The 72089-nt window shown below is 40.1% G+C and overlaps 1 protein-coding gene across 1 annotated transcript; it reads left to right on the plus strand.

Moving 5' to 3' along the window:
• Positions 1 to 6605: 6605 nt before the first annotated feature.
• Positions 6606 to 39861, plus strand: LOC124544761 (splicing factor 3B subunit 6). The gene is made up of 4 exons (XM_047123439.1): positions 6606 to 6771; positions 32213 to 32331; positions 34903 to 35032; positions 39343 to 39861. The coding sequence occupies exons 1-4, from the start codon at positions 6736 to 6738 to the stop codon at positions 39439 to 39441; spliced, it is 384 nt and encodes a 127-aa protein (XP_046979395.1). The 5' UTR covers positions 6606 to 6735; the 3' UTR covers positions 39442 to 39861.
• The last annotated feature ends 32228 nt before the right edge of the window (positions 39862 to 72089 follow it).

Here is a 72089-nt window from a genome sequence, read left to right on the forward strand (position 1 = left end):
TTTTCAAGTGTGGTGTATTCTTTCTTGTGGCCAAGCCATAACATGTCTGTAGCTTGTCAGTTTCTGCATCCGTCAGTCGCCTCTCCCTTTTATTCCCTTCTTGTCTCAGCCTTCTAAGTCTAGTGCCACGTCTTTTCTGTACACGTCCCACACATTCTAACATCTGTACAATAGTCTCAGCTCTATATGGAGACATTTTTGAAACTCAAGGAAAGCTTCACTACCACCATCACCAAGGTACTTCACATACTGCAGGCCATGGGAGGCAAAAGATCTCGTAAACAAGCTGACAACTCCCTACATGTCCATACCTTCAGTTGAGCTCTTATAGTTATGTTACACTCATGATCTGGAATCCCTTTCACACAACTATAACAAAATTTGCTCAACACTTCAACATGTAGTCCTTTCCCAGTGTGCACAGATGTTGTTGTAACAACATCATTCAATGAAGTGTGCCCTCTTTTTTGCCAGGTACCATCAAAAGTGGTCACTATGTCCCTGTCACTATCATTTTCGATAATAGATTCTTCTGCTGCACTTTTCATTGATTATTCTGCAACTTCTTTTACAGACCCAATCACTAAGATATAATATCTCTCAAATTTTGCTAGAGGAGGTGGAAGATTCATCACTGCGCAAAGTATTCTTGCTGCCTTCTGTCCCCTACCAATACAGTGCATGCCACATGCTACCCTCAAATACACATCATAACCTTTGTTTACGATTTTAGATGTCATGCAAAGCCTCACCAACGTTGCATTTACTGCATATCCCAAAAGTTCGTAGCAAGGCCTTTCCTGGCACTCTCATCTTCAACCACAGAAACACACTGCATATCAAAGCAATGCTTGCACATAACATTGTCCAATATTAATGGTGACAGTATGTTAACATCGACAATAATATTACATGAACCTTCAGATATGATGTAATGGATAGGAAGAAATTACAGTGATATGGGCATGTATGACGAATGGAGCAAGCCAGAATACCAAAATTGATACTGGAGTGGAAACCGGAGGGGAGGAGAAGAAGAGGATGAACTCTGATCACCTGGCTCCAAAATGTACAGCACACAATGAGGAGAATGCGCGCAGAGGAATAGGACACACAAGATGGAAACACCTGGAGGAATATTTTGAAAGAATAGTTTAAGAACGTTTATTCTTTGTACAGTAATTTCCGCGAGTAAACTATTATTATGTTGGAGATACGCCTCTGTAATGAGAGAAAGCTCAAAAAAAAAAAAACTTCAGATTCACAGCCTCCATTTTCATTGGCACCAAAAACAAGTTTCCTTCTAAAAGCACTCGGCAATGGTTTTTTTACCGGCTCTGAGAGGTTGCATTCTTGAGCTACTGGTGTAACATTTATTGTTGCAACCTTTGCTGGGTATCTGTTGCCCTGGTGACGTTGTTTACGGTTGAAGCAACGAATTCTAGACATCTTGTGCAATCACATGCCACAAACGACCACAAAACAACACAGCCAAATGAAAAAAATTCGAAATTCACAACACCATACTGCAGGCATTTTAAACAGAGAACAAACAAAATGAGAGATCAAAACATTGCATGTCGATATCAGCAGAGAAAGCATCGATATCAATAGTCCTTTGTTTCAAATATGACAATCTCTGGCGCAAATATAAACATTCGAATTCTACAGAGCGAAGTACACTTACATATGACACAAGAATGCTGTCCAAAGGGGGTATGGCGCTGCATATTGGTACACTTAAGATCAAATAATGTGCCTTATAATGTCTAAAGTATATACGTTTTAAACATCAAACTATTCAGGGAGATGTGAGCTACAAAATAGGTATATTTTTGAAAAATCTAATTTCTTTAAATTTTTGATGTCCCCCCCCCCCCCCCAAAAGGTAATGAGGTGCTCAGTCGATGGCACTAGAGAGCCGGCCTGTGATCTCTAATGGGCTAGTCAATTTTCTGGGTCCACCAAGGTACTGTCTTCCAATTGGAGGATCCGAAGGAATAACAGATCTCTAAGTCACCTGCTGATAGAATGGGTACTGTTGCACCCTGAACTGCCACGTCAATGCTTTCATGTAGTGAGGTGCTCAGAATGATAGTGGAGGTGAAAATATACCAGTCAGCATCTGGGTGGGTGCCCATAGGAGTGACACAGAGGGAGTGACTGGAAGATTATGGAGTGGTCGCTAACACACAGGTCATTTTAAAGAGAGAGAGATCGAGATCTACCATAAGTTTTTGATGTCCTTATCACGACCAGTGGTCGTTATTCCACCCCACAGAGAGTTACGGACACTGAAGTCACCCAAGATTTGGAAAGGCGAGGGAGCTGAGATATTAATTCAGACTATATATTCTGAGACATTCTACCATCAGGAGGGAGAAAAACATAACACATGGTAAAATCTTGAAATTCTCTGACTTGGGTAGTCACAGCCTCCAAAGTCGTATTAAGAGATGCAAGTTTATTGTATACAGAATCGAGAACATATGTGGAAGCTCCATCCAACACTGTATCATAATCGGCATGATTCTTAAAATAAACCTAGTAGCCACGAACGGCAGGGGTCTGCATTGCTGGAAATCAAGTTTCTGGGGGGCAATTCAGAAAGCAGGACATGAACTGAAGAGATGTCACAGCTCAGCCAGATGGTGGAAAAAACCATTACAATTCCACTGGAGACTCGTGCTGTCAGTGAACTGTGAGGGAATGAAAGGAGCAAGGAGGCAGGTAATGTCCTAGGGTCACCAGGTGCCACCAGTTGAGAGGTGGTGTTATCAACATACATAGGATCTGAGAAATGTTGTGTGGAGCGATCTGTAGCCTCAGGGGCACTGGGACTGCTGCTACAGCCACAGAGGCAGAAAGTATGGTTCTGGTGGCGAGGGGGCCACTGGAATTTCCTTCATCTTAGAGGACTTCTTTTTGTCTTTCTTTTCCTTAGGGATTTGGGTGACTGGGAGGGATTCGCTGAATTAGTTGCAGGGACTGAAGAAGAATATGAAGCCCTACAACCAGAGGACTGTGACTCCTTCCATCAATGGCTGGTATCCAGTTGCAGACTGACAGAATCCTTGGATGGTAATAGCCCTAGGGACCCCTTCCTGGTGTGAGAAGCTGGAAGAGAGTGAAGCGTTTCCAATGAGAGTGAAACAGAGTTGGGGACGAGCCATTGTTCCCAAAGTGGGTGTGGGGAAGGGGGGAAGCTGCAGGAGGAGATCCCCAAACCCTCAAGGGGTCAGGCATAATCGGGCAGCTCTGAGGACTTGTTGAAGGATGACCAATGGAGGAGAGTACCATCAGCAGAGAAGGCGACATTTTCATAGCTGTAGTGTGTGATATTGTCATGCACACAGGATGTAGACACTCATACTTCTACTTGGCCTCAGTTTGTACAGAGTCTTATATTGCTGCATTTTTTTTCTCCCTGAAAGACAACACTGGCTGTTGAGTAGGGAGAATGGTGCTTTCCATAGCTGATATGGACAGAGTGAGGAGTGCAAGTAATGTTTGTGTGTAATGATCATACACAATTCCTACAGATTGGGCTGCCTTCACAATGTGAACATATGAGTCAGAATTTCATACATTTGAAGCACAGCATAGGGGGTGGAACCTACAGTTTCATGTCACATTGCTACGCCATCATCCTGACCATTTCAGGCAATCAATCAGCCTCAAAGGCCAAGATGAAGGCTGCAGGAGCAACCCTATTGTTATTTGGCCCCCTATGGATATGACGGACAAAGTGTACTTCTTGTTGCTCGAAGTTGGTGCTTTGCTCAACATCCGACTGCAAGAGGGGGTCACAATGGAAAATAATGCCTGAAAGTTGTCCTCAATAGTCTCTACAAAGAATGAAGACTTTGTGGCCAAAACAGAATCCCCATCTGTCCTTGTAGAAACAAGGGAGTACTTCTCTGCTTGTTGTTTAGCCTCACATTCCTCCACCAGTGTAGCCAATGAAGGAAACATTTTGCGGTCATATCTATCTGCATTGAACGAGTTCTTTCCTTCTGATGAGACTGCTAGGGCCATATGACCACCAGCAGGAGAAAGCTTCATCTGCTCATGAGCAACTCGTCATCCATGGTGCCATCTTCTCCGAACGGGGGCCCTCCCTATGGATGCCACCCAGCCTCAGCAATGGCCACCTGGCCAGTAATCTGTTGCTTTGAGCCCCTGTGCTCCAGTCATGATGGGCACATGCTCCTTGGCGTACATTGGGTGGTTTCAGCTCAGTCACCAACATTGCGACCCCTGCGTGGTCAGGGGGCTACCACCAAGCAGATAGTTGATATCTCTATTGCAACGGGATGGCTACCATGCTGGGTTTTGGGCATACCGACTAACTGGAAAGGCACAAAAGTGAAACAGGCACCACAATGGGCGACCTTCCCTGCAGAATTTGCACTTCTGAAAATTTTGGAAAAATGATGGCAGGTCAAACTAAACATTGAGAATGGTGTATTTGTTAATGAAAAAGTGTAGAAGCACCTGAAGTGGAATGGAAAACTTGGATCCTAAACCATACAGCAGGTCCAAGCAGTGTCTGCACCACAAAGATCATCTGATGGGAAGGAGGAAGGGGAAAGGGATAGTGGAAGTACAGGCTTCCAGCACACAAAGAGAAATAGTGCTGCAAAGGCTGGCAGGCCATGGTAGAAAAGCATGTATCCACAAAAAGAGTTGTGAGCCCCCTAGGGGGTAAATGACTGCAATTGACTTGACATGACAGACAGTGTGAATACACCTTGACATGATGGTGCCATGACAGCCAGTGTGAACTGGCCATTATTCAAGATCCCTAGATCAACGAATACAATAAGATTCTAAAATCTTGGAGGAGTGGCTTTTCTACAGATGATATTTACATGCCAGCTGTTGGTTAGTTTGACATAGCAGACAGCATTTTCATCTTCCAGTGTTAGAGAATTTCTTTTGTAAATGTGTTTATAGCCCCTTATTTATGGCTCCATAAAAAATATTCCTGGATTTAGTCTTCCTTGTATTTAACTCTTGCCATAGCTTTAATGCCATAACCTGCACTAATGTGCATGTATGGGTAGTGGTGGGGGATGCATGTGTAAAGGCCTGTCCATACGCAACGATCGGTCTGCGCAGATGTATGAGCGAAAATCTGTGCATGCAATAGATCGTTGCAAATGTGGTATGTTCACATGACCCAAGTTCCAACCCACAGATCGCCTGCCATCTCTTGGGGCAGAAAAGAAATTTTAGTAGCAAGCGACCACACTCTCGTATAGTGAGCTCAAAGTTTATTTCAGTTATTCAGAAATGGCAGATATTCTATTACGGTCTGTGTTCACAACTTGTGTTGTGAAAAACAACAAGCAAAAAAATGTCAAAAACAGAAAGCGAAATCACAATGTTCTACATAGTGGCCACTTAAGCAAAGATCGTTTTTACACATAATTTTACTTCACGAGCTGTGGGGCGAACTCGACGACTGAGATTGAGGATAAAATCTCATTCAGAACTCTAGACAAGGATTCATAATATATCTGGAAAGTTTTACCTGTAGTACTTGTGATAGCAAATTCTACAGTTTACATCCAAATCACTCTTGTTATGAACCACAAATTATGTTAGGAAGTAAAAAAGTGTAATAATAACTGTGTTCCTTAAGGCACTGTTTCAAGATGTTCCATTGTCAGCTTAACGCAATGTCCTGACTACACTCTTATTGAGATCAAATATAGGGCCTTCTTTTTTTCTATACTGTCACAGTTCACATTAGATTATGCCATAGGACAGCACTGAGTGAAAGTATGCTAGCAGTCCCCAGGCACCAGATCAAACAGATTTCGTTACTTTGCTTAGCTGCTTGCGGTAAACAGTCCGCAACGAATGTATTCTTTTTAATTTTATACTGTTCCCTGTTTACCATAGGGTCAACTGCTCGTAATTTCTCTGTTAAAGAATTATAAACAGCTGCCTTCTTATCCCTATCGCTGTATTCCCTACTTTTAATTTTCCACGTACATGTATGACTCCTATAATTTTCGACAAATTCGGCAATGAACTATCTAGAACACTAATGTGTATCTGCCTCTTTAAAATTCACTCTGCAGACATAGAAGAGAGACACCTGAGTTAACAAACAGCTAACTCATACGTGTTTTAGCGATAGATTTGCAACTGTCTCCTGTCCAGACTCTCCAATGTCTCTATGCAGATGTGATTTGAATCCACAGATTTGAGAAATTCCGCTCAAACCTCCAATTCCAACTTCCAGATTTGCGTACATCTCGTATCTGCGCAAATTTCCTGTCCACATGCAACCGTCTATATGCACAGATGTGATGTGCACAGACATTGGCGCAGACAGATCGTTGTATGCGGACGGGCATTAAAAAATTGATGTCTGTGGAAACCCCGCGAATTACTATAGAAACACTCTGTTTCCTTGATTGAAAGAAAGAATAAAAACCCTTCGGAAAAATAAATCGTTATGTCGATGTGCTTAGTCGTGTTCATATTTAAAGGATAAATGTTTAGTTTTACTCCACGCTTGTAATTACGGGAAGCTAGGAGCAACGCGAATTTCCGTGGGAAAATCTGTAAAGCCATTAACTTTGATTTCGCTATTGTCAAAGACCTTAGGTTGTTGTTATCGTTGCCAGGATTAGGAAAGTTGTTGTATGTTGTTGTTGCAGTGATTGGCGTAATTGTATCGGACAAATCATTTTAAGAACGTATTGAGTTTAAAAAATGGCGACGTTAGCATTGATGCAGCGGAGGGCAAATGTGAGTAGCAAGTGCCTTGAGAACTTGTATCAATTAATGTTTTTCCATGCGTGCCTCAGATTGAGTGTGCTGTTTTCGTGCTTAAAGTGAGTGTTACATTATGATATTTTGTTAACACATTAGCGATTGTTATATTATACATGACCGCAGTTCTGTTGTAGTGGGCATATTATTGAGTTCGTCGTTTTCAGCCTTGCGAGAACTTTGTTGCTGCTGAGCTCACTTGTGACTTCGCTCGCCACATATTGAATCTTAATGATGAATAAGTCTTTTTCTCATTGACTTTTAATAAACTATCGATTGCAAGTGATTTTGCAAATTACTCTCACCGTTTAATGTTTTTTCGAGCTGATGGCCCCTACATGGAACTGATCAGCATGATGAAGACCTAGCTGAGTAAATAACGAAGTTGCACCACTCAGTGGCGTTGGAAGCATAGATCATTTTTAGATGGTTTATTTTTCTTCTGCCGACAAGTGCTAATCATCAGTGATAAGATGGTAGACGCTTTTAACGCAGAAGGCAGTAACACACAAAGTATAAACGAAGCCTATTACAGGGCTGTGCTGTTACTTTGTTACAGAAATGTCAAACTTTGAAGATCGCTTGTACATTTATTTATAAAATCTGTTTGCATAATTAACAAAGTTATTATTCCAGGTATCATTTGTTTTAGACCTTAAACAATTAGAAAACTGACTTGATGGTCAGCGTTATTTCTGTTTCTTTTTGACCCTGTCACTCTGAATTTGCACGTCATATTTCATCTCACAATCAAAGTACTGCCATATGCTTATACGTCCATTTACATAGTTGACAAAGTGACTATCAAAAGTATATCAGATGCTAAGCTTGTCTCAGATGACTAGTATTGTTTGCTTTTGCCACACCTCCAGCATGAAACACAGAAATGGTCTAAAGTAATGCATTGGACTAACCCCCTCCCCTTGAATCTTGGATGAGGTGACAGACTGGTCTGTAGCACAGCCCGAGATTAGGTTAGGCTGGAAAGTGACAGTTTTGTTGTGAGTTGGCAAAGCCAATAATGCGAAAGCAGAAAATGTGTTTGTGGTAACAAATTGACCAGTGGTGAAGTGCAATGTTTATAACTGCACCATATTGAAAAATGTAAGGTAGTCTTGTATGTAACATTTCACACATAAATGTGGGGAAGCAATTAACATGTTTGATGTTTACAAATTTCTCTTCTTCAGAAATGGTTTTCTTGCCGTTGCCAATCTGTATTTTATATCCTCTGTACTGCGGCCATCATCAGTTATTTTGCCACCCAAATAATAAAGCTAGTCTTTTTCTTTAGGGGGATTGGTGCTAGAACTTCGAACTGCTTTTTAGTGCAGTGTGGTGCACATATACATGTATTAACAGCTACATGTGCTTTTAATTGGCTTCTGATATCATAATTTTGTTACATTATTGTTATTAGCCTTAAGTTATCACTGCCAGATAAATATAGGGATCTTCCAGAGTTCTTCATACATTAAGGTCTTCAACATGTTGCAACAAATTTGTCTCGCTTTTTTCCCCTGCATGTCAGTCTGTTTTCCATTTAGTTGTCCTCTAAAATTTTTCCTTATCAAAAAGACACCAACACAGAAGCTCCTTAGTCCTTATCGCATCCTGTAATATTGCTGTATTGGCAGCTCACTTCCATTTCAGTTTTGTTTAAATAGTCACTGTCACACACTCAATTTATGTATTGTCTCCTATCATTTTCTGTGTGGTTTTTGTCCCTTCATGTTATGCTCAACCTGCTTATATTATTTCCATTGCTCAGTGGGCAGCCCTTAATTTTTGAAGTGTTTGAGCACATTTGCTTCAGTTTATAAGTTGATACTGTCAGTATACACTGGTTGTAGGCTTCCTTACATTCAAAATTTACCTGTGCTTTTGAATACTACGCAGAATTTCCCAAATAAACTTCAAACCATTTTTATTCACATGTTTGTGTGTGTGCGTGCTTGCATGTGTACGTGCGTGTGCGCGCGCTTTCAACTGCCTTAAGTGCAGTATACAGATTTGTCAACTTTTTCGATAACTATATGATTAACTGTTGCTATTCTGATATTGGCATACAGTTTGTTTAATATTTTTGTCATCCTGTAGTTGATATTAAGGCCTGATGCCATATTTGCTTTCTTCAGTTCTTCCATCCTTTGCTGAATGTCTTCTGGATCTGAAAAAAAAGGTCATCTGCAAATTGAAGATGGTTCGTATAAGATCCATGTATGTGAATTCCTACCACATCCCATTTCACTGATTGAAAATCTCTTCCAAAGCTGCAGAAAATAGTTTTGGTGAAATGGAGTTCCCTTGTGTAACTCCTTTCTTAGGTTGGCTGGTTGATTTGGGGGAGGGGACTTAACAGCGAGGGTCATCAGTCGGGAGGAAAAGGGAGGGAACCATCTTGGCATTTGCCTGAAGCGATATAGGGAAATCATGAAAAAGATAAATCAGGATCGCCAGTCGCAGTTTCGAACCATTTCTTCCTGAATGCGAGTCCAGTGTGCGCGCCACCTTGTTCAGTCTCCTTTCTTAATTCTGACACTTTCATCCCCTTCATATAATCAGATGCCAGCTTTAGCTTTGTTGTATAACATTCTGTTGCTTGGTTCTCTTTCATATATGCTGGTATACATCTTTTTGCATTTGTCCCTGCGCATGCTCTTTGCGATTGCAGTGAGATGGCATTCGGTTTATGACGTAAGGACATTGCCTGCAGTGAATTCCAATTTATGAACCGTGCCTTTAGACGAGAGTTTCAGAATCTAATACTGAGTTTTGTCCAGTGATACTGGAGTTTGATATAGCACTCGTTTATAAACATTTGGCTTCTGAAGAAACTTAAAATTGCTTGCAAATAACGTCTTCTTGCCCCATCTGCCACCTTGACATCACAACATAGTTGACAGGGGTACCAATGCAGATATTGGAGAACTCTTGGTTTCTGCCTAACTGAATGATGCTATGCTGCATCTGTTTATACAGATGGCTTGAAAACCACTAAAAGGATAATTTACACGTATTTTTCAATGAAAGAACTAAATTGTTTGAATAGGTTAGACTCCCTGAAAGACATCAGTAAGAACTGAGCACACTGCAATCTTAGAAAGTCTGGTACGTGTAATGTTTGAAGAAACAATACAATCCTTTGTCATGTTGTACATTATTAACTATAGGCTAAATGGCATTTTCACCTTAAAAGAAAAATTTCTTAGTAGATGCTGTAAAATAGTGAGATAGATTTGCTTCGTAGTTCTCAGCACTATTAGTTCTTTCCTTGGGGAGGAGAAAGGGTTAGGTTGTGGAAGGTTAAATAATAAGAGCAGGATACTCACACCCTATGACGAGAGGGACCCACTTGTTCTGAGAATGAGGGGCAATGAAGCTCTTTATTAGGTCAGGATAGTGTCAGTTACTTTCATGTGTAACAGTGGCACTAAATATTTTGCCTCTTGAAGGTATGTATTGGCAAACAGTTTTATTTCAAAAATAAAACTGGTAACCATTTGGTTTATGAAATGTTGGAAGTGCTATAGGTTAGGTTAACCAGTGTGAAATTTGAAACAAAAAGGACTATCCTGCCTTTGATTAAAAACCCTGTGTGGAATCACTGGCAGTTAAAAGGTGGGTGCTGTCGGGATTGGTGAGGCAAAATATGATAAAATTCTGACAACAGACTTCCTTTACAGCAATAATATGTCTTGTGGAACAAAGCCAGTACACAAAGCAGTGCACAATATTCAGGAGACACATTTTCTCTCAGAATGACAAGCAGAGAGAGTGTCATTGTGTTACATCAATGGAAAAAAAAACCACACAGAACCAAGCAAAATAAAGTTTTACTCTGCAGCAGATTGAAAACTTCATTCTGGAAACATCCTCCAGGCTGTAGCAACAGGAGTGCTAGTTCTGCAAGTTTCGCAGAAAAGCTTCTGTGAAATTCGGAAGGTAGGAGACAAGATACTGGCGGAAGTAAGGCTGTGAGGGCGGGTTGTGAGTCGTGTTTCTTGTTCCATGAATGGTTCGGGTTGCTGAAAAAAGTTTTTCTAGTTTTAACTGTAGCAAATCAGCTTCTTTTTTGTCAGTAAAGTGAAAATGAATGTTGCCCACAGAAAAGCAGAGGTCCCGAGTTCGAGTCTCGATGCGGCACACGATTGTGATCTTCCAGGAAGTTTCATAATAGAACCAAGCAGTTTAATAAATGTAGACTGTTGCAAAGTTTATAATGAGTCAGGTGGTTTTATACAGTTCAACATACTCCTATTTAAATTTATCTCAATTTTTGAAATGGTTACCCCAGACAAATTATTATAATTGTTAAAATATCAAATCATTTCATTCTTGAAAGGGTCAGTCCATGTGAAATCAACCAGGGGTCTGGTTCTTGGTGTCTCAGAGTTGGATAACTTTTTGTACATTTATAGTAGTTGTAATTTGCAGGAAAAATCCCAAATTAACTTTTTTTTATCTTTCTTATTTGAGCTGTTGATTTTTAAAACCTCCAAAATATTTAAACTTTACAAAATCACCATATCTCAAAATCTATTTGACTTGCATCCCTAAAATTTGTACCATTTTATTACAGTTTCTTATAAGCTTTAGATGTATTTGCTAATTTGTAGTATTCATAACAAGCTGAATTTTTCCAGATTAAATTATTTTTAATATTTCAAAAATGGAATTAATTTTTTGTTTAAAAATGTGCATTAGTGTGTTTGTTAATGTGTGTGCCAAATTTCATGATGGTGTTCCAATGGGAACTTATTAAAATATATTTTATTTTACTGGTAAGTGCAGCACCTAGTGCATAGTCTGTATGGCATTGGACTTGCTACTGGGTCATTCCATATCAAATCACCCAATAAAAAATAAATTTTACACCCACCTCCTTAGATTTTCATGAAATTTGGCTCAAATGGTTCTAATACCATCCTGCAAATTTTTTTTGCTGTATCTCTTATAGTTTTTTTTATATAAATTTTTAAAGTTTTTATGTTTTGCGTTTTCCGAACCTTTGGAAATGGTAAATTTAATTTGTATTCAAAACTTTAAAATTGCTTATCTTAAAAACTCTTTTGTTTTATAAGAATTGCAATATCTAGGGTCTCGGACCTGATAGAATGCTCAAATTTGTTTTAATTTACTCTCTTAAACATATAGGCTACTTGATAAAACAAAAATAATGATGGCTTTTTAACATGTTTGTTAATTATAGTAGATTACATTAGAATTATGTACAAAGATAGTGTACTTACGACCCAACTGATTGCTTGAAACATTGAATTTTTTGAGTAATTTTGTCTTTTTAATAAACATTAATGCTGATTCAAACTGTTTTTCCACTTCATCCAAGAGCTTTCAGTTCTTTTGATACAGTCTTTTTTGAAGTAATACATTCTTCCAGTGCCGCTTGATGGAGGTGCGTCTACTACACAAACTATGTGCTCCAAAGGCACTATGCAAGAATCTTCTCTTTCAGGCCAGTAAAATGATGCAGCTGGTCCTGAAGGATGTAGAAATAGAATTTCTGCATCTTCTTCATCATTGAATATTGTTTTTACCAGTCCAAGGTACCAGTTACCATCATAATTTGCAGCCACATAGCTATTTATGGATGGTTCAACACAAACCCAATCACAAGAAGAATGGAAAGAAAAGACTAAGGAGGGTTTTACACTATCTGTAGTCCTTCTAATTTCAAGGTTGTTTGTTGGAAGTGGTTTGAAGTTATGAAAACTTCTTGTTCCATGAATGGTTCGGGTTGCTGAAAAACGTTTTTCTAGTTTTAACCGTAGCAAATCAGCTTCTTTTTTGTCAGTAAAGTGAAAATGAATGTTTTCAATATTTTTTTCACAAAACTTGTACACATCGATTGCTGTCATTATTTGTTCTTCATCTGAAAGCTGTAGACTGGCTTTCCTTAAAATTCTTTTAATAGTTCCTCCTAGGCCATCACAAATTGACTTCCCATGGCTTGTTGCAAAAAAAGAGTGTTGGGCCTTCAAATTAAAGTCTCTCAAGTGTTCAGTCAAATTTTTAAAACTGTTTCTATTTTTGTACTGCCCAGCACAACCATCTGTAAAGTAGTGAACTGAGTCAATGTCAGTATGATGTAATGACAGCCACTTTGTAATTTCTTTTTGTACAAAGTTAACAAAACCAGTGTCATGTTCTTGGTCATCACTAATAAAACAGTGGTTGGAAACAAAAACATTGTTTTCCTCATTTCTTAGAAAAACTCCAACTGGGTGTAGAGTACAACCACCTCTATTCCAATGGTAACTTTGGATCTCATTTTGTATAACAAAGGAATAATTTTCAGTGAAATCCATCACAATAATTGCTGTTTTGGGTGGTGGGTCTTCTTTCAATCTTTTAAAGGCTGCTGATTGGGATTTTGCTATAAACGAGTGCGGGGTGAGCTTTTCCAATGACCTAACCAATAAAGAAATGTAGTCTTCAACACTGATAGACTCTTCGATCATTTCTGCCCTGTCTGTGTTAACCCACTGACTGATTACAATTTCTTCTTCTAAATCATAATCTTCACTTAGTTTTTCATTTAAGTACTCAGTTAGTGCAGTATTTGCAGGACAGCTGTCGCAATGATGTAGCATGCAGTTTTGGTTTTCCGCGTTGCACACAAGCATCTTAATTAGGTCTTTATAAGATTCTTCAATTTTCACAGCATCCAGTAATAGTTTAACATTCTGGTGGATACTGCATACACATACAGTGTGTGTGCCTGCAGCACCAGCAAGGATACACCATTTAGGTCTCAAGAAACAAAATTTTGAAAATCCTACTTCTACCTCAGGATTCTCCCATTTGAAAGAATAATAGAGTTCTCTCAAGTTACGCAAAATGAGTCTTTTTTGCATGTACACATTTTTTTGAACACTTACTTTGTCTTTTGTTCCAGGTAGCACTCTGGAACTTTCATCCTTTTCATAAAAATCTGTTACAAGTCTTAATGTATTTTCAGAAAGAGTTTTACCTTTTTTGGACCAGGAGTTTCCAAAATACCCTTTTCAGATTTTAGCTTTCTAGCTTGTCGCACCATGTACTCACTTACATTGAATTCTTTCATCACTTTATTTTGACTCCAGGAATCTGTAGCCAAGGTCAGAATCTGGATTTTTTCTAGACCTCCCAACAGATGAAATCTTCTCTTTCATAAGAGAAACCATTACATCAAAATCCTTTGCTTTCTCAACCACACTTGTATCTTCTTTTCATCATCAGTACTTGGTGCATCATATTTTAATGCTTTTGAAACCACCTTTTTTTGCAATCTTTTCAATACTGCTAACCTTCCTTTTAAAATAAGACCCTTTACTTTGTTCTGACAAGCCATGAAGCTTTATCAGTGTTAAACCTAAATTATCAAGAGCAATGTTTGTTTGTACGAGGGATTCATTTCTGGATTCCAATTATTCTAATTCAACCATGACTTCATCATCTGTTTCACTTTCATTGACTTCAACTCTTAATTTTTCCTCACAAAAGTTACGGCATGTTGAGCAAAGCTTTTGTCCAGGTTTTATGCTAATATTTTTTGTCAGTAATTGTTTAGAAAGATCCAAGCCTACACTTCTCAACAATTTTTTGATGGGCTTTTTGTGTTTTTTTAGTGGGTCTACACATGTTGTTTGATACTTTTCAAAAACATTTAAAAAGTAGTAGCTGTGGTGTGAACATATATTCTTAAATTCGCACAGATTAATTCCAGATCGTAAGTGGATCAAATCTTTTTCTTCCTCACTCAATTCAGATACCGGTTGTAACTTTTTTGAAGGTGTGTAGGTTGTTTGGAAACAGTCAGATTTTTTAAAAAACCCTACGCTACAGGTTTGAATATCTGACATACTGATTTCACTTTTGGTCTGATTACTGTTCTGGTTACTTTTATAGGATATTGGAAAAGAATCTCTGTAAACTAAGTAACAGTACTTACTGAAAGTTCGAATAAACTTAATAAAATACTATCCACCACTATTTCACACTGTAATAATTTTTTACTTCAAAACACAGGAGTAACATAACAAAATCCAAGCGTACATTGTTACTCCAAGAAGACAAAAACTTATTTTCAGTGTCTAAGTCACTTGGTACTTTTTATTTTTAAAATACAATTAATATTATTTTAAAAATTAGATAACTATAAAACAGGTTAAAAAGCCAACATAATTTTTCTTTTGTCTAATAGCCTATACAATTAAGAGTATTTTAAAACAAATTTGAGCTTTCTATAAAAAAAACACACTTGTAAATTTTTTTCCATTTGGAAGATTTTAATATATATTTATGGTGATTTGTTTTTTAACATTTAGATATAATACACAAACTTATTCCAAAATTTCATACTGATATCTTGAGTATTCTTTAATATACAAATTTTTTTAGTTGTGAGGACACGTTCCGACTGCTGAAACAACGCCAAATCTAAAAACTTTAAAAATTTATAAAAAAAACTATGAGAGATAGAGCAAAAAAAATTTACAAGTGCTTTCAGGATGATAAAAGAAGTAATTGTACCAAGTTTCATCAAAATCTGACATGGTTGGTGTCAAGGCCTGGGTGACTTGACATGGAATGACCCCCCTAAGATGTGGTAAGTCAAAAACCTCGTAAGGCAGCAAATCATTATCTTTTGTTTAGTGACAGTCAGTTTAATACAGTATTAGAATTATTCACTTATATTTAATTTCACATTTGGCTTTCCCACATTAACAGTGAAAATATTTTAACATACACAATAATAATACATGCCCAAAAGACATTTCACTAATTGACTTAATTATACCTTAATTTTACAAATACATTAATATCAGTATTATTAATTAAATGATTGTGTAGCTGTTGTTATTTAACTGTGTGCTAATTGAGTGCCTTGAGAAGCGAATTTTTTTTTACTCATCTTTGACAAGAAAGATATTATGGTGACCCACCAGCAATCTTATTAGACTCTAAGATTATGTATTACATTTTTCTTTCAAATGACATAACCTTATTCTCTCAAGCAGTAGTGTCAGATTATTGATGTAACAACACCTCTGCCCCCACCCTCCCCTCACTGCCCCCTCCCCGGGGCTCACTGGTGTTTGGCAGGTTTGTGCTTGGCTACCAGGGGCCCCCAGCCTTTGCAATGTTTTTTCCCTTCCGTGCTACATGTCTGTCTTCTTGCTATTCTTTTTCCTCTCCCTTGGTCAATGTGTGTGGGGTGTTTTTGGAAATTTGTTCTGCATTTTCAGTAGCCTCTATCAGAAAAGTCTCTCCACTCTTTCTTGTTCCTTTTTTTTCTTTATTTGTTCCCATTCTCCGGTCCTTCCTCTGCTTCAGCATTTGAGGTTTCTCTTTTCGTCTTCCTCCCTGTGTGCTTTTGAACGCTGACCCACGAATCTGACATGGAACAGGTATCTGAGTAATATGTAACTCCCAGCTCTGAGTCGACAGTTAGGGCTCGCATCTACCCCCTGGTACAGGCTAGACCCAAGGAGGGGTGATTGCCTGAGCTACTACCTTCCCAAATTGTCGATTGGTTCCTCTGACAGGTGTTTGGAAGTCTGAACTGGGGTGTGTGCGCCACCTACTGATCGGGGGACGGGGTCCCCAGTTGGAAGGAGCATGCCATCGGAGGTGCTGGCAATCATGGGGGATTTTCTCGCAATGAACCAATCACCAGCAGAGTCAATGTCTACTAAACATAAGCGGAATGAGGCTAACGATTCCGAGAGCCTTCCAGTTGAACATGGTTGCTTGTGCTTTCACATACAAGGCAGTCAGTCCTTTGCTACAGTAAATCCATTTATTATTCAGAAAGGTGTTGATGCAGTTGCTGGCCCTGTGAAATCCTGCTGCCGTTAATACGATGGTACGTTGCTTTTGGAGACTACTTCTGATTCTCAAACAGAACTACTAGCAGCTTCGCTCCTCCAATGCTATCCTGTTCATGTTGAGGCCCATCAAATGTTGAATTCTTCTTATGGTGTTATTTACACTAGGATACTTTATGGTCTGAGCGAGGCAGAAATCCATACGTACCTCTCTGGTCAGGGTGCCATTGCAGTCCATCAGGTGATGAGAAAGGTAGATGCATCCTTAGTACCCACACACACTCTTTTTCTCACTTTTGATAGAATGGTACTTCCATTAGAGATCAAAGCAGGTCGTTACAGCCACACTGAAACATCCTGTCGACCCCCCCCCCCCCCCCCCCCAATCAAAGCCACCAAATGCATCCTGTGGTAGACATGCTCAGGAGGGCAATTGTCTGCCTCCTCCTCCCTCCTGTATCAATTGCAGTGGCGACCGAGGCACCTCCTCTCGAGATTGTTCCGTGTATCTTGATGAGTGAGGCGTCCAAGAGATACAGGTGAAGGAAAAAGTGCCTTACCCAGTTGTTCGCAAGTTGTCAGCTAGTCGGAAACCCTGTGGTCTATCATCTGGCACTTACAGTACTGTGCATGCTACATCCCACTCCACAAATGACATGGCCACGCAGACATGCAACCTCAGACACAGCACTGTGGTTATAAAATCACCCAGTGTCGTGGTAACATCCCCATCTCCTCTTCTAGCTTTGCAACAAGTCACCAAACTTTCGCCTCAAGGGGCAAAGTCACCTGCTACACAACTGGCAGGCTGGAAAGGAGAAAAGGTGTACTCCCACAAAGACTTCATACGTCCCTACAGCCAACAAAGATCTGAATCTGCCTCTGCCAAATGGGAAGGCTCCAAGTAATCAAGAAAAGGCGAACGGTCTTCTCCTACACCAACTTGGAGATCCTCTTCAATGGTGTCACCATGTGATACCTTTTCCCGGCTGACCACCATGTCGCCAGTGCGCACCACTAGCCGTTTTTCTGCCCTGGACTCCATAGAACGACGGAAGGAGAATTCCAACACCTCTTTAGATTGCATGGAGCAGGATCCTCCAGCCTCTGTACCCTGCAGCAGTGAGTTTTTGAAGGCTGGCACTTGGCAGCCGCTGAGGTGGCACACTTTCATTTTTTCACTGCTCCCCTTTCCTCAACATGACTCTCCTCCAATGGAATGTTCATGGCCTTCAATCCAACAAAGATGACTTACAGCCACTCTTGGCGTAGCAGCAACCACTTGTTATTTGGCTCCAGGAAACAAAATTGCATCCTCAAGACTGCTTTGAGCTCTTGCATTTCCTCCCTATCTGCTTTGACCTTCTGCCCACTCCCTCTGAGAACAGCATTCCATCTCATGGGGGAGTTGTGCTGCTTATCCAGGATGATGATCATAGTCAACCCATCTCCCTGACTACCAAGCTTCAAGCTCTTGCAGCTGCGTTTTGCTTCCTCACCTGACCTTTTCCCTTTGTACTGTTTACATCCCTCCATAATTCAGTGTCACCAGGGCAGACTACCTCCAGCTTATTGGGCAGCTCCCTCGCCCCGTTTTGCTATTCAGTGACTAATGCGCACCATCCTCTTTGTGGTTCTCCCAGAACCTGTCCATGAGGTGTCCTCTTGGCTGACCTCAATTGATTTAACCGCATCTGCCTTAACACGGGAGCACTCACTTTCCTTTCAGACTCCAAGCACACCTATTCCCTTTGGACCTCTCCTTCTGCACTGCCCTGCTTGCCAGTCATCTCGAGTGGCCCATTCTCTTAAGTACTCGAGTGACCATTTCCTGTGTGCTATCCATTTGCTGACTCCTATCCACCTACATGCACACCCAAATGACAGCTCTCTAAAGCTGACTGGAGGCTTCACTCCTCCTTGGTGACCTTCGATGAACAACATTTCCCCAGTTGTGATGACCAGGCAGAATATCGTACAAACATTATCCTAATTGCTGCAGAACATTCCAGTCCTCACACTTTCTCTTCACTGTGCTGTGTCCTGCTCCCTTGGTGGCCTGACGCGTGCCGCGATGCAATTTGCACACGGTGATGAGTTCTCCATGTTTTTATCCGTAATCCTACAGTGGCAAGCTGCATTCATTCTTAGGGTTAGCAGATCACTAACTGCATTTCCTTCACTAGTTCTGTTAACAGTTTCACTCCCTCGTCCGTCAAGTGGGCTAACCTCTGACAGTTCTCTGGTACCAAGATCCATTCCCCAGTTTCTGGCTTGACAGTAACAGATGGTGTCATAGTGGACTCTGTTGCTGTCTCCAACACCTTGGGCCACTGTTTTGCAGAGATTTTGAGCTCCACCCACTATTATCTTGCCTTTCTCCATCGGAAACGAGTGGAGGAGGCTCGAGCAATACCCTTCTCTTCTCAGAATTGTGAGTGCTACAATGTCACGTTTATTCTGAGGGAGCTAGATCACGCTCTCACTTCATCCCGATTCTCTGCCTCAGGGCTGGATGATGTTCACATTCAGATGTTGCAGAACCTATTTCTTGTGGACAAGCACTTTCTCCTTCATATGTACAATTGCATCTGGGCAGAAAGCATGTTTCCCAGACACTGGCATGAAGCCACTTTCATACCCATACCTAATTCTGGTAAGTACAAACACCTTCATTTTAGTCACCACCCCATTTCTCTCACTAGCTGTGTTTGCAAGGTGATGGAAAGTATGATTCATGCCCGGCTGGTATGGTGGCTCGAGTCTTACAATTTACTAACCACTGTATGGTATGGATTTTGAGCATGCCGTCCTGCAGTTGACCATCTCCTCACTTTGTCAACTTATGTCATGAATGGATTTCTGTGGAACTTTGGCCACATTTTTCGATTTGGAGAAAGCCTATGACTCCTGCTTGAAGACTGATATCCTTCATACACTCTACACTTGGGGCTGCCATGGCCGTATGTCCCATTCCCTTCAGGAATTATTTAAAAGACTGAATTTTCAAGGTATGTGTAGGTTCTGCCTTGTCGGACACCTTTATCCAGGATAATGGTGTGCCTCAGGGTTCTGTCCTGTGTGTTGTCCTCTTTGCTATCACCATTACCCCTATAATGGCCTGTCTGCCGCCGGTCATCTCCGGCTCCCTTTTTGTTGACGATTTTCCGATCTATTGTAGTTCACCACGAACTTGTCTTGTTGAGCAGCATCTCCAGCAGTATCTGTCGCCTTTACTCAAAGAGCATTGACAATGGCTTTCATTTTTCCACTGACAGAATTGTTTCTATCAATTTCTGGTGGAGCAATTGGTTTCTTCCACCATCTTTACATCTAGGGTCTGTTGATTTTCTGTTAAGTGAAACAATGAATTTCCTGGGACTCATGCTCGATAAGAAACATTCTTGGTCCTCCCACATGTCTTAGCTGGCTGCCTGCTGTATGCGGTCCCTGAATGTCCTCCGTGTCCTCAGCGGTACTTCCTGGGGAGCGGATCAGACCACCCTCATCTGTTTGTATAGGTCCCTTGTCCATTTGAAACTAGACTACATGGGTTTTTCGTTTATGCCTCTACATCCTTCTTACTCCATCTCAGTACTATTCACCATTGTGACATCCATTTGGCCACTGGCGCCTTTTACACTATCTTGGTTAAGAGTCTGTATGCAGTAGTTTGAACTACTGCTATCATATTTCCGTGGCTTTCTCCTCAGCAGATACGCATTCCATTCATCTGCCATGCCTGGCCACCCATTCTTCTTCGATGTTTCCTCTGATCCCCAGTATGGGGCACATTTCTATTCTCCGTTACATCTTGGAGTTTGCTTTTGGCTCTTGCTTTGGCAGCTTAACTTCATGCTACCTGCCAGTTTGCCGATGGGTGTGAATCCTTCACCACCTTGGCTTCGTGTTGCAGTGTGTGTTCACTTGATCTTCATTCACTTTCTAAGGACACTACTCCTGTCTCGCTCTATCACCTTAAGTTTCACAACCTTCACATGGAACTTTTTGATAGTACCTTTGGGTACACTGATAACTCTGAGACTGATCGTGGTGTCAGGTGTGCCTTCATCATTGGCACCAATGATTTTTGGTATCTGCTTCCGAAACACTGCTCAGTATTCACAGCAGGCCATGCAGTACATGTGACGACACAGGCTTTTCATCTGCTCTGACTCTCTCATTGCCTTTCAGAGCCTCTGTGTGTTGTACACCGTCTATCCCTTAGAGCAACGTGTCCAGGAAGGCTGTCACTTGCTCACTCTTGATGTAGCCACTGTGATGTTTATGTGGGTTCCTGGTCATGTCGGTGTGACAGGAAACAAGGCTGCTGATGCTGCTGCCAAGGCTGCAGTCCTCGTACCTCGGCCAGCTACTACTTCCATTCCTTCCAATGATCTCTGTGTTGCCATTTGTCTGTAGGCGGTGTTACTTTGGCATCACCACTTGTCCTTCCTTCATGGGAACAAGCTCTGGGGAATCAAGCTTCTCCCAGAAGCTTGGACGACCTTCTCTCAGCCCTCTCACCATAAAGAGAGCATTTTACCTAGGTTGGTCTTTTTAGCCATCGCCATTTGTTAAGTGATGACCTCCCACCACTTTGTGCTCGTTGTCCATAACCTTCGACGGTTCACCATTTGCTGAGGGAATGCCCATTCTTTAACCACTTACATTCTCTTTTATGTTTTCTGTCTGAGTTAATGGCCATTTTCTAACGATGCTTGGGCTGTTGACCGCCTTTTAATTTTTATCTGTCATAGCAATATAGCAAAGGAAATTTAATCTTTAGTTCAGGACCTATGTTTCGCTATGGTGTATTTTATGGGCCTTTCTCCTAGTTCCTGTTTTTAGTTGTCTTTCCTTGTGTCAATTGGGCTTAATGTGTAGTCATTTTTTAACTCAATTTTTGTCTTCGTGTTCTATGGTCCTGACATGGGCGCCTATGACCCTAGTTATTTTTGTGCCCTAAAACAAACAAAAAAAAATTACATTCATTTCCAATTAGAATCTGAGGCTTTTCACAGCTCTTCATCTGATAGTATATGTATTCTTTTAGTGGCAGTTGCAGTATTGAATTTATAAAGTATGGAGTTCTTTACTGCATTAAATTTATCTGGTCTTTTACACCTACATCTGTACTTTGCAAACCACCGCAAAGTGCATAACAGAGGGAATTTCCCGTTTTACCAGTTATTATGGTTTCTTCCTGTTCTATTCATGTATAGAATGCCTCTGTGCATACTGTAGTTATTCTAATCTTGTCCTATTGATCCCTGTGTGAACAGTACGTAGAGGGTTGTGCTATATTCCGAGGGTCATCATTTATAGCTGGTTCTTGAAACTTTGTTAGTAGACTTTCTTGGGTTAGTTCATGCCCATCTTCAAGAATCTGTCAGTTCAGTTTCTTCAGCATCACTGTAACACTGTCACATGGGTCAGACGAACCTGTGACTACTCATGCTGTCCTTCTCTGCATACGTTAAATATCCCCTGTTAGTCCTATTTGATATGGGCTTCACACACTTGAGCAATATTCTAGAATAGGTTGCATGAGTGATTTATAACCAATGTCCTTTGTAGACTGATTGCATTTTCCCAATATGCTACCAATAAATCGAAGTACACCACCTGCTTTACCCTCGACGAAGCCTATATGATCATTCCATTTCATATCCCTACAGAGTGTTATGCCCAGGTGTTTGCATGATTTTACCAATTCCAAGAGTGTCTCACTGATATTGTCATAAGATACTGTGTTTTTTTTCCTTTGGTGAAGTGCACAGTTTTACATTTTTGAACAATTAACGCAAGTTGCCAGTCGTTGCACCACTTCGAAACTTATCAAGATCTGACTGAATATTTATGCATCTTCTGTCAGAAAGTACTTCATTATAGATAGCTGCGTCATCTACATCTGCGTCGTCTGTATGTTGAATTGGCAGCAATGAAGGTCACAAGATACATTCTTCTGTAATTTCAAAACTGTTGTATGAAGTAAAAGTGAAGATACCTGGTAGAAGTAATTATCACAGTGCATGTTACACCTTTATAGAAAATGTTGTGTTATTGTGATATGGGCCTAGAAGGTTCGAATAGTATGCACTGAAGACAGTCACACAGTGACCGAAATCAATCTTTAAAATACAGGATTTCAATCTTTAAGACTGATGCTGACATTTAACCAAAATATATCTGCAAAAAAGTTAGTGGTTACTATTGGTATTACCTGCAAGGGTTCATCATGAACAGAAAGGGTCCCAACACACTTCCATGGGGCACACCTGAAGTTACTTCTACATCTGTCAATGACTCTCCACCCAAGATAACATACTGTATCCTCTCTACCAAAAAGTCCTCAATCCAGTCACAATTTTCACTTGATACCCCATATGATCAAACTTCTGACAATAAGCGTAGGTGTGGTACTAAGTCGAATGCTTTTTGGAAAACAAGAAATACTGCATCTACCTGATTATCTTGATCCAAAGATTTCAGTGTGTTATGTGAGAAAAGTGGGAGCTGGGTTTCACATGATTGACTTTTTCGAAATCCGTGCTGGTTGGCATGGAGGAGGTCATTTTGTTGGAGATAATTCATTATGTTTGAGGTCAGAATATATTCTAAAATTGTACAACAAATTGATGTCAAGGATATTGGACAGTAGTTTTGTGCATACTTCTACCACTGTTCTTGTAGACATATTTGATCTGTGATTTTTCACAAGAACTGAACACATTTTTTTTTGAGGGCTCTTCAATAGAGTGTAGTTAGAAGAGGGACTAACTCAGCCATAAATTCTGTATAAAATCTTATACGGTTTCCATCGGGCCCTGGAGCTTTGTTCAGTTTTAACGATTTCAGTTGTTTTTCAATACCACTGGCTCTACTACTGGTTTCCCTCATCTTTGCAGTGGTAGAAGGATTCAATTGGGGCAATTTTCATGGGTTTTCCTCTGTAAAGAAACATTTGAAAACTGAGTTAAGCACTTCAGCTTTTGCTTTGCTAAAGTCTTGACACTAACTTTGGTGCCACTAACAGCCTTTACATGTGACCAGAATTTCTGTGGCTTTTGTGAAAGATCATACAACGATATTCTGCTATGGTAGTCATTGAAGGCTTCACACATTGATCTCTTGAAAGCCAACGTGCTTTATTCAGCAGCTTTCTATCTGTAGCCCTAACCGTTGTTGTGTACCTTTCATGTATTAGCCTCTGTTTCCGTAGAAGTTTCTTTACAGTGACTGTATACCATGGAGAGTCCTTCCCATTGTGAACTGTTCTACTGAGTATGTATCTATCCAGTGCATACTCCTGTACATACTCCTCTACATACTCCTGCCCTGTTCTGAAAGTTTCAAGTTCTTCATTGAGATATGACGCTACTGAACTTTTATCTAGTTCACTGAATATTTATATTTCTGCTAGTTTCAGTTGTCCTTTGTTCTTTGGTAATCATTGCTGCCACAGTCACGTTATGGTCGTTGACACCAATTTTGATGTGGACATCCTCAAAGAGATCAGGTCTATTTGTTGCCATTACATCCAATAACTATCTGTTCTAGGTAGTTTTCAGAGAAGGTATTTAGTAATGTTTCACAGGATATCTTATGACTCCCACAACTAGCAAAACTGTAACTTTTTCAATTGGTTGTTTGATGATTAAAGTCTCCACTGATGATTACAGTATGACTGGGGAACTTATGCACATGTGAACTAAGGTTTTATCTAACATTTTGGGTTACATCCAGAGATGAGCCTGGTGGGCGATAGGAGGATCCAGTTACCATTTTATGCCCACCCCTGATATGAGACTTGCGCAAACAGTCTCACATGCAGCTTCAATTTATGTCACAGTGGAATTGAATTTATTGCCTATTGCAATAAATATACCACTTCCATTTCCCATTTGCCCATCCTTCGATATACACTTAAATTTTCCCCAAAAATCTCATTGCTATCAATTTCAGTACTCTACTAGCTTCCTGCGTGTAATATTATGTGCACTTCATTGTGAATGCTTTGGCAGTTTACCATTACAATTTTAATGCTCTCATGCTTGGGAGGCATTTCTTTCGATCTTACACTGATACTTCTGGGCTTCCTACAGCTATGTTATCTGAATTGGATGGAGAATCACCTAACTGTAAAATTCCTTGTATGCACCCCACACACATTGTAGCAATCTCGGATGTGTAGTGCACACCTGGCCCATTTAGAGGGACCTATGGCGCAAGTCCAGGAAGTCGCAGCCTAGCTTATCACAGAACGTCAAAGTCTGTCCTCCCACTCGACTTAGAACCAAGAGGCCAGGATTAGTTCTGGGGACAATGCTTCAAATTGTGAGCTTTGTTGAAGCTCCATGCGCAAGGTGGGTCATCTCAACCTTCTCTGCCAATTGCTGGGATAACCCAAATGTGACCACAGGGTCTAGATGACAGGCATCATTTGTTCCGGCCTCTGCCACAATTTGCAGTTGTTTGCACCGTATTGTCTCGGTGGCTGCTGGAATTGCCTCTTCATGTTGAATGAGCCCCCCAGGCACATACACTGAGTGTACCTGGTGTCTTTTCCTGTTCCTTGCTGGCATTTCCCTAGGTACAGAAAGCTGGCTTAAGCCAGAGATAAATTCTGCCGAAATTTTTACAAAGGTACAGACGGTGTTTAGAAAGGATAGATTGCATGCAACCGGTGGTGGAGTGTTCGTCGCTGTTAGTAGTAGTTTATCCTGCAGTGAAGTAGAAGTGGATAGTTCCTGTGAATTATTATGGGTGGAGGTTACACTAAACAACCGAACTAGGTTAATAATTGGCTCCTTTTACCGACCTCCCGACTCAGCAGCATTAGTGGCGGAACAACTGAGAGAAAATTTGGAATACATTTCACATAAATTTTCCCAGCATGTTATAGTCTTAGGTGGAGATTTCAATTTACCAGATATAGACTGGGACACTCAGATGTTTAGGACGGGTGGTAGGGACAGAGCATCGAGTGACATTATACTGAGTGCACTATCCGAAAATTACCTCGAGCAATTAAACAGAGAACCGACTCGTGGAGATAACATCTTGGACCTACTGATAACAAACAGACCCGAACTTTTCGACTCTGTATGTACAGAACAGGGAATCAGTGATCATAAGGCCGTTGCAGCATCCCTGAATATGGAAGTTAATAGGAATATAAAAAAAGGGAGGAAGGTTTATCTGTTTAGCAAGAGTAATAGAAGGCAGATTTCAGACTACCTAACAGATCAAAACGAAAATTTCTGTTCCGACACTGACAATGTTGAGTGTTTATAGAAAAAGTTCAAGGCAATCGTAAAATGCGTTTTAGACAGGTACGTGCCGAGTAAAACTGTGAGGGACGGGAAAAACCCACCGTGGTACAACAACAATGTTAGGAAACTACTGCGAAAGCAAAGAGAGCTCCACTCCAAGTTTAAACGCAGCCAAAACCTCTCAGACAAACAGAAGCTAAACGATGTCAAAGTTAGCGTAAGGAGGGCTATGCGTGAAGCGTTCATTGAATTCGAAAGTAAAATTCTATGTACTGACTTGACAGAAAATCCTAGGAAGTTCTGGTCTTACGTTAAATCAGTAAGTGGCTCGAAACAGCATATCCAGACACTACGGGATGATGATGGCATTGAAACAGAGGATGACACGCGTAAAGCTGAAATACTAAACACCTTTTTCCAAAGCTGTTTCACAGAGGAAGACCGCACTGCAGTTCCTTCTCTAAATCCTCGCACAAACGAAAAAATGGCTGACATCGAAATAAGTGTCCAAGGAATAGAAAAGCAACTGGAATCACTCAATAGAGGAAAGTCCACTGGACCTGACAGGATACCAATTCGATTCTACACAGAGTACGCGAAAGAACTTGCCCCCCTTCTAACAGCCGTGTACCGCAAGTCTCTAGAGGAACGGAGAGTTCCAAATGATTGGAAAAGAGCACAGATAGTCCCAGTCTTCAAGAAGGGTCGTCGAGCAGATGCGCAAAACTATAGACCTATATCTCTTACGTCGATCTCTTGTAGAATTTTAGAACATGTTTTTTGCTCGCGTAATATTGTCATTTCTGGAAACCCAGAATCTACTATGTAGGAATCAACGTGGATTCCGGAAACAGCGATCGTGTGAGACCCAACTCGCCTTATTTGTTCATGAGACCCAGAAAATATTAGATACAGGCTCCCAGGTAGATGCTATTTTTCTTGACTTCCGGAAGGCGTTCGATACAGTTCCGCACTGTCGCCTGATAAACAAAGTAAGAGCCTACGGAATATCAGACCAGCTGTGTGGCTGGATTGAAGAGTTTTTAGCAAACAGAACACAGCATGTTGTTATCAATGGAGAGACGTCTACAGACGTTAAAGTAACCTCTGGCGTGCCACAGGGGAGTGTTATGGGACCATTGCTTTTCACAATATATATAAATGACTTAGTAGATAGTGTCGGAAGTTCCATGCGGCTTTTCGCGGATGATGCTGTTGTATACAGAGAAGTTGCAGCAATAGAAAATTGTAGCGAAATGCAGGAAGATCTGCAGCGGATAGGCACTTGGTGCAGGGAGTGGCAACTGACCCTTAACATAGACAAATGTAATGTATTGCGAATACATAGAAAGAAGGATCCTTTATTGTATGATTATATGATAGCGGAACAAACACTGGTAGCAGTTACTTCTGTAAAATATCTGGGAGTATGCGTGCGGAACGATTTGAAGTGGAATGATCATATAAAATTAATTGTTGGTAAGGCGGGTACCAGGTTGAGATTCATTGGGAGAGTGCTTAGAAAATGTAGTCCATCAACAAAGGAGGTGGCTTACAAAACACTCGTTCGACCTATACTTGAGTATTGCTCATCAGTGTGGGATCCGTACCAGATCGGTCTGACGGAGGAGATAGAGAAGATCCAAAGAAGAGCTGCGCGTTTCGTCACAGGGTTATTTGGTAACCGTGATGACATTACGGAGATGTTTAATAAACTCAAGTGGCAGACTCTGCAAGAGAGGCGCTCTGCATCGCGGTGTAGCTTGCTCGCCAGGTTTCGAGAGGGTGCGTTTCTGGATGAGGTATCGAATATATTGCTTCCCCCTACTTATACCTCCCGAGGAGATCACGAATGTAAAATTAGAGAGATTAGAGCGCGCACGGAGGCTTTCAGACAGTCGTTCTTCCCGCGAACCATACGCGACTGGAACAGGAAAGGGAGGTAATGACAGTGGCACGTAAAGTGCCCTCCGCCACACACCGTTGGGTGGCTTGCGGAGTATCAATGTAGATGTAGATGTAGATGGATAGAGTCATTTGCTGTCTATTTGAACTGCCAACAATTAATACACTCTCTACCCTTTTGTGTCTGTGTCCTCTTGATACTGGACAAAACAGGTTTCCCCGAACAGGTGAAGCAAATCCCACTGGCTCAATTCCACTTTCACTGAAAGACAGCACCTCAAACTTGTTGTTAGGGGTATCGATACAACACCCTGAGTCCTCCCATGTTCCCTTCCACCCTATGCAGAGGAGACAGGATCCCCAGCAGAGTATAGTACTTGACGTACCTTTGGTACCCTTACCACAGGTACATGACTCAAGCTCTTCCAAGATGACAACTCGTAGCACCTGCCAGTCAAGAACGGCATTCACAGTGGGCTGCATTTTATCTGGTGCAATGTATTATATGACAGTGAACATATAACTTTAAATTAAGCCTGCAGATTATCTTTTAATTTGTTGAGCTAAAAGAGTTGCTAATACCCTATAAGAATTGAAGCAAATACACAAAATGAGATTTCTACCAAAGCAATAGAAAAACCTGAGGTAGAAATTACTAGTTTCCTAAAACTTTTTGAGGTTGATTATAGTTGTTAGCAGACTAAAAAACAAAGTTCATTTATGATAAATGTAGATAATATATAGGGCTACTCCTCTTTAAGGAAAAACTAGATGTAACACAATATGTTAGAATATCTGCTACTGTAACTAAATCACAAATGCAGATTTACTACAAATTAGATTATGCACAGGACAATGGTAGCTTCTGAAAATTCTCAAAAATGCACATTTATTTGCATTGATATACAGTGAAATTCAGGGTTGATCTCTTCTTAGGCTGTAACTGTGAAGGAAAATCGCTGATTTGATATGAAATAAGCTCTGTATCTAAAACATTCGTACCATTAACTTACAAAATTACAATTTTGTAAGCTCCATAAAATTCTCAAAAATTAGAGAATGATTATTTTGAATGAGTATAGGCCTACTATTCTCTAAAATTTTAAAAGAACACAAATTAGTTTACGCCTGCAATTGACAATAACAGTAAGAGTTCGTTGGGTACATGCGAAAGTTCAAAATTTCACAGTGTATCACAGTACAGACAATACAGTCAGTGCAAGGTTATGCAAAAGTGACGCAAACAGTAAAATATGCGAATCTAGAATTTCAAATTGTCACACTAATCTTGTACACACAGTCTCACAAAAAAAATTCCAAAGTCAGTTTTTATAAATAAGTAAATATACAAATCGCAAGGCTTTTTCTCTTAGCTGTGTCTGTGCCAGTGTCTACATTGGCATGTTGAAGAACACTGCAGCATGAGTTTAAACAGTCAAAAATCACTAAAATGTCCAGCACCAACAAAGCAAGTCTTCTGCGTGTGCGGCTAACAATGCAACTGTTTCTTGGTTAAGTAAAAGAAAGAGCTGGTCACAAGGATGTATAAATAGAAAGTTTAATTCTCTTTTTTCGGCTCTTGATAGCACAGAAGCCATCCACCATTTGTTGACATAGGCACGAGCAGCTAGTCCTGTAATCTGTTCAAAAGCTGCAGCATCTACACCCGCTTTAATTTTATAAACGTCAACATGCGTAAAATCAGAAACAATTTTTGCTTTATCTTTGGCTTTACTCATAAGAATAAATGCATGATACTTTTCTGTCCTTGTGACTGCTGTGGCTTTAGATAATCTTTTAGCCAAGCTCCTTCTTCTGTGCTGCATACTCATCACTTGTCACAGAGAAAAAGTGACTGATGGCATGTATGCTTATCACACTCAATCGGAAGGCAGGTAATATTTGATCATGTTGTACTTCCTTAGGTGACAAAGTGGCACAAATGTGCCGGTGTCATGAAATAAAATGCCTAATTTCCCAACAGAATGTTGAACTGCGCATGTTGGAGTATGACAAGTACACTGTTCCAATTTGTTAGTTGTGCTTGGTACTTGTCGTATTCTAACGTGTGCCTTTTAATGTTTTATGGGTGATTAAGCGTATTAAATTGAGACCCCTGCACTTTTCTTGTCCCCCGGTCACATGTGCTTAATGTGTTATACATGCACACTGCAACCTGGTTCTCTTTCCCACGTTGCCAATTTTATCTCTGCAGTTCACCCCTACTGAAATGGTCTGCAGCTCGTGGTTTCGCGGCCGCATTCTCGCTTCCCGAGCACGGGTCCCGGGTTCGATTCCTGGTGGGGTCAGGGATTTTCACCTGCCTCGAGATGACTGGGTGTTTGTGTTGTCCTCATCATTTCATCATTATTCATGAAAGTGGCGAGACTGGACTGAGCAAACGTTATGATTTTGTATGGGCACTGATAACCCCACAGTTGAGTGCCCCACAAACCAAACATCATTATCACCTACTGAAATGAATTCCTCTCAATAGAAGTGATTATTTTGTTTTTGTGCCTATCTGTGATCCGGCATCTCTGATATATATTTTCTGTGTTTGTTACAGTAGATGTATGCATTTGTTTTACAATGTGTGTACTGTACAGTTGTGTATTTTTTCAACATGTCAGGGCTGAAATGTAAACACACTTTCTCATTAAATGAAAAGTTAGCACTGCAACAAAGACTGGAGGAAGGGGATAGCAGTGCAACAAAGATTGGAGGAAGGGGAAGCACTCCGAAAAACTACCAGGGAACTTAGTGTAGACGTTTCAACATTGAAAGTTGGAGAAAAAATTGAAAAAATGTTGAATCATGTACAGTGACAATAGATGATGGAAATGCTGTTAAAGAGTCACAAAACATTGAAAAACTGTAAACTTGCACTGCTTGACAACACATTGTGGATGTGGTTCCACCAAGAAAGAAGGAAAGGAACCCCGATCTGGGCTCCGTATCAAAGAAAAGGCAATAGCTTTGCACAAAAAAATAGAAGCCGGAAGTGAGTTTGCAACTAGTGAAGATTCCTCACTGGAAAACCCATCATGGTGTTCAGTTCATTTGAATTTCTGATGAAAAACTATCTGCTGATGCTGAGGTGGCTAATGAGTTTTCTTTGAAGTTTCAAGACACTGTCAAAGAACATGACCTGTTACCTTACCAAGTCCATAAAGTAGATGAGACAGGCCTGAATTATAAATGCTGCCAAAGAAAATGCTCACCTAATGCTTGGACTGTCCCGCACTAACTGACTAGCAAATCACAGTGCAGTCAAGGAACACATAAGCACACTCTAAGCAAACATAACAATATTATATGTAGCAACTACGTGAGTTGAATGTCACAAACAAGTATCAGTGGAAACTTTCCATAATATATCATCTCGTAAACGACTTGAACTAGAATCCTGCAACAAACACCACTGACATTCTACTTTACCCTACTTGTAGTTTGTTAATGTCAGTAGACATTGTTCCATTTAAAAAAGTGTGTGTTTGCACACAAAAAATATATTTTCTAATTGTTATTACAATCTGTTTATTGGCTAACAAGGGAGCCCTTAACTTGCGGTCCATGCTGTGAAAACCGAACATCAGTAGCGCTTTCAATTTCCTCAATATCTGCGGTGTAAGCTTTAGGTGATTTGCCATGTTGTATTGTGTAACATGAAGGCTACACAGATTTGTTCAAAACAAATTTAGAGGAATGTTGTTGCATGGGCTGACAGTGTCCAGTTGATTTCCGCTGCACAGCTTAACTTTTTCAGAGATTCCTAATGAATGTGATAATCACCCTTCATATAGTATGGATTTAGCACCATGTGAGTGCCATCTTTTATAGGAAGCAGAATGACACGGCACAGTGATTGAGACTTCGAAATCACATGTAGGTGGAATAGTGTTAAAATCTTCATGCACCCTTTTAGATTCAGGGTGCCTTTTGTTTCCTAAATTAAATAATATGTCAAATTAATTGAATTTTCCATCAGTGCTTGGTAAAAAAATGATTATAATATTGAGAAAGAAAGAGTTCCTAATGCCCCACAAATTTTGTAAATCATTGGAAAGTGTTTTCTTTTTAATATTACAGAATTTACTTTGAAGACAAGGATTTTTTGAATCAAAGTATTTAAATCGTATATGACTGATTCATCGATGCTTCTTGGTTAATGAGTGAATGACAGTGCAGTCATTAGTAAACAGATGCCTAGCATTATGGTTAAATATTACTCAGTTAAAAGTCTGATTAGGTAAATAGCAAACAAACAGCCACATACTGTATAATCAAAATTTGTAAGTAACTTACCTGTAACACAGTTTACATTATAATGGCTGTTGTGAAAAAGAGGTATTGATAATACAAATAACTAATTCTCTGTCATTAATGTTTTTCCAACAGGTTCGCCTTCCACCAGAAGTAAATAGAATCCTATACATAAGAAATTTGCCTTACAAAATTACAGCTGAAGAGATGTATGATATATTTGGCAAGTATGGAGCAATAAGGCAAATACGTGTGTAAGTAATCTATACATTAGAGAAAGTAGATGCAAGCAAAAATAATAGTAACAGTAGCAGTGAAGTAATGTGGCCACTTGAATGGGAAATAGTGTTATCTGTTGTTTCTTCTGTATTTTCACAAAAAATTTAATTAAAATAGGGTATGGGAAATATTTTTGTGTATCACATGCTAAAAATGATGGTATTATATAAATAAGCACTAAATAAAGGTTAGTTTTTGGGGACCAGAGGTGCTTATCTTAGGCAAAGTGGGTGAAGGGATTAGATGAAATGAGACTAATCATGTTGGGAAATGTCTCAGATTTGTGGGTTACTAGAGAGCACAGAAAAGGCAAATGTGCAGTAAAATATGAGAGAGAGGGAGAGAGAGATTTGAAAACATGAAGTTCAAAGTGTAAGCTGAAGCAGCTGTTTTTTTAAAAGTAGCCTAGAAAAACAGAATAGAAGGTTGAATTATATGGAACTGAGCAGTTATAGAGAACAGCAAAACATGAAACAGTTATGGAGAAGAAACTGGCAGTGACAGGAACTTGTGAGTTGCAGAATAGAGAGCTGTAAAAGGAAAGGGAGACAGCAACAGGATGCATAAACTTAAGTTGAATTGCCAAGAACTATGCACATGTTGTAGAGTGAGTTAATGTGTGAAGTTTTGGTGCACTAGTATTGGTAAGAGAAACAAAATTGCAAACCTTGTGAGACAGACGCAGAAGTCACAGAGGATGCTCTGGACACATATTTTGTTTGTTACTGATGGAAAAAAGTAATATGATATGATTTGGCTGGGAGGCCCATGAGGTAATTTCAGCTGCTTGGTGCATGTCTTTCAAGGACTGATGAGCAGTATGTTATATATTCTACTTACTTATGTGTTCGTATTTTATGCTGCCTTTTGATAGGAACTTCTGTTGTTTTTCCATTAACTTATATAGCTACATTTTTTTAATATATTTATGAGTGTTGTCCAGAAAGTAATGCAATATATATATATATATATATATATATATATATATATATATATATAATGGTATCAATATAATAGAGGGAAACATTCCACGTGGGAAAATTTATATATAAAAACAAAGATGAGGTGACTTACTGAACGAAAGCGCTGGCAGGTCGATAGACACACAAACAAACACAAACATACACACAGAATTCAAGCTTTCGCAACAAACTGTTGCCTCATCAGGAAAGAGGGAAGGAGAGGGAAAGACGAAAGGAAGTGGGTTTTAAGGGAGAGGGTAAGGAGCCATTCCAATCCCGGGAGCGGAAAGACGTACCTTAGGGGGAAAAAAGGACAGGTATACACTCGCGCGCACACACACACGTATCCATCCACACATACAGACACCTTTCGTCTTTCCCTCTCCTTCCCTCTTTCCTGATGAGGCAACAGTTTGTTGCGAAAGCTTGAATTCTGTGTGTATGTTTGTGTTTGTTTGTGTGTCTATCGACCTGCCAGCGCTTTCGTTCGGTAACTCACCTCATCTTTGTTTTTATATATATATATAGAGCTGAAAACAATGCTACGAATGCAAAACTTCACATATGTAATATCTGAAGTCTCCTGAGCGAGTGCGCATGCCAAGTTTCTGTCACTTCCAACAGATATTTTAGCTGCAGGAAAGTTTCAAAATGGCGTCTGTAGGTGATGTACATTACAAGCAATGTGCCGCCATTGAATTTCTCACTACAGAGAAAGAAACTGTGGGGAATATTCACAAATGCTTGTGCAAAGTTTATAGAGCATCTGCTGAGTCAACAGAAGTAGTTAATTGCTGGGCACGGAGGGTGAGGTCATCAGAAGGCGGTTTGGTGGAAGTCCACAATTTGCAGCGATCGTGGAGACCATCCATGGCTGTCTCAGCTGACATGTTGCAGTGAGCTGCTGATGCCAGTCACTAGAACAGACACATTGTGACACGGCAGTTGGTGCTGCATCTGTCAATCACCAAAGGAAGTGAAGATGCACAAGTCTGTAGACTGCTGAACACATCTCAAAACAGAGTTGAACAGTGTTACCCCATCCACCCTACAGCCCTGACCTATCCCCATTGGACTTCCATTTGTTTAGGCCCTTAAAGGATGCCATTCGTGAAAGACACTTTGAGGACACTGAGGAGGTGATTCACACAGTGAAGCACTGGCTCCGCCACCAGGACAAGGATTGCTACAGACAGGCCATACATGCCCTTGTTTTGTGCTGGAGAAAGGCCATAGAACAGGATGGAGATATGTGGAAAAACAGGATGTGTAGATAAAACACCGTTCTCTTGTGTGTGTAATTCTCATTATGTTCAATAAAGTATTGTTGAAGAAAAAAAATTAGGTGCATTACTTTCTGGGCAACCATCTTAAAGTATCAGTAAAGTATTGTGTCATAAATTACAGTTGAATTCATGCCATCTGTTGATGCTAATGGTGGTGATGATGATGTTGATTATGGATTTTATCTGACTGCCTCAGCTGACTCTTAAGAGATTCATTCTGTAAAAGCGCTGTGATTTAATTTTTGCTAACCATAAGAGAATATGTAATATGTTTGTAATTTTTCTCACTTTGCTACAGGGGAAACACACCTGAAACGAGAGGAACAGCATTTGTGGTTTATGAAGATATTTTTGATGCAAAAAATGCATGTGACCACTTATCAGGATTCAATGTCTGTAACAGATACCTTGTTGTATTGTATTATCAGGTAAAGTTTTATTTAGCTACTATAACCAGACAGTTAACTTTTCATTTTGTGGAAAAGCTGTTATTTTCAAATTGCCTCTCTCTTATGTCATGATTTAAAATTAGTTTTTCCCAGACAAAGAATGAAAATGGTTCAATTTTAAGTTCAGTGTAGGGCAAAAATAGTATAGATGTAACAATAGAAGAATGTCCAAAGCTCTCCTAACCTGAATTGAACCAAAACTAGATCCTCAGCTTGGAAAATACCAGGGTAGCTTTAGAAAAGGTGATCGTATATGGTACAAAGTCTTAACCTGTGAAATTCAGTGTAATATAGTTGAAACACAGTGAACTAAGGAAAAGTCACATTCTTTGACCAGAAAGTGAATAAGACATGACTGCCTGTCAATCTAAAATTTGTGGAACAGTTGAGCAAAGAATTTAAAATAGACATAAGGGAACTATGAAGTGTTTGCCTATCACCATTACAATCCAATTGAGCTCTTGAATAAAATGTGAGTAATGGATGAGTGCAGGAGAACTAAGTCACCAACTAGAACTTAGGCTCAAATGTGTGAAAGTGGATTGTCTGATATTTGAGGATTATGGCTCTGATTATTGAAGACATTGTTGAAGCAAAAAAAGAAGCAATTTAAAAATTTTCAAAAACTAACCAGGAAAATTGAACTAAGAGTTTGACATGAAACAAACTTTTATAACAGATTTCAAACCAGCTCTGGTTGTGACATAAAAATGGACAGTAAGAAAATATTGAAATCCTCAGAAAATACATTTCAGGTGGCAAAAAATATTTGTAACAAGGCTACAGTAATGATGAACTTGGCACGTGCTACACATCAGCACATGTAACTATCCAATACAAGAGATCAGATCAGTAGAATATAAAATTAATTTAAAAATATTGGGACAAAGATAAAGAGTGCGACAAGTAACTCAAAACTCAGTAAATAAATCTGAAGGCAGATCCATAAAATCTTAGTTATAGTGTGTACATAAAGAATACAGTTCATGAAATCCATTGAAGGAGTGGACACAAGCAAGCTAACGCACCAGATTCATTAATTCTTGAGATATACCATTACAAGAACCAACTGGTACAACAAACAGAGAAAGACCTTAAGGAATTAAATTTGCCAAATCTACAAGACTGGGATACAGTTAGCAGTGTTACAAAGAAAGGGTTTGGTGGGGAAAAAGGATGACTAAAAAACATAATCCACAGTTGTAGCCATGGAAACATATTCAGCTGATGTGCATGAAAAAATCTGAGATAAATAGAAGACCAACAGGGCTGAGTTTTCAAGAGGATAAGCAACCAATTTGCAAAATGAGGAGGAGAAGAATAGTAAAAATTCAGGGCAGATAATTTTTTATACTTGGTAACTTTGTTAAGGTTCAGTGGTTGTGTGCCTGACTATGGATTTGATACCGAGTTAGTCCTAGGGTTTTTATCTGCCTCTTTATCATTTCTTTCACCTTTGATAATGTTTGTTAACATAAAAAAATGCTGAGTTGCAATGTGTTTCGGAGTCCATGCTAAACTGCATAGCCCCATATGATTAGCTGGGTAACTCAATTCAAAGATTGGAGAAATGCAACACTATACCAAATTCAATAGACCATTCCTAGTAAAGCACTATGGTGATCAAACTAACTTTCAGTTTGATGACTGCTTTACCTTTCTCTTTGTTGCGATTGTTAGTAACCACATTGAATATCAGCATTTCATTGGAAATTGTTTGCAGCCTTCACAGCTTCTATAAAATGTGTGAAATTGTGCTGAATTTAGGTTTTAACTTCTTGCATACAATTCGAATTTGCCAAACACTTCTCCATACCAAAAAGTTTTTGAATGTTGGATCATGGGAACTACAGTCATAAGCTGCAGGAAATTCGTATAGAGTGATTTTGAAATACTGTTTCTTGACATGCCATAAATTTCTTTTAGTTTTTGTAATGATAAAATATTGTATTTAATTTTTTGAGAAAGGGCTGATTATTTCATGCCATTTATTCTGCTTTGTTTGTCTTAAATGTAACACAATACAAATTATAACATTTATCTTCTAAACGCCCATTAGTAACATGCTGATATTTTCATTTTACTTGCTTCATATACCTTATTTCCACATTAGGTCACACTTGGTTCATTCTTTACCTCCTCCTCTGTATTACGATTTTCTTGTCACTAGACTTTTATGAATTTGAAGGATGCCTATTGGTGTCATGACATGTTTTCACTGTAGGCCATAGGTACTGATATTAGTGATACAGTGAGATTTTTCTGATGAGAGACCAGTATTTTAATAATTCCATCTTTGGGCTGATGACTTGTTTAATGTTGCAATGAAGATCTCTACAACATCTATAATTACACTACAATGGAAATACCATTTTACATTTTTCGTGATTGTATGCCATAAATTCATACCCCCTGAGAAGAACCCACAAGATCAGTGCAAAAAATTCCCCAATCTTACATTTCTTCCTAATAAGGTTTACCTTGATTTTATGTTCTTACTTGACATCTTGCTTGACTTCATCCCGTTTTCTTTCTATTGACATTTGACGTGAGTGAATGAGTTACAAGTGGAACAAAAGACAGATGGTTCACACTGTGCTGAAAATGTTATAGGCCATTGTGGAGAGGTGATACGTGAGAGAGAGAATCCTGACATACCCACAATCGGCTTGGCCAACACAACTTGTAATGTTTAGCTTCACTGCACAATTATGACACAACTACTACTAGTTTTCAGCAGCAATGGAAAAACAGGATGTGAAGTGTTACGGACCGAGCCAATAAGTGATGAAGGGGCCCAGCCGCCGCCTTTCCTTTTGCCACTTAGAACTCAGTCTCGTCTTTTTGCACGTATTTCTGATGTACTGTATTCAGGAACAGTATTGATCGTCAACCTTTTAAATTCAAATATTGAATTGTGAAGAGTATGCTTGGTCAGAATCAAGAAAACATTGGCCATTTATGGCTAGTGATCTCTTATTGGCTGGCAACCGTTAAATCACCCAAGAGCCACCACACCACACTAACCCACATGAAATGAGTTTATGAGCTGGATGTGTGGAGAGGGGGCGTGGTCCTTCAATGATGGGAGTGCAAGTAAGAGTGAAAGCATTTTGTGAAGTGCTGGAAATATACTTTTCGTGGAGATCATGTGCTATGGCAGAGATGTCACATGGAAATAGAACAAGGGTTTTGCAAAAGCACAATTTAAATACTTTCATGTTCAAATCTGACATGATACAGTTGCAACAGCTACATACACTACTCCATACATACTTTACACACACACACACACACACACACACACACACACAAGATCATTAACATTGGTGGAAGGCATGAAGACAAACTGAACGCAGGCAATACACCAGAGGCCACTGTGTTCGCATAACCAGTGTATGTTGCACTGTCATTGGCTACAGAACAGAAATGCACACACCCACATGTTAGATTCTGACACTTTCCACCATACTGAATAGTTTTCATTTTAGTTCACCATGTTGATCAATTTTTGCTTTCTTCCTCCATGCACAAAGGAAAAATCTCTCAAAAATGCATGTTTCGACATATAATTTTTTGATCACAGCATATCGGAAAGTAGCTCTCTTATCTTGTACCTTGATAAAAATTTCAATTTTTGCTGAGTTTTTACTTGCTGTTATACATTTCTGATTTTGTTAAGAACAGATGAAATTCATTAAGACAAATTATTGTATAAACATTGTATTGTACATTTAATTTCCTTCACTTATACAGATATTATACGCTGTATTGGAGAGAATTACAATTTTTAATCATATATGCCACTTGCCACTTACATATGTTTCTGCTTATATTTTGGGTGTTTTCACGTTTTCCTCAATTCTGAATTTTCCTCAGTTTTGCGTTTTTTTTTTTTTTTTTTTTTTTTTTTAAAGTCTCGACAGCATGAAAACATAAAATAGGGGTTCCACTGTATTTATTTTCTCTCACAAATTGAACAATTATCGTTATACCCCATTGTTTATACTTCTGTGTTCGTACTAAACCATTCAAGTCTTGTTTAATGTGATTGTTTTTTCACTTGAAAACATAGCCGTGCTTTGCAGTGACAGATAGAAACAAAAACTATTTCCAGTCATACGAATCATTGGTCGCAACAGTCAGTATTTTGTCTGTTGCTGTGTTTCCTACTGTAAGATTATACTTGTTAAAGTAGAATATAATTTTGAAACACTTGGTTATAAGATCTGGTATCATAGTGATGGATATAAAAAATACCGGTTATAATGTTATTTTGTAAATTTCAGTCCAACAAAGCATTCAAGCGCCTGGATATTGATAAGAAGAAAGAAGAGTTGGATAAGATGAAAATGAAGTATGGAATTAATACAGAAGAGAAGAAGTAATCCTACTTCAGAAGTCAGTGAAACATGCACTGAAACATTTGTGGAAAAGACTCTGTAGACCCATTGTGGGGATACATAACTGAAGAGCTATGTAGATAATTATATATACTTATATTTGTACATATCAGGGAGAGGGAGAGGGGGGGGGGGGGAGAGAGAGAGAGAGAGAGAGAGAGAGAGATAAATTACTACCTTAATGATGATAAATATGACATAATATTAATGACTGCTAACCAAGTTGAATTCATTTTCAGTAGTCATTTGATGGCAGAATAAGAACACTTTTGTGTATGAGTAAATTACTTTGATATACACTTTTGGAATACAATGAGACAATTATTAAATGTACTTCTTTAAGTGTAAAATCTGTAACTTTCATGTAATCTTGCTGCTATTTGTAAAATATAATATTTAAAATCATGTTCCTGAGTTTGAAGTATTTATTCCTACCTTAAGTGGTACTTAGTATGATTTTTCAATGTAATTTGGCAGATTTGAAGCTACATGACTTCACTTCATAAATTATTCCTTGTTCCATTGGTGGTTTGTGATTTATTTCAGTACATAATCCTTTTGTCACAGCTGCACTGTAGTTTGTTACTGACACTTTCGTTGATAATGGTCCATTACAGTGAACTGCTATGCCGGGCACTATGGAACATTATGGGAATGTATTATTGATGTGAGAGCTGAATACTTGGACAAATAATGAAATAGGACCAGACAGGATAGTTCACGAAGTAAGGTGGTGCAAGACAGTGTAGTTATGATATTTCCCACCATTTATTCAGTGGATTTACTGCTTTTGTATTATTAGTGTTAACATAGTTACCAAAGCTTTAAATATAGATTTGTGAAATGGGAGCCTGTGTATGCTCATGCACAATGAGAGCCCGCATATAGGAAGAGTTTATAGCTTGGATTTAATAAGCTGTGTATAGTCCCTGAGTTATGTTAAATGGTGAGCATTTTAAGGATCAGTGACCAGTTCTGATTGGATAGAGGTTTGTAAAATACATTGTACTGCGTGGAAATTTTAATACTTTGAAAAAAACTTCACTTATTTACAACAATCACACACACACAACAGTCAGTATCTCAATCATCACATTCATTTTGGGCCACATTCCACACAGTATACATGGCACCCCACAGCACTAAGCATTTATCCTTTCATTAAAATGGCCAAGCAATTGTTTACAAGCTGGCTGTCATCAAAGTCAGTTTCAAGAATGGACTCATTCAAATCAGTGTCTGAGTAATATGATTCATCATGATTCATATTTGTGTGACAAAGTTGCAAGGGACTAATTCTTAAGGCCTAGCACATGGCAAGATGTTATTACAGGATTTTTTTGATGTGCTGACAGAGGAACTGTGGATTTTAACTCTTCAGTATATACAAAAGCAGTTGCATTATTTTTGAAAGGATATGGTTGCTTCATTGGAGACTAAGCAGATTTAACTGTTCTGTTGCTTCAAAAGGAAGCAAAAGCGACTTGTTGAAGGATTGCATTGTATAGCTTGCAAGAAGGGGAAGGCTTATGAAAATGCAAGCACTTAACAGAAGGAATGAGAAGAAAAGACTGATTGTTGGGGCTGCACTGGATGAGATTTGGAAACCTTGAGAGCTTTAAGGTTGAAGACAGGGTAATATGCAAGACAGAGATTATTGTTGAAACTTTGTGCATAACTTAATAAAAGTGAAAAGCTAAGTGCAGTGTATGTGAAGAGGTGGGGGGGGGGGGGGGCACAATAAGAAATAGGTCAGAAAGTGAAAGATGTAGAAAACTAAAATGGAGTGAAGAAAGTAGTAGTTGCTGTGAAGAATGCTGAGATTGAAGAAAATTGAGTCCAGGTGGGGGGCAAGAACCAAGGACATGTTGTAGCGCTAGTTCCCCCCTTTGGAGTTCAGAGTAACTGGTATAAGGGGGGAGAGACCAGATGGCACGTGTGGTGAAACAGGCACAGAGGTCACAACTTTTGTGTTGTAGAGCATGCTCTGTGACAGGATACTGTGTGTTGCTGGTATATGAGGTCTGTTCAAAAAATTATGTAACATTCGTAACTTCATGCCGATGATGTGTTGTAGCGAAATGCGGTTGGCATCCCTGCACACACTTGTGTTTAATATATAACTGCCAGAATTTTCATTGTTGTATATCTGTTAGTTTATTGTTCAGTGCTGACTGAGTAGAACGTTTTGTAGCACATTTTGAGATGGCAGAGTTAGAGGAGCAACACACCTGCGTTAAATGTTGCATGAGACACGCCAAATGATGCCAGAAGCATGTGGTGATGAATACTTTAGCCATACTTGTTGTTATGAATAGTTAAAATGGTTTCAAAATGGCCAGACAGAAGTTAAAGATGACCTTTCTTCAGGACATCCTTTGACATCTAGCGATGACACTCATGTCAGGAACGTCAAGGAAATTGTGCTTGCCAATCAAAGACTGACTTCTGAGAGATTGCTGAAGAATGTAACATTTCAGATGGATCATGTCCTGAAATTCTGACACAACATTGTAGAATGCATCATGTTGCTGCCAAGTTCATCCCACAGCTCATGAGTCCAGACCAGAAAGACCTTCACCTCACAGCCTGTGAAGAGCTTTTGGATCGCGCAGATGAGAACGAGATGTTCCTTAAGAGACTCGTAATTTGGTGATGAGACATACAGTTATGCTGTTGAGACCAAGGTTCCATCTCCACAATGGGCCAGGAAAATTTCTCCAAGACCAAAAAAGCTCGCCAGGTCAGGTCAATAAGAAATGGTTTATTTCAGAAACCAAGTGCCAAAATCAGAAAAAATGAGTTAATGGTGCCATATTTGTCTTTGAGGGTAATTGCACATTTCAGTGCAGAAAGCAGTCAAATATCTCCAACTGTTGTTGTCTGGCTTGACATTTAATTTCGTGTCTACATCAGAAACCAGTCAAACGACTCCGTTCAGCACACTGTAGGGACACTTTGTTGTGAGTTGGTACTCGTGTTCTGAATCAACAGTAGTCAGATATTTAAATGTTTTCATTGTCGTCACTGATTAGTTAGCTTGAGCTTTTCAAATAAGTCAGTTCTGTTTCCCAGTGTTCATAGGTTTGTGATAACAGTAAGCCTATATCAAAGTGAGATTTCTACAAGTTCAGAAGACGAACCTCAACACAAAAGGAAATGGGGAGTAGTAAACGATGACTCTTACAAATATAATTGTATTCTGAATGCAAGGGTGAAAGGAGAAGGTTAGGTTTCTTACTCTGCCAAGAAAGTACCTACGAAAAAGAATCCCAACAGTGTCATTTGTAAGTGAAATGCAAATTGTTATTTAAACATTAACCAGGATGTTATTAATGAAACATGGAGATATTTTCTTTCTCTTCAAAATAAAAACTGTCAAGATATCTATATTCAGACTTTGATTGAGGTTAATGAAGTTAAGGGTAGACAGGGAAAACGATGTCCAGACAAAAGGTTGGGTAAAGAAAGTGGTAGGCATACTGAAGGCAGTTTTAAAAGAACTCACTCTTACAGATATACCGTATTTACTCGAATCTAAGCCGCACTTTTTTCCGGTTTTTGTAATCCAAAAAACCGCCTGCGGCTTAGAATCGAGTGCAAAGCAAGCGGGAGTTCTGAAAAATGTTGGTGGGTGCCGCCACAACTAACTTCTGCCGTCGAATATATGTAGCGCCACACAGGCATGCTTTGTAGGCGCAAAGATACATACTGGCACCAAAATCTCTGCGTCAGTAAATAAATTAAAAAAAAAGTGGAAGACGAGCCTTTTTCCTCCGCCCAGAGTTTCGACCACTGCATTTTGGTACATTATTCAACGAAGTAAATACAAATTCTGTATTGTTGATCTTCGAATGTAGCAGCATTTCAATGTACTACGAAAATCCGACTGGCAAGACTGTTTGGGATGTTTGTCAATTGGCCAACTCTACGTTCTGAATTTTTTCCTACCTGTGAGAAGAGATGGTTGCTAATAGGAGCTTTTATGAATCGTGAATCACATGTAGTATTCTCTTCGCCATAAGATTAATACGAATATAAACATTTTGCCATGTATTGTTTCGTGTTTGCTACTATCTCATTTAAATCCTGTCTGCCTAATAAACTACGAAACTAGAGTGAGACAACAGCAAACGGGGAAGAATATACGTATCATGTCATGTCTATATTCGTATTATTCTTATGCCTGATAGTGATACAGTCAGAAATGAAGCACGGCAACTGACTAGATTTTTAAATCCAAGATGTCTCTTTCCTGTGCAGAATGTAATGAACTAAAGAGGCGCCTGCAAAGATTTTGGAACGGAGAAAAATTTTCGCTAAAATTTCGTTCAGAACATCATCTATCATACGCAGTCTGTTATTTGGTTCTTGTTGATCATTATCAAAGAAAGCAGTAGTGTAAGTAACAACAAATGTTTCGCTAATGAGACGACTCCTCTCTATTTTTTATTTGCAAGCGGCGGTAGCGCGCACAAAAGCAAGCCACGCCGCGAGCGGCGACAGGCCGTAAACACGCACTATCAGAATGCGACAAACAATGCATGACACAGTGCAGTAATGCATTTTCAGCTTGGTGGAGTGACGTAAACACCTATAATAAAGAGAACAGCACTTATCAGATCAAAGAAAAATAAGCAATCAATTCAAACCAGACGAAGCACGTGAAAAAGGAAGGATATCCGTATAAATACGGACGGAGCGCGTGACGCGTAGCAATGGCTACCTGGTAAACCGTAACTGCTAAGCTTACGACTCGAACCAAACTACTGCAGCTGTATCGTCATTCATTCGACCTAAATTGTGTCTCATATTACAACTAGACGAACTTTGTTTCGATTTGGAGGTGCGGCCTAAAACTTTTCTCTCCCCTTGAATTTAGTCACAAATTTCAGGTGCGGCTTAGATTCGGGAAAAATTTTTTCCCTTGATTTCGAGTCTCATTTTTCAGGTGCGGCTTAGATTCGAGTGCGGCTTAGATTCGAGTAAATACGGTAATGTACAGATTGGCGGTGTACTAAAACATGTTTGCAAGAAGGTGTTTACGGAAATCCATGGTATATCACATAACAGCTTAGAGAGAATTTGCCAATTATAACTTCAAATTACTACCCCTAAAGACATGAGGGACCAGAGCAGGAGTGGCAATGCTCTTCCTGGCAACATTTGTGTACGTATCTACAACCATTAAAAATTTGAAGTTAGAGACCCATTATGGTGGGCAACACAAAAAGTATTTGGATGCTCATTTAAATGTCACAAAACTTAATGAGATGTTCATTAATGGCAACCCTGACTTAAAGGATAGTGTCAAGTACCATTTTTCCCATTCTTATTTTCATGAAAACTTTGGGTACTCATTTGGTCGACCACAGGTAGATGTGTGCAGTCAATGTGAAAGCCTAAATGCAAAATTGAAGGATAAATCATTGAATGACAATACTAAACATATGGCAACTGCAGGGCTCATTGTACACAAGAGGGGGCCAAAAAGTTTTATATTAGTGTGAAAGAAGCATCTCAAAATGATGATGAAGAAACCACCACTCTGTGTTTTGATTATATGCAAAACTTGCCGCTCCTGAATATTCCTGTTCAGGAAATTTTTTACTTGCGTCAGTTATGGGTTAGGATTTTTAGTATCCATGATTTGAAAAGCTTCTCTTCTTCTTCTTTGGCTCTACAGCTCATGATGAACCTTTGCCTCTTCTGCATTTTCCTTCCTTTTCTCTTGGTCCTTTGCCAATACTCACCAGTTTCTATACACCATCTTCCTAAGATCTTTGATTACTCCATCTTCCCATCTGCCTCTTGATTGACCACGTCCTCTGTGCCCTCCTGGCTTTCCTTGTAATATTCTTTTTGGTACTTCTGTATCATTCATGCAAGCCACATGTCCCGCCCACCTCAGTCTGGATGATTTCACTATCCTTCTGATGAGTTGGTCTTTGTATATGACATACAACTCATGGTTGTATCTCCTCCTCCATCTTCCTCTTTCACAGATTGGGCCGATAATTCATCTAAGTACCTTTCTTTCAAATGCATCCGGTGTTTCAATATCTTTAGTTGTTAATGTCCAGGCTTCAAAGGCATGTGCAAGCACTGGTCATACAAGTGATTTATAGATAGCTAATTTAGTGGTATAAGTCAGGAGCCTTGAGGATAGAAGTTTTGTTAGGGCAAAATAGCCTCTGTTGGCTAGTATTAATCTCTGCTTAATTTCATGGAAGGTATCATTTAGATGCGTAATTGTCGAGCCCAGGTACTTGAAATGTTCAACTCTCTCAATTGTATAATTGCCCATTGTTATTGCATTTGGCATAATTTCTCTATGTGCTTTTCCAGCTGCCATATATTTTGTTTTTTGTTCATTAATAATTAACCCCATCTTCCTACTAGCCTGTTCAAGAGCTGTAAATGTCTCTTCCCTTGCTTTTTGGGTTCTTACTATTATATCTGTGTCATCCGTGTAGGCCAGTATGTGCACTGCTTTATAGAATATCATTCACCTATTCAGAAGGTTTGCATTTCTCATCACCTTATCCAGGGTGGCATTAAAGAGAAGACATGCCAATGCATCCCCTTGTCGCACTCTGTTTTTAATACTCAATGTATTGGACATCATTCCTCCTGTTCTTACACTACCTTGTGTTTCGCTCATTGTCATTCTCACTAGCCTTACCAACTTTCTCGAGATTCCCAGTTCATCTAGAGCTTGATATAACTGCTCTCTATTTATGCTATCATAAGCTGCTTTGAAATCTATAAAGAGGTGATGCGTGCCAACTCCGTATTCGTTTGTTTTTTCCAGGATTTGTCTTAAGGTGATTATCTGATCTATAGTTGACTTCCTGGGAAGGAATCCGCATTGGTACGGCCCCGTATTCCTCTGTATGATTGGGAGTATTCTGTCAAATAGTACATTAGAGAATATTTTGTATCCCTCTGTAATTGCCACACACCCTCTTATCTCCTTTCTTATATATGGGACACATGATACCCTCTTTCCATTGTTGGGGCATTTTCTCGTCTTCCCATATTGTGGTGACCATTTTCAGAAGGCTTCGTTCCAGCTCTCTGCCTACTTGCTTAAACAGTTCAGCTGGAAACGATCTGTCACTGCCGCCTTGTTGTTTTTCAAGTTTTTTTATGGCAGTTTTCACTTCTTCTATATTTGGTGGAGTAGTGTTGTTGTCTGGGTCCTCTTCCCTATTCGTTTCTGTTGGATTCCGTGGTATAGTTATTCTAGGGTTGAGGATACTATCAAACTACCTGCGCCATCTTTCGCATATTCCCTTCTCTTCACTTATGATATTCCCTGTCTCATCTTTTTTTAAGCCTGTTTTACAACCAAAAGGCTTCTGTGCCGCGTTCACCTCTCTATAGAATTTTCTTATTTCATTTTTGCTTCTCATGAGCTCCATTTCTTTGACACATGCTTTCATCCATTCCCTCTTTTTTCTTTGGTGAGTCCTCTTTTCAGTCCTCTGTTTTCCTTTGTATTCTTCTACTATCCTCCTCGTACAGTGTGATTGCAGTGTCCTTCTATATGCTTTGTTCTTTTTTTCAGTTACTATTTTGCATTCAGTATCAAAACATAATGGTCTTACCTGTCTTGTCCCAATTCCAAGTATCTCTCTTGCCGATGTCTCCACCGTCTTTTTTATCGCTTCCCACTGATCTTCCATATTCTTATATTCTCCAGCATTTTCCAGAATCCGAGTTATCTTCGCTTGATACTGTTCTCTAACTTCCACTGATTCTAAAGTTGTTATATTTCTGTGACCTGGGTCGGACTCCTTTCACTGTGTTGGATATCCTTGCCCCCACCCGTGCCCATACCAGAAAATGATCTGTATCTATGGTTGGGCCCCCGAGACTCTCACGTCCAATAGCTCTGATTTGTGTCTCAAATCTATCAACACATGGTCGATCTGGTTTACTGTCTTTCCATCGGGTGAGTTCCATGTTCCCTTATGTATTTCTGTATGTGGGAACAGTTTCGATCCTATTACCATATTTCTAGATGTTGCGAACAGTATAAGCTTTGTTCCGTTCTCATTACTTGTTGCATGTTTGCTTGGGGGCCACTTATCAGTCTATAAATCTGTTCTTTCCCCACCTGATCGTTTAGGTCTCCGGCTATTATTTTAATATTGTGGCCTGGGCACTCATCATATACTCTTTCCAAAGATTCATAGAATACTTCTTTCTCTTCTTCTTCGGATTCTTCTGTTGGTTCGTGGACATTAATTATGGAATAGTTAAAGAATTTCCCCCTTTATCCTGAGTGTTGATAATCTTGTACTAATGGGTGTAAACCCTATTACCAAAGGCTTTAATTGATGGTGTACAACAAATCCTGTCCCCAGCTCATGATTTCTTTCGCTGCAGCTATAGAATATATTTGCCTCTTTCTTTTTTAAAACTCCACTCCCTGTCCATCTAATTTCTTGTAGTGCTATTATACTTTGCTTCAGATTCATTATTTGGTCCAGCATTACTTTCAGTGCTCCTGGTCAATATAGGGATCTCACATTCCAAGAACTAATATATGGATCTGATCTACGCTTTATATTTTTCTTCATCCTTATTTTCCCTCCTTCATTTACTTGTGTTCCATCCTTTTTGTCCTTTTCCATACCAGGTCCATCTTCCTTCATCCGTCCGACTTTACTTTGTAGAAGTTTCGCAACAATTGTTTTTTACAGAGTGGGCTGTCAACCCTGCATCCAACCCCTACCAGGGGACGGGTGACTTTTAATCAGGATTTTCTTCCCTTAGCATTTGGAAAACCCAACTCCCAACTGCAAGGCAGCAATTGTTGTTTTGCTAGTTTTGGTCCACCCTGGGTATTTTATTTCCCCAGTGTCCACCATATCTGGTGAACGTTCCTCAATCCACCACCTGGGGAGGTGCCCTATGGGAGACTAGCAACTCTACATGGGTGATTCGAAAAGCAACAAGTCCAAATCTACCTTTATCATTAGGGTGTAGGTAACAAGTCTTCAGATGAGGTGTGCAGTTTTTTATTGAATTACATACAGACTGAAATATCCAGTAGAGTAAAGAGACTCACTCTTTTTAGTGATGGTCCATCAGGAGAGAACGAGAACCACACAGTTGTTAGGTTTATGATGAATCTCTGTGACAAAGGGTGATTTGACAGTATCACCCACAACTTCCGTGTTCGTGATCACTCATATTCACCGTGTGACAGAGACTTTGGGGCTATAATGCATATCGTGAAAAAAGGGGATCGAATTTATACACCAGAGCAATACATGGAGCTTATACAGAAAGCCAGTAAAACAAATAGTTTTACTGTACACAAAATTTCCTTCCAAGATGTCGGAAGTTTCAAAACATGGTGGCATCATGAATACAAAAAGCTTACAGACTCAGACGAAACTTCTGGTAGACCAAAAGGAGAATTTCAAGATATCCACACACAAACAATTTTGTCACAATAGCAATATACCTGGAAAAGTGGCAGTAAAGTCACATATTGATGGAATCATTCAGTCAACTTTCACACTGCTGAAAACAGAGCTTGTTACTGACTTACCCAGTTTGGCCTGCCCTTCAGGAAAAGTTAGTTTATAAATAATATAATATATTAGGCAACTTACACAAAAATTTCTGTTAGGTGTAATTATTTTCTTTCTTTCAAACGTTTACCTAAAATATTGTAGTGCAGTCTGAAATAATATATTTTCTGTCCATTCTCCATTTGTGTTTAGGTGTGAGCCCTAATTCTTTCATTATTGTTGTAGGTTCCTATCAATATCCAGAAGCTGCAAGACCTACATGCCCTAAGACCTTACCTGGTGGGGTATGAAACATTTTATGACAGCATTTTACAATGGCTTTTACAGAGGCAGAATGTGCTGTGGAATTTGTTTATGAGGATTGAGTAGCTCCTACCATGATGATTGAAGTAGTTGATTATTTCATCTGTGTATTAGTAATGTAGTCTCAAGTTCATTAAAAATTCTGTCCTTTTCCAAATATAGGAGTTTTATTTGTAAATCCTAAAAACATGGAGAATTATACCATAAAACTATGTTTGCTCTACTCGTTTACTGCAGAAACCAGTTGAGTAAAATTTTTTTTGTTCCATTGACAGCAGTGTTAAATAATCCAGAATATTTTTTCTTTGATACAATGATCTGCAATATGTACTACTTTCAGAAAAAAATACCGAAGTCACTACGAACCATGTAGTATGATAGTAGACAGTTTTTGTGTTTCCCAAAATGGACAAACTTGGTGCTTGACTGGTTTCTGAAATAAATGGTCCAATTGTCAAAGCCATGCTGATAGTTTTCTTTGACTTTGAAAGATTAGTTCATAATGGATTTGTGCCACAGGGACAAACTATTAATTGATGGTACTATCAGGATGTTTGTGATGCCTGCGAGAAAATGTGAGAAGAAAATGGTCTGAAATGTGGCAAGAGGATTCCTTGCTCTTGCTTCACAATAGTGCACCTGCACATTCATTCCCGTTGGCTCATGACAGTTGCACAAAAATCGAAATTACTGTGCTGCCTCATTGTCCATACTCTCCAGACCTGGCCCTTACTGGCTTTTTTGTATTTCCAAAATTGAAAACCTCTATTGAAATGATGAAGATTAGCAGTGATAGATTAGAAAAAAGAATATTCGCAGACGGCACTTCGCGCAATTCAATATACTAAGACTACTACCGGAAGTGGAAATGGTGCTGGCAGTAGTGTGTTAATTGTGGTGGGAACTATTTTGAAGGAGACCATGCACAATAAGTAAGCATAGAAAGTTTTTGCGGACAAAGTTCTGCAATTTTTTGAACAGACCTTGTACATCCTCTGCCTGCCTATGCCCAATAATTCGGTAGTCATGCCAATGTAAAAGGCTGAACAGTGTTTACATAACAGCTGGTATAGGACATGTCATTTCACAGGTGGCTCTCCTGGTCTAGGTGGTGGCAGGAGGGTGCATATGGAAAGTCTTGCAGCATGGATGGTCACAGGGGTAGAAGCCATAGAGTAGGGAGATGGGTGCAGAAGGAGCATAAAGTCTGACAAGGATAATTCAGAGTTTGGGAGGGTGACGAAAAGCTGTTCTAGCTGTGCTGGGCAAAATCTCAGACAGAATGGGTATCATTTCATGGCAATATTTTAGAAAGTCATGGCCTTGTTGAAGTAGCTGATTAATACATTCAAGACCAAGATAATAGTGAGTGAAAGTATTGTGCTCTGAAGTAATTTTTTTGGAGGTATAGCACTACCAAGATTGGATGTGATGGCCTGGAAAGTGTGCTTTTGAGCTATACTGGGAGGGGAGGGGGGTAATGACATCCAGTGAAGGCTGAGGTGAGAATGGTGGTGTGTTGCTGGAAAGAGTGTGCATCTGAACAAATATGTTTGCCTAGAAGCCAAGACTGTATGGGAGGGAACATTTGACATGGAAAAGATGCCAACTGTCAGAATGTAGGTATCGTTTTTTGTTAGTAGGTTTAACATGGACAGAAGTGTGTATCTGGCCTTCGATGACGATGGGATTCGGAATAGGACCATGTGAAATTTAACTGGGAAAAGGTATTTAGAGGTTCCAGGAATTTTAACATGTCAGTCTCACCTCGAGTCCATATGGCAAAGATGTCATCACTGTATCTAAACCAAGCCAGGGTCTGAAGGCTTATGGATCCCAGAAAAGCCCCCTCCAAGCCACCTGTGAAAAGGATGGCATAGGAAGGAGCCATCAAGGTTTCCATGGCTGTACACCTGATCTGCTTGTATGTCTGCTCCACAGAAGTGAAGTAGTAGTTATAAAGTTAATTAAGGTGAGCAGCAAGGACGCCATAGGTTTGGAATCAGGTGGACATTGACTGAGGAAATGTTCAGCAGCAGACAGACAGACCATGTGTATGGGGGATGTTGGTATAGAGGGAGGTGGCATCACTGGTGGCAAAGATTATGGGAAGAGTGGGATGGTCACGGGTTTCAGACGATCTAGGAAATCGTTGGTGTCTTCAGTACAGGAGGGAAGTCTTTGTACTGTGGGTTGCAGGGTGCTGATCAACTCAGGCAGATATGTTCGGTGGATGCTTTGAAGCCACCAACTATAGGACGGCCAGGTTAATAAGGTTTGTGGATCTTAGGAAGAAATAAAAGGTGGGGGTGAGTGGTTTGGGTGGGGTGAGAATGTCTATGGATTGAGGTATTAGTCATTGTGAGGGGCCTCAGGTTTTAAGGAGGGACTGCAGGTCAGTCTGAATCACACGGATGGGATCTTGATGGCAGATGCTGTATGTAGAGGTGTCAGACAGCTGGCAAGTCACCATCACTAACATACTCCTGTCACTCAAGTAGTGCAATGGTAGGTCCTTTGTCTGCTAGAAGGATAATAATGGAGCCATCATCTTTTAGGGAATGCAGAGCCTGGAGTTCTGCAGAGGACAGGTTAGGATCATGTTGTAGGGTTGTGAAGCAATGCCGGATGTGAGGAATTCTGGGAAGGCTTGCATTGGATAATTTTGAAGTAGTGGTGGTGGATAAAGTTGGGATCATGGTTGAAATTGTTCAAGGCAGTGTTCAATGTCAGGTTTGCTGTTTGAAAGGTTTTGGGATTGGGTTGCAAAGTGATATTTACAGTTGACATTGCATGTGAAGGAAAGCAGGTCCTTCACCAAAGCAGCATGATTAAATGCAGGTTTAGGGCTGAAAGTGGGGCCCATGGATAATACAGGTAATTCAGAAGGGGAGAATGCTTTAGACAAGAGGTTGAGAACATTGTACTGTTGTGACTGGTTCTTGTGATTATGAGTTGTTATTGGACTGGGAGGGGGAGGGGGTGGCAGTGGTAAAGGCTGTGGGATGTTGAGGAGGTTGGCCAAACTCGCTTTATAGGAGAGGATGGTGGTTGATGGTGTGGCTGTTTAGGGAGCAGCAGGAGGACAGGAAGGGAAACACCATTGTTGAGGTAATTTAGGAGAAGGTGGGATAATTTTTTAAGGTGAAGTCTGTCATGTTGTTGCAGCTTGAAGTTGGCATGACGGACAATACCATACAAGGAAATGTAGATAACAGCAGGCTATTGTAGAAGGAAAGAAGTCTGGTGGAGTGGAAATTGGCATATATGGTATATAGGTCACAGATTAGCCGGGTACGTGCAAGAGATTGCTGTATTTGAATCTGTAAAAGAGGCAGGTGTAGAGTAAGATTAAATTCAGAAACAGGGAGTTTCAATGTTAGACCTTTGGAAGAAACTTCAAGCTACAAGCAAGTTTCAAGAAACAGAATATGGGATCTCAGTTTTGATAGTGCAAAAGCATGTTTTAGAAAATAACCAATTCACATGTGCGATGGGATTCATCATGGCAAGTAAGGATAGTTTGTAGTGTTAGGAATGGTGGAGACGCAAAGAAACGAAGCAGAGGGTGGAAAAAGATAGAAAAATGGTAGAAAAGCGAGGAAAAAATTTGGAAAAATCAGAAAAATTGGTACAAAAATCATAACAGACAATGAGAATTTCTCACTAGAAAACTGGCCTGTATGATATGAAAAAAATGATTGGAAAAGAAAAATCAATAGGGAAAGTCGTGAAAAGAGACATAATTTTAAAAACTGGGCAGACAGAAAGAAAAACTCATAAATGAAAATGTAAACTACTTTGTTTGGCAAATGAAGTAATGTAGGGGAGAGCAGAAAAAGTCTATCAGACTGGTTTGGCGAAAAACAAAAGCACAACAAAGCAAAAGAATTATGTATAAACAAGATAAGTGGAGAGTGGGAAAGAAAATAGCTGTCAAATTTGCAAATAAATTGGTGATGATGATCGGCAGAAGGCCTTGCAGTGCAGTGAACCATAAAAAATTGTTATATGCAAATTTGTAAATAACAATGGATCCATCTACATGCATGGAAATCAGTACTAGAAAAGATGCAGGGACAAAGTGTTGGTTAATCTGGGTGGTAAAGATAGATAAACGAATGGACTACCACATAAGGTAGAAAGCAGATGACAGTTTGAACAAGGCGGGCAACAACAAAGACTGACAAGAGGGTTACATAAAAAGGAACGACGGCTGCATGGGCTAATGTAACAATGAAAATAACTAGTGTTTGAAAATGTAATGCAACTGGATAGATAAAAATTCTACTCACCAAGAGTTGGCAGGAGAGCACATACATAAAAAATAAAAGGGTTGCACTTAGCTTTTCACTCTTATTAACTTGTACATGAAGATTTAGCAGTAATCTCTGTCTCGCATATTACCCTGTCTTTCACTTTAAACTCTCAGGTTTTCAAATCTTGTCTGGTGCAGTCCTCAACAATCAATCTTTTCTTTTCACCCCATCTGGTAAGTCTCCCCTGACCCAGGGTTCTGAGTGATTTTTCAGAACACTATCCCTTTTTTCTAAACTTGTGTGTGTGTGTGTGTGTGTGTGTGTGTGTGTGTGTGTGTGTTTTCTCCTGCTGTCAATTGGCAAGTAGTTTTTTACGTGTACAAGTACATTATATTGTCAAAAATTGATTGTCTTCATTATTATAGACAAACATGTTTGTAACGATTCATGAAATCGTTGAACCAACTCCATCGTGGAACTTTGTCAGTTAATGGATATGGAATAAATGGAAAGGTGCATGATGTAACCAAGTAATTTAGATAACATTGTAGTTAAATATTTAATAAGTTTCTTATGGACAATGGGCTTCATCTCAATTTTTCTACTAACTGCTTCTTCCTAGGACAGGGCAACAAAGCCCAGAGGTCATTGTAGGTACAGAAAACTATTTTGCTATTTTTTTTACATCTTAATCTACGTGATTACTCTGCAATTCACAATTAAGTGCTGGGCCACCTTCAAGCCATTTCTCTAGTATAATGATGGAAGCTGAAGAAATGGATTAAAATTTGTGCTGTGACTGGGACTTATTTGTTGTGCTATCTGTCTGACAGAGGGAAGCAAATTATTGTTTGTGGGATTTTCAGTGTAGAGTTTCTGAGAGAGAGAGAGCCTGACATATTACTTGGCTCTTTCAGTTTGTTGTCAGTTATTGATTTTTCTACTCTGGTGGTACAGGAATGCAGTGCACTGATAGATAATGTTTTTACAGACCAAAATAAATTTAATCAAATAAAAACTTTTCCTGTTAAGAATTGTCTCTCTGATCATGATTCACAGCTAGTCAAATATATGACATAGCTCCATACTGTATTGCAAAACAGTCCTCCAAAATAGTGTGTTCAATTAATGATTTAATAATTGCAATTTTTAGGAGAGCTTGCAACTTTTAGACTAAGATGAGGTGTACAGGGGACCTGATGCTAATTTAAAATTTAACCTATTTCATAATACCGGCACTTTGTGAGTATATTTGAAAACAGTTTCCCTAAGAAAACAGTGAAATATAATTGCAAGAAACCATCTAAAAAGCCATGGCTTACTAAAGGGATAAAAAAATCTTGTAAACTGAAAAGGTATATGTATCTAATAGCTAAAGCAAGTAATGATCCAGAAACAGTGATATATAAACTATGATGCTGTATTAAGAAAAGTTATTAAAACGTTCAGAAGTACATGCATTATGTCTGAGATAAGCACCTCTGATAATAAAATTAAAGCAATTTGGAATATTCTTAAAAGGGAAACGGAGCAACCGAGAGCACAGGAAGACTGTATTTCTATCAAACTCATTGAAAAGTTTGTTAAAAAAAAGTCAGAAGTAGAAAAATTTTTAATTATCATATTTTTAGTGTTGTAAAGAAAACAGGATCCAGCTATTCATTAGAAAATGCAAGGCAGTACATGGGAGAGACAATACCTAAGCAACTGATGCAACTGAAATTCAACCCACCTCTCCTACTGAAATTAGGAAAATAATAAATTCACTTGAAAGTAAAAGCTTGCACGGCATTTCCAACAGAGTGCTAAAAAGCTTGTTCGCAGCAGATAAGTAGGATTCTTAGCCACATATGTAGGGCATTTTTCCAAATAGACTGAAATATGCTGTTATTAAATCACCACATAAAAAAGGGGATAGGTCTAAGTTAACAACTATTGTCCAATCACACTTCTGACAGCTTTATCCAAAACTCTTGAAAAAGTAATGTATTCAAGAGTAGCATCACATATTTGAAAAAATGAAGTACTAACAAAATGTCAGTTTGGTTTTCAGAAAGGCTTTTCAACAGAAAATCCTATATATGCTTTCTCTAATCAAATATGAAATGCTCTGAACAACCAAACATCACTCATTCGGATATTTTGTGATCTGTCAACGGCTTTTGATTGTGTGAATCATGAACTACTTCTAGATAAGCTTAAGTATTGTGGTATGAGTGGGACAGTGCACAAATGGTTTAATTCAAATTTATATGGAAGAATGTAGAAGGCTGAAATTAACAGTACAGATAGTCTGCAAAAATCACCAGAGTCTTCCAACTGGGTAGGCATCAAGAATGGTGTCCCACAGGGTTCAGTCTTGGGTCTCTTATTGTTCTTAATATATGTTAATGACTTGCCACTCTATATTAATGAAGATGTAAATCTTGTTCTTTTTGCTGATGATACAAGTATAGTAATCACACCCAACAAACAAGAATTAGCTGAGGAAATTGTAAATAATGTCTTCCAGAAAATTATTAAGTGGTTCTCTACAAATGGACTCTCACTAAATTTTGAGAAAACACAGTACATACAGTTCTGTTCAGTAAATAACATATCACCATTGATAAATATAGACTGAACAGAAGTCTGTTGCTGAAGCAAAGTATTAAAGATTTCTGTGTGTGTGCATTGATAGGAAATTGAATTGGAAGAACACATGGATGATCTGCAGGAACAGTTAGGTTCAACTACTTATGCTATTAGGGTTATTGCAAATTTTGGTGATAAACATGTCAGTAAATCAGCATACTGTGCCCATTTTCATTCACTGCTTTCATATGACATCATATTTTGGGGTAATTAATCAATCTTTGGTCATTTTCCAAATTACATTAAAAGTGTGACAGATAGCCAACCAACATTTAAAAATAAATTAAAAGAGTTTCTGAATGACAACTTCTACTCAATAGATGAATTTTTAGACATGAAGTAGTATCTGCAAAAAAATTATATTGTGTAAAGAAAATACGCTAAACTGGCTCGTTCTACATATTACAAAATTTAATATCAATGAACCATGGAACAAGTATTAATGTAATGGACATTTTCTCTCTACAGACTCTGGGTGCACTAAAAGGCTATCTGGTGGTTGTACACACCAAAGAAACCACTACAGCCCATCTAGAACTTCATTTTATACCTATAGAGGCTGGTAAAAGGGTGATATTATGCTGGATACCAAGGCACTTGAGAATGGACTACACAATTCAGCAACAATGTGAGCCTACAACATCTCTACAGTTACACACACCAGTGCCCCTTACATGTAGAGTTGTTATCTTGCATCATTAAAAGTTTTATTTTCCTTTAATAGCTTTTGGATTGATACACAGCCATTTGTTTTTGAACTTCTCAGCATAATGTTCCACTAATTTTCCAAAAGTTAGCAGATGATAACAGTTCAGATCAGTGTCTTTCTGTACTGCAAATTATACATTTAGGTGATGGATACATACCAATTCTGTGCAAGTGTTCAGCAAGGTAATCTTGACATTTATTTGGCTGTAGTGTTGCTGCTGTTTTATTCCATGAGTATAGTGGAATAATTTTTCTGTAGTGCAACATGTAACAGGACTTTGCACTTGTTATTTTCACGCCATGGTGTATGATGTTGCCAAACACTGTGATGCATGCAGTGTGCCGTAGCAGTTAACATTGCTAGCTGGCCTGCCACGTGTCACCATTTCAAACCTGACCACTAACAATTATTTGTTATATAGTAGTCTTCATTTCTGGAAGGTTCTTGAAATTTCTTATGTTTGCATATTTTGGCATATTCATTATTTGTATAAAAAGCAGCTTTCTCCAATGAGGAGTTCAATTCTGTTAATGTGAGATTATTGGACTCTACCATATCCTTTGTTGCTTCTCGGAACATAACATATGTAAGCAAGGATTATGATCTTTCATCAAACGTAGAGAAAAAAATAGTCCATGTGCTCCATATGGAACCCTACTGAAGTTCTGAGGCGCAGGTCAATGATGGAGAGCTTCTCATTAGAGCACCCAACAGTTGTGAAGCTTCAGTAGAAGAGGGCTACCTTTGATGCTCATGATTATGAAGAGGGTGTGAGAACATGATTAGAATTTAAAGATCTGACAGTGCTGCCATACTGAGGACCACTGGCAAGATTTAGGGTGCTCTAATTGGCTCTAATCAAAACATAATTCTGTGAGCTGTGCTGCATATATTGTTGCATAGCAGTTAGTGTTGCTGTCTGGCTTGCTGTGGCTCTCCAGTTCAAACCGAACTGCCAGTAGTAATTTCTCATTTAATGTTTACTATTACTGGAAGGTTCTTAAAATTTGTTATGTCTGTATGTTCTGGAACCCTCAATGTGTGTGTAAATAGTAGCACTCTCCATCCATGAGTTCAGTTCCATTCTGACTGTACAACTGTGTTAATAAGAAATATGCTTTCAATGCCAAATGTTGTACTTCAGTGACAACTCTTCTTTCAGGTTTGGACTTGATTGTGGTTATTACATGACAACATTATCTCTCCAAAAATTTCTATTTATTAGTATTTTAACGGAGTCCTAGACCATTATTGGATGTTTTGTTTGTTGCACTGAAGTACCTTCCTTGTCCTTCCTCCATGAATTGTATAAAGTATGAGTTGTATAAAGTCCCCCTTAGATATTTTTATGATAGTCTTGTACTCTAGTTTATAAACTAATTTTGCAATATATGTTTTATTGTTCTAGGAAAGACAGTATATAAGTGTTTTAATCTCATGTTTTACATTGTAAGTTTAAATTCAGGCAGTCTGTAGTGCAGTTTCCATTTCTTCTTAACAGCCAGATAGTGTACCCAACATGGTGGATCCGCCCTCACAACAGGGTGAGAGCAGGTGTTAATGTGTTCATGTCGTTTGAGGCAAAGGGCTAATGTAGGGCTGCCTGGTCTTACCTGTTTACCCTGTGAGTGGACAGGTAGTCACTCCTTCAGCAGGATCCGAGCAGGCACACATGGGCAGGGGTTTGCTGATTATCGGGAGTTCCAACGTTAGGTGCTTTATGGACCCCCTTAGAGAGCTATCATTCAGGGCCAGAAAGAAAGCCAGTGCACTCAATACGTCTGCCAGGGGGGCCTCATCTGAGATGTGGAGGCGGCTTTGCGTGAAACTATCAAATGTGCAGGGTGCTGTCATCTACAAGTTTTGGATTACCTCTGGCCCAAGTGACACATGTTGCATGGATTCTGAAGCCATTCTCAGCCCATACAGGCGGCTGGTGGAAGTGGTGAAGGTGGCTGGCCTCAAATGCAGGGTGCAAGAAGAGCTCTTAATTTGCAGCACTGTTCTGAGAGTGGATTGGGACCTTTGGTTGGAGCCAAGTGGAAGGTCTCAACCAAAGGTGTTGTCAACCATGTGATAGTCTTGGTTGCAGACCTGTATTATCAGATAGGGAAGTGTAAGACTCTCCTTGACAGGTCAGGGGTGCACTACACAAAGAAAGCAACCATTTGGGTAGGAGAGTACTTGTGGAGTGCACCACATTGAGCTTTTTTAGGCTAGGCAGTAGTTTGAGGTACTCTGATGAATTCTTGCCACACCGTGTTCATATTAAAGACACTTTGACTGTCAAAATTTCATCAGTAAATTGTTGAAGTACTCATAGCAAAGTTCCCAAATTTACTGCTCTCTAGGAAAGTTCTCACACTCAAATTCTTCTTGGAATCCTTGTCATTCCATTGCAGGTGGTAGAGACAGACACATTCTTGTGATCTACTTTTGAACGTAGTTTCCCAAAAACTGTTTGGGCAGGGGGGTAGTTCAGCAGACCACACCCAATGGAAATATCTGAGACATTGTAGCTACAAACAGGCTGGACCATATCCACAGCATCAGTATAGGGATACAGGTTGGTGATCATGACGTCATCATAGCAAGTATGGTTACGAAAGTTAATAAATCAGTCAAGAAGGCTAGGAGAGTGTTTCTACTAGAAAGATCAGATAAGCAGTTGTTAGCATCTCACTTAGAGAATGAATTGATGTTTCTTATTTCCAGTAAGATGGACACAGAGGAATTATGGGCAAAGTTTAAACAGACTGTAAATTATAATCTAGAGAACTATGTCCGTAGTAAGCAGATTAATGACAGGAAAGACCTACCATGTTTTAACAGTGAACTTGGGAAAATGCTGAGGAAGCAAAGGCTGTTGCATTCTTGGCTCAAAAGAGAAGGTGCAAATGGTGACAGGCAAATGTTTGTAAATATTCATGTGATTGTGAAAAGATCTGTGCATGAAGCATTCAATTACCACAATCATACCTTAGGTAAAGGTCTGGCTGAGAATTCAAGAAAATTTTGGTCCTATGTAAACTTGCTAAGCTGGTCTAAGGCTTCCATCCAGTCACTCATTGACTAGCGTGGAGTGGAAGTTGAAGGCAGCAAAATGAAAGCCAAAGTTTTAAAGTTTGTGATTAAAAAATAGTTCACAAAGGAGAATCGTAAAAACATACCTACATTTGACCATCGAACAGATTCTCCTATGGATGACATAGTAATAAGTATCATTGGTGTAGATAAACAACTGAAAAAGTTGAAAACAGTTCAGTTGCCAGGTCCAGATGGAATTCCAATTTGGTTTTACAAAGGCAGCTCTACGGCAATGGCCCCTTACTGAGCTTGCACTCACCGCGAATCTCTTGCCCAGTGCAAAGTCTCAAGTGATTGGAAAAAAATGCATAAGACTACTGTATGAAAGAAGGGTAAAAGAATGGGCCTGCAAAATTACAGACCTATAACCTTGGTTTGCTGCAGAATTGTTACACATATTCTCAGTTCAAATATAATAAACATCTTTGAGATCAATAAGCCTATGTCCCCTAATCCACACAGGTTTAGAAAACTGCTTGTGTGAAGCTCAGCTTGCTCTTTCCTCACATGATTCACTGTGAAGTACGGATGAAGGGCAACAGGCAGATTCCGTTTTTCTGGATTTCAGAAAAGCATTTGACATGGTACCCCACTCCGGACTGATAATGAAGGAAGGAATAGGTCCCCAGATATGTGCGTGGCTCAAAGACATCTTAAGTAAGAGAACCCAACATGTTGTCCTTGATTACAAGGGTTCATCAGAGACAAGGGTATCACAGGAGTGCCCCAGTGAAGTGTGATAGGACTCCTATTATTATTTATACACATAAATGGTCTGGTGGACAGGGTGGGCAGCAATCTGGAGTTGTTTGCTGATGATATTGTGGGGTTTGGGAAGGTGTTGAAGCTGAGTTACTGTAGAAGGATACAAGATGAATTAGACAAAATTTATAGTTGGTGTGATGAATGGCTGCTAGCTCTGAATGTATAAAAATGTGAAGTAATTCGGATGAGTAGCAAAAACATACCTATAATGGTCAGATACAGTGTTAGTAGTGTCCTGCATGACACAGTCATGTTATTTAAATGTCTGAGCATAATGTTGCAAAGTAATATGAAATGGAATGAGCATGTGAGAATTGTGGTAGGGAAGGTGAATGGTTGACTTTGGTTTATTGGGAGAATTTTGGGAAAGTGTGTTTCATCTGTAAAGGATATCACACATAGAATAGCCATTGTGACCTATCCTTGGTTACTGCTATATTGTTTGGGATCCCCACCAGGTTGGATTAAAAGAAGACATTGAAGCAATTCTGAGGTGGGCTGCCAGATTTGTTACTGGTTGGTTTGAACAACATGCAATTATTTTGGAGTACTTTGGGATCTCCAATGGGAATCCATTGAGGAAAGACAATGTTCTTTTTGAGGAACACTATTGAGAAAATTTAGTGAAACAGCATTTGTAACTGACTGCAGGACAATTCTACTGCTGCCAACATACATTACACATAAGAACCACAAAGATAAGATACCAAAAATTAGGGCTCATATGGAGGCATATGGACAATCCTTTTTTCCCCTCACTCTATTTGCAAGCAGAGCAGGAAAGGAAATGACTGGCAGTGGTACAGGTACCCTCCACCACACTCTGTAGAGTAACTTTCAGAGTACGTATGTAGTGTAAAAAATGTTGTATACATTGCATAGACCTAAGGATGTGGAACGAAGATGAATCAGTAGCCTTTTGAGACAAAATAAAGGTGGGGGGGGGGGGGGGGGGAGGGAGATGTGCAGCAGAGACATATTAGAAGTCTCTGCGTAACACCTGAGATAAATTAATTTAATTGACAAAAGAAGAAAGTATAAAAATGAAGCATATGAATGGGAATACACACATCTAAAAAATGAGATTGTCAGAAGGTGCAAAATAGGTAAGCAGGTAAGGATAAAACGAAGATAGATGTTGCCTACAGGGACCTTAAAGAGACCTTTAGAGAAAAGAGAAACAGCTGTACGAATATTAAGAGCTCAGATGGCAAGCCAGTACCAAGCAAAGAAAGAAATGAAATGTGGAAAGAATATACAGAGGGCATACATAAGAGATTCAAACTTGAGAATATTACAGAAAGAGAAGCGGAAATAAGTGAAAACAAAGTGGGAGATACGATATTATGAGAAGAGTTTGACAGAGCACTAAAAGACTGATGTTGAAACAAGGTTCCTGGAGTAGCTGATATTTCCTTGGAATTATATGGTTCCTTGCAGATACAAGTCATGACAAAATCACTGTTTGAGATATGAGATAGGTGAAATACTCTCAGAATTAAGGAAGAATGTAATAACTCTAATTACAAAGGAGGAGGTGCTGACTGGTGTGAATACCACCAAACAGCAAGCTCTTGACCCAAATTATTTACAGAAGAATGGGAAAACTTTTCAGTGCTGACCTTGGGGAAGATCAGTTTGAGTCCAGGGAAATGCAGAAACACAGGAGATGACATTGATCCTGTGACTTATGCAAGAAGACAGGGTGAAGAAGGGCAAACCAGCATTTGACATGTTGACTGGACTACACTCTTGGAAAATTTTGAAGATAGCAGAGGTAAAAGTGAACAGTTATTTAGATCTTGTACAGAAACCAGCAGCAGTTACAAGAATTGAAGGACATCAAAGAGAAACTGCAGTTGAGAAAGGAGTGAAACAAGGTTGTAGCCTATTCCTGGTGTTACTCAATCTGCAAATCGAGCAAGCAAAGAGAAAATTGGGAGGCAGTTAAAGTTCAGGGAGAATTGAGCAGCAAAATAATTGATGATGGTCAAAGTAGAGAGAGTATAAAATGCAAACTGGAAATAGCAAGAAAAAAATTCTGAAAAAGAGGGATTTGTTGACATTCAATATCAATCTAAGTGTTAGGAAGAATTTTATGAAATTATTTATCTGAAGAGTAACACTGGAAATGAAATGTGGACGATAAGCAGTTAAGAAAATGCGAGAATTGAAGCTTTTAAATGTGCTGTTTGAAATGCACCAACTGTGTAGTCAACACAGTTTCAATACTCGTCTTTTAAATCCTCAGTTTGTCAAATGGCCATTATCGCATTACTGTAAAGTGACGAGTTTTTCAGAAATTCTTTATAAGGGCTTTCTGAACAACTTTGTAGTGCAATAATTACTAAATGATCAAATCCACACTGTAACTTTTACTTAAGCTGATTATTACATTTTGTCCGTAGACACACAGACTGACTCCCAACTGCTTTTAACTAACCCTATGTTTGAAAAATTCCAATGTGATAAATTAAACATTATGCTAGGATAATAGAAGAATACAGTGTGGCAGAACTGCCAGAAAATATTAATATCGTTGCTTTTTAGTACTTCATTTTACTTACTTTGGTTGTTGACTAGTTGGTGTGACTGTTACCGTGATTGTCGAAAACGTATTTCTTTGTGTTTGCCAATCTTGTGCCAGTAAAAATATTGCATAGTGAAAGTAAATGGTGTTTTCTGTGTTATAAGTATAACACTCGCCATACTGGTGACCTCCGACGCGCAACATACGTCCGATTCGACAATGTGGCCATTTACCTCAACATCTCCACATCGCTCACCTTCCGCTCCTTTTGGACTACAACACGATACTAATGGTGCCTCTACACAGCCTTTCCACGGTTTCCTATGCACAACGCCAACAACTGGGATAAAATTGGAAGATAAGTACAACGCCGTGGAGTTTTCTCCATCATCAACAATGCCGTTGTGGACTCTTTCAACATCGTCAGTGATGTCACATGCTATGAAATCTCTTTCTACGTTCGTCTATAACAAACCAATCATGAGTGCTGTCCCTCAATTTGTGACTCACAGTGCGTCGTAAGTACAACCTCCTGTGACATGTACGAGGTGCATTCAAGTTCTAAGGCCTCTGACTTTTTTTCTAATTAACTACTCACCCAAAATCGATGAAACTGGCGTTACTTCTCGACGTAATCGCCCTGCAGACGTACACATTTTTTACAACGCTGACGCCATGATTCCAGGGCAGCGGCGAAGGCTTCTTTAGGAGTTGGTTTTGACCACTGGAAAATCGCTGAGGCAATAGCAGCACGGCTGGTGAATGTGCGGCCACGGAGAGTGTCTCTCGTTGTTGGAAAAATTGACTAGGAACCAGGTCAGGTGAGTAGGGAGCATGAGGCATCACTTCAAAGTTGTTATCACGAAGAAACTGTTGCGTAACGTTAGCTCGATGTGCGGGTGCATTGTCTTGGTGAAGCAGCACAGGCACAGCCCTTCCCGGACGTTTTTGTTGCAGTGCAGGAAGGAATTTGTTCTTCAGAACATTTTCGTAGGATGCACCTGTTACCATAGTGCCCTTTGGAACGCAATGGGTAAGAATTACGCCCTCGCTGTCCCAGAACATGGACACCATCATTTTTTCAGCACTGGCGGTTACCCGAAATTTTTTTGGTGGCGGTGAATCTGTGTGCTTCCATTGAGCTGACTGGCGCTTTGTTTCTGGATTGAAAAATGGCATCCACGTCTCATCCATTGTCACAACCGATGAAAAGAAAGTCCCATTCATGCTGTCATTGCACGTCAACATTGCTTGGCAACATGCCACACGGGCAGCCATGTGGTCGTCCGTCAGCATTCGTGGCACCCACCTGGATGACACTTTTCGCATTTTCAGCTCGTCATGCAGGATTGTGTGCACAGAACCCACAGAAATGCCAACTCTGGAGGCGATCTGTTCAACAGTCATTCGGTGATCCCCCAAAACAATTCTCTCCACTTTCTCGATCATGTCGTCAGACCGGCTTGTGCGAGCCCGAGGTTGTTTCGGTTTGTTGTCACACGATGTTCTGCCTTCATTAAACTGTCGCACCTATGAACGCACTTTCGACACATCCATAACTCCATCACCACATGTCTCCTTCAACTGTCGATGAATTTCAATTGGTTTCACACCACGCAAATTCAGAAAACGAATGATTGCACGCTGTTCAAGTAAGGAAAACGTCGCCATTTTAAGTATTTAAAACAGTTCTCATTCTCGCCGCTGGCGGTAAAATTCCATCTGCCATACGGTGCTGCCATCTCTGGGACGTATTGACAATGAATGCTGCCTCATTTTAAAACAATGCGCACGTTTCTATCTCTTTCCAGTCCGGAGAAAAAAATTCGGAGGCCTTAGAACTTGAATGCACCTCGTAGTGTGCAACAGTGCCCCTACACTACGAACCTCACAGACTTTTCGAGCCCACAGATCTCTTGGAGGTCCCCATATATTGCTGATAAATCGGTTTTGGACACATTCTCTCCCCACCCATTACAAAAACGGATGGGTACAAATTTCAGTGACAACAATTACTGGTTGGAGAGTTGTTTCCACAGCCCTGGCTGCGCCTGCCGCGCCTCCTGCGCCAGCCGTGTTTAAACCAGCCGCCGCGAGTGACAGCTTCATAAACACTCCGCCACTCCCGTACGCTGTGCTATCAGATCTGTTACATCCACAACACAAAAGTGAGAAAATTCCTAAATTACCAAGGTTCACGATGGACAATCCGCATACGTGGTTTATTTTGACAGAGACTATATTCACCGCCCTAAACATCGATTCAGACAGTGCTAAATTTATTGTGCTTATTAATGCCCTAGAGGACCATGCTGAGTGGGTACAGGACTTAGTGCTGTCGGTGGCCCCCGCAAATCGTTACGCACTGGCAAAACAACAGATGTGCGAACGTCTAGCTAAGACTACACAAGAGTCTGTTTTATACATTCTGCAAGATGTACATCTCAAAGACTCAACTCCTTCACAACTGTGACGACGTATCAGAGCAGTCTTCGATAGCAAAACTATGCCAGATGAAGCTTTACTTTCTTTCTGGGTTGCAAAGCTGCCGCAAGCTATCCAACTGCAGCTCCTATCACACGACCAGGAACCTCTACAAGCGAAATTATTGCTGGCCGACGCCGCATATAAGATAATCAACAGAAGAAAGTTATCTACGTGTGGCCCCCTCGATATTACGCCTCCCCCGCGTGGCAGAGGCCGATCTTTCCAAAACAACAGACAGGGTACACTGGCTGAGCACCAGATTCCACACCGTCCTTCACCATCCCATACCACAGCTTCAAATGACGTCCTTCACCCGGTAACAACACTGGATGAACACAGGATCTCTGCTGGTATCACTCCGTTTACGGTAATATAGGCAGGAATTGCCGCTCACCCTGTGCAATGCGCCCAAACAGGCACGGCGGGCCGCTATAGGCGCACCGGTCCGCACTGTGACGTCAAATCGCCTAACAGATCACAAGCTAGTACTTACGAATTATTCTTTCGGACGTTTGTATATCCAGGATATAGCTTCTCAGAAATGGTTTTTAGTGGACACTGGTGCCGATGTGAGCGTCACTCCACATTTAATGGTCACTTGTACAATCAAGCATTCGCCTCACCAAATCAGAGCAGCCAACAACTCCTCATTAAAGGTTTATGGTGTAACGCAACTTCGTATTTACTTCGATGATACACATAATTATGAATGGACATTTTCGGTAGTAGAAATCGACGAGCCAGTATTAGGATTGGACTTCTTAACTGCTCATAACTTTTCTTTGGACTTAATTACACCTGCCCTGTGCTCAGTGGATTTTAAACAAAAATTTTCGGCGAGATTTTCCCCATCCACGCCGACAGAATGCAGCCCGAATACGTCCTGTCAACAAGACAAAGAGACAGTTTCTATTCTATCTGAGGTGGTCAAAGCTGCCGTAGTGAACTTCGTTTCGCAACGCCTTGAAATCGACCAACTGTCCGAAGACAGCGCAAAGCTACTTCAACGTTGTGATGCCCTGACTGATGAATTGTGCAGGTTTAGAGAGGAGGTCAAGATTAAAAGTAATAACACGCACGAAACTACACGGGACCTGCACATTGCACCGCTGTTTATACGCAGCCACAGCAGCGCCTGCCACGACCCGGACAGCGAAGACGGCAACCCGCCCAGCAACCCCCCGCCCTGCGCTTCACCGTCCGCCTTTCATCAAAACACAGAGGCGACAGCTGTTAGGCAGGCCGCAAAATGAGGCGCAGGCACGTGAGGTGGCGCAGGGGGGCTCACGCCAAATTCCTCACGGCAGTGTGAGTCACGGCGACAATCATCACAAGTTGGATTGTAGTTTCAATACGCAGTTTCAATACTATCTCATCAAGAATGAAATTGGCAGACAGGGATGCAACGCTACAATGCCGATTGGAACCAAGGAGAAACTAGCTGTGTTTTTAAGGTAAGCTATTATGATTAACATATATCTCTATACATTTAAAAAATGTTCTGTTGGTTTGTGTATAGCCACTAACCTCCGAAAGCTCTGGACCGATTGCTTTGAAATTTTGACACAACATTGCATTCTATTGCAGGATGGCTTTTAGGTACCTATTTCTTTATTATATTATATATAACCTATATACATGTAATTTTTCACGATTTTTCGTAACAATGTTTCCGCATTATAAAATTTGTATAAATTCATATATTACAGCAATATATACAGGGCGTTACAAAAAGGTATGGCCAAACTTTCAGGAAACATTCCTCACACACAAATGAAGAAAAGATGTTATGTGGACATGTCTCCGGAAACGCTTAATTTCCATGTTAGAGCTCATTTTAGTTTCGTCAGTATGTACTGTACTTTCACGATTCACCACCAGTTGGCCCAATTGAAGGAAGGTAATGATTGAAGGAAGGTAATGTTGACTTCAGTGCTTCTGTTGACATGCGACTCATTGCTCTACAGTACTAGCATCAAGCACATCAGTACGTAGCATCAACAGGTTAGTGTTCATCATGAACGTGGTTTTGCAGTCAATGCAATATTTACAAATGCAGAGTTGGCAGATGCCCACTGATGTATGTATTAGCACGGGGCAATAGCCGTGGCGCGGTACATTTGTATCAAGACAGATTTCCAGAACGAAGGTGTCCCGACAGGAAGATGTTCGAAGCAATTGATTGGCGTCTTAGGGAGCATGGAACATTCCAGCCTATGACTCGTGACTGGGGAAGACCTAGAACGACGAGGACACCTGCAATGGACGAGGCAATTCTTCGTGCAGTTGACGATAACCCTAATGTCAGCGTCAGAGAAGTTGCTGCTGTACAAGGTAACGTTGACCACGTCACTGTATGGAGAGTGCTACGGGAGAACCAGTTGTTTCCGTACGATGTGCAGTGTGTGCAGGCACTATCAGCAGCTGATTGGCCTCCACGGATACACTTCTGCAAATGGTTCATCCAACAATGTGTCAACCCTCATTTCAGTGCAGATGTTCTCTCTACGGATGAGGCTTCATTCCAACGTGATCAAATTGTAAATTTTCACAATCAACATGTGTGGGCTGACGAGAATCCGCACGCAATTGTGCAATCAACGTTTCGGCAGGTATTGTTGGCGATGTCTTGATTGGGCCCCATGTTCTTCCACCTACGCTCAATGGAGCACGTTATCATGATTTCATATGGGATACTCTACCTGAACTGCTAGAACATGTGCCTTTACAAGTACGACACAACATGTGGTTCATGCACGATGGAGCTCCTGCACATTTCAGTCGAAGTGTTCGTACGCTTCTCAACAACAGATTCAGTGACCGATGGATTGTTAGAGGCAGACCAATTCCATGACCTCCACGCTCTGCTGACCTCAACCCTCTTGACTTTCATTTATGGGGCATTTGAAAGCTCTTGTCTACGCAACCCCGGTACCAAATGTAGAGACTTTTCATGCTCGTATTGTGGACGGCTGTGACACAATACGCCATTCTCCAGGGCTGCATCAGCGCATCAGGGATTCCATGCGACAGAGGGTGGATGCATGTATCCTCCCTAACGGAGGACATTTTGAACATTTCCTGTAACAAAGTGCTTGAAGTCACGCTGGTACATTCTGTTGCTGTGTGTTTCCATTCCATGATTAATGTGATTAGAAGAGAAGTAATAAAATGAGCTCTAACATTGAAAGTAAGCGTTTCCGGACACATGTCCAGATAACATATTTTCTTTCCTTGTGTGTGAGGAATGTTTCCTGAAAGTTTGGCTGTACCTTTTTGTGACACCCTTTATATATATATATATATATGCGTGCATATTCTAGTAGAACATTGTGTCAACATTTACATGCGAGGAGTTCAGTGCAACATTGTGTCCAAACTTCAAAGCCTTGGAACTAGAGTTACCATATATCCAAATGAAGTAACCGAGGGTATTACAGTCTTTATGTGAACACAATGGCTTAATTTTTTAATATATAAGTATAAAAGCATATTTCTCACTTCCTCGAACTGTCTTAAGTAACTATTAATTGTTTTCATAGATTTGAGAACATGTGAGGTCTTTATATATATATATATATATATATATATATATATATATTCGAACGACGAATTACAATGCAACTTACCATTTCATATGTCCGTTTCCTTGGCCACTTCCTCCCACTTCTCAGTTTTCAGCTTCGTTTTTAAGTAATCTTCATGGCTTGTATCATACAGAACTTTGCGAACACGTACGGCTTCAATTAGTTTTTCCTCCATTTCGAGCTACCAAGAGCCAGAACCACCGTGAGCCTCGCAGTAAACTGCGTACAGGAAACTGCGGGCCGCAGGGTCACCAAGCGCAGGAACTGCGTCACATCACACTGCACTCTAACGTGCGCAGGACCATTCAGTTGTGTGGTTCGCAAAAAGTCACCTTGTGTCACCTCACGGACCTGCGTCTCACCTTGTGGCCAGCCTTACAGGCGACGCCATGCATGCGCGCGCAACGATTCCTTCATGGAGCAACACCATAGTCAATGGAACACCGTCGGCTGTCGCACAGCGCAGCTCTGCGGACAACACTGCAGCTTTCACTTAACTACCATTCAATGATAACCTGTTCCAGGTTAGTTCCCTTTCATACTCACCGCGCACCATCGATAACGTCGCTCCTTCCTGCGTCCCTCCACGTATTTCGGCCACACCTATTCACAAAATCAAGGCCATTACTACGGGCATCTGTCACAGGCTTAACACAACTGAGGGACCGCCTGCCCATTCTCACCCCCGACGCCTCAATGCAAAACAACTTACCGCTGCCAAAGAATGTATTAATGAACTTTTACGCTTGGGTATAGTCCGCCCCTCGGACAGTACGTGGTCTTCCCCAATACATGTCGTCCCCAAAGAGGAAAATTCCTTTCGACACTGTGGAGACTCTAGGCGTCTGAACGCCAGAAAAATACTTGATAACTACCCTGTCCCACACCTCCACGATTTTTCACAATCCATGTTCGGTGCCAATTTTTTCTCTGTGTTAGACTGCAAAAAGGCATACCATCAGATTCCCATGCACCAAGAATATATCCCCAAAACCGCTATCATCACCCCGTTTGGACTATATGAATATTTGTTTATGCCTTATGGATTGAAGAATGCCGCTCAGACCTGGCAAAGATTCATTGACACCATTCTACATGGCCTTAATTTTTGCTATGCCTACCTAGACGACATTATTATTTTCTCCACAACTGCAGAGGAACACAAACAACACCTCCAACAGGTTTTTGATAGACTGACACGACATGGAGTTGAGATTAATCATGACAAATCCCAACTGGAGAAGCCAGAGGTTATTTTCCTGGGACATTTGGTCAATAATGAGGGCATTCGTCTCAACTCAGATAGAGTACAACAAATACTTGACCTTCCCCTCCCTCAAACCTATAAAGAGTTACGTAGATACCTCGGAATGGTAACTTTTTTTAGACTCCACATTCCACATGCGGCATCTCTTCAAGCCCCTCTCACTGAGGCCTTAAAGGGAAAGAATACCACAGGTGACAGACGCATAGAATGGGATCAGACCATGCAGTGAGCCTTCGACTCGCTTAAGTACGCCTTGGTTGAATGCTATTACCCTGTCTCACCCTCACCCTGACGCCTCCCTGACAACAACCACAGACGCTAGCGATAATACCATTAGCGCAGTTTTGCAACAGACCCTACCAACAGGTACTACACCCCTATGTTTCTTTTCAAAAAAGCTCACCGAAACGCAAAGAAAGGGGGCGCATTTGATCGTGAACTTTACGCCATTTTTGAGGCCGTAAAGTACTTTCGTACAGATATTGAAGCCCGACTTGTGACAGTTTACACAGATCACAAGCCCCTTGTCGAGGCTCTCCGCAAACCAGCATTAGATGTACTACCCAGAAGGTTCCGCCATATGGATTTGGTATTACAATATGTTTCGAACTTTCAATATATCAGGGGTAATGACAATGTTGCAGCAGACTACCTGTCACGTCTGTCCCCCTAAGACAGCTATTGATCCTCACCGCTTACATGAGCTCCAGCTATCTGACCCAGAGATACAGCACCTTCTCTCTGACTCTGATACTTCCTTACAAATTGCTCTACTTCTCTTCCCTAATGATGACTGCTCTTTGTATTGTGACATTAAAACAGGTCCTCCTCGTCCTATAGTCCCTAAAGCTCTTAGGAAAGACGTTTTCGACACAATCCACAATCTCGCTCACCTGAGCATTTGCTCGACTACTCGCCTCAGTACAGAGAGATATGTTTGACCTAATGTAAGAAGCGATTGTAACCTGTGGGCGAGAGCATGCATACCTTGCCAGAGTGCCAAAATACACAAACATACTAAGCCCCCATTAGGCAAATTTACTGTGCCCTCAGGTAGATTCCGTCATGTCCATTTGGACATCGTCGGTCCGTTACCGATATCTAACAATTTCCGTTACTTACTGACCATGATAGATCGTACCACACATTGGGCCGAGGCTATCCCCATCGTGGACATTATGGCCGACACTGTAGCTAACGCTTTTGTCCACCATTGGCTTTCTCGTTTTCGTTGCCCTACTTCGCTTACCAGAGACTAGAGATGGGGGATGCACTCTTGAACTAATTCATAGAGTTGAATCTTTCAAAGGAGTGAACAATCAGTGATTCAGAAAAAAAGAACGGTAACTCCAAACGTTTCCCACGGCAGAGAGAGAGAGAGAGAGAGAGAGACGGAGCATATCAGCGGCGCCTCTGCTGGTCACAGCACAGTGCACGCCACACAACACAGC

The sequence above is a fragment of the Schistocerca americana genome, chromosome 1 (assembly GCF_021461395.2).
Source record: "Schistocerca americana isolate TAMUIC-IGC-003095 chromosome 1, iqSchAmer2.1, whole genome shotgun sequence".
NCBI lineage: Eukaryota > Metazoa > Arthropoda > Insecta > Orthoptera > Acrididae > Schistocerca > Schistocerca americana.

Excerpts from the sequence above, each read along its gene's own strand:
- LOC124544761 (XM_047123439.1), top strand. The coding sequence starts at position 6,736 with ATGGCGACGTTAGCATTGATGCAGCGGAGGGCAAAT. Across the intron at positions 6,772-32,212 it reads TGATGCAGCGGAGGGCAAAT|GTTCGCCTTCCACCAGAAGT; the intron begins GTGAGTAGCAAG and ends TTTTTCCAACAG. Across the intron at positions 35,033-39,342 it reads TTGTTGTATTGTATTATCAG|TCCAACAAAGCATTCAAGCG; the intron begins GTAAAGTTTTAT and ends TGTAAATTTCAG.